General features: G+C 35.5%; 10 protein-coding genes across 22 annotated transcripts in view; 1 reads left to right on the top strand and 9 right to left on the bottom strand.

Moving 5' to 3' along the window:
* The window catches only part of LOC110413182 (uncharacterized), a 2,725-nt gene extending 933 nt beyond the window's left edge, over window positions 1–1,792 (top strand). Inside the window, exons 2-6 of one of the 5 annotated variants that reach the window (XR_002444925.2) lie at window positions 56–151; window positions 315–431; window positions 539–599; window positions 1,099–1,239; window positions 1,653–1,792. Coding sequence is in view for 3 of the 5 variants with exons in the window: in XM_021423923.2 (XP_021279598.1) it covers window positions 56–151; window positions 315–431; window positions 539–599; window positions 1,115–1,239; window positions 1,653–1,721 (468 nt within the window). In the remaining 2 variants the exon portion in view is untranslated. Of the gene's footprint in view, window positions 1–55; window positions 152–314; window positions 432–538; window positions 600–1,098; window positions 1,325–1,652 lie in introns of those variants that run through there. The other 4 variants (XR_002444926.2, XM_021423923.2, XM_021423924.2 and 1 more) reach the window with 4 other exon arrangements.
* Window positions 1,793–1,918: 126 nt separating this feature from the next.
* On the bottom strand, window positions 1,919–5,520 carry LOC110413183 (vesicle-associated protein 1-2). The gene is made up of 8 exons (XM_021423926.1): window positions 5,227–5,520; window positions 5,025–5,095; window positions 4,776–4,857; window positions 4,463–4,578; window positions 4,219–4,383; window positions 4,057–4,107; window positions 2,679–2,756; window positions 1,919–2,295 (listed from the first exon to the last, which is right to left on the bottom strand). Exons 1-8 carry the CDS (start codon window positions 5,276–5,278, stop codon window positions 2,185–2,187), a joined length of 726 nt encoding a protein of 241 aa, XP_021279601.1. The 5' UTR covers window positions 5,279–5,520; the 3' UTR covers window positions 1,919–2,184.
* Window positions 5,521–6,255: 735 nt separating this feature from the next.
* LOC110413855 (cytochrome P450 family protein) lies at window positions 6,256–8,951 on the bottom strand. Its single transcript, XM_021424849.2, has 2 exons — window positions 8,598–8,951; window positions 6,256–7,659 (listed from the first exon to the last, which is right to left on the bottom strand). Exon 2 carries the CDS (start codon window positions 7,610–7,612, stop codon window positions 6,602–6,604), a length of 1,011 nt encoding a protein of 336 aa, XP_021280524.1. The 5' UTR covers window positions 7,613–7,659; window positions 8,598–8,951; the 3' UTR covers window positions 6,256–6,601.
* An 840-nt stretch (window positions 8,952–9,791) lies between these two features.
* Window positions 9,792–11,596, bottom strand: SPX3 (SPX domain protein 3). Its single transcript, XM_021425156.1, has 3 exons — window positions 11,163–11,596; window positions 10,468–10,633; window positions 9,792–10,352 (listed from the first exon to the last, which is right to left on the bottom strand). Exons 1-3 carry the CDS (start codon window positions 11,406–11,408, stop codon window positions 9,985–9,987), a joined length of 780 nt encoding a protein of 259 aa, XP_021280831.1. The 5' UTR covers window positions 11,409–11,596; the 3' UTR covers window positions 9,792–9,984.
* A 4,008-nt stretch (window positions 11,597–15,604) lies between these two features.
* Window positions 15,605–16,588, bottom strand: LOC110413256 (putative F-box protein At5g55150). Its single transcript, XM_021424024.1, has one exon. The coding sequence runs from the start codon at window positions 16,586–16,588 to the stop codon at window positions 15,605–15,607; it is 984 nt and encodes a 327-aa protein (XP_021279699.1).
* Window positions 16,589–30,068: 13,480 nt separating this feature from the next.
* On the bottom strand, window positions 30,069–31,027 carry LOC149527343 (F-box protein SKIP23-like). Its single transcript, XM_089783034.1, has 2 exons — window positions 30,589–31,027; window positions 30,069–30,493 (listed from the first exon to the last, which is right to left on the bottom strand). The coding sequence occupies exons 1-2, from the start codon at window positions 31,025–31,027 to the stop codon at window positions 30,069–30,071; spliced, it is 864 nt and encodes a 287-aa protein (XP_089639160.1).
* A 5,093-nt stretch (window positions 31,028–36,120) lies between these two features.
* Window positions 36,121–48,015, bottom strand: MEE44 (Nucleotidyltransferase family protein). Of its 8 annotated transcripts, XM_089783179.1 has the most exons (20): window positions 46,965–48,015; window positions 45,881–46,420; window positions 45,665–45,781; window positions 43,598–45,580; window positions 43,400–43,537; window positions 43,016–43,198; window positions 42,872–42,934; window positions 42,251–42,322; window positions 41,894–42,157; window positions 41,256–41,375; window positions 40,347–40,406; window positions 39,676–39,716; window positions 39,472–39,549; window positions 39,304–39,388; window positions 38,547–38,710; window positions 38,334–38,449; window positions 37,717–37,824; window positions 37,597–37,612; window positions 37,273–37,405; window positions 36,713–37,155 (listed from the first exon to the last, which is right to left on the bottom strand). In XM_089783179.1, exons 1-15 carry the CDS (start codon window positions 47,847–47,849, stop codon window positions 38,585–38,587), a joined length of 4,755 nt encoding a protein of 1,584 aa, XP_089639305.1. In that variant the 5' UTR covers window positions 47,850–48,015; the 3' UTR covers window positions 36,713–37,155; window positions 37,273–37,405; window positions 37,597–37,612; window positions 37,717–37,824; window positions 38,334–38,449; window positions 38,547–38,584. The 8 variants fall into 8 exon arrangements, with proteins under 8 accessions (XP_089639303.1, XP_089639305.1, XP_089639306.1 ...); XM_089783180.1 differs by lacking the exons at window positions 37,597–37,612; window positions 37,717–37,824 and adding an exon at window positions 38,065–38,113; XM_089783178.1 differs by having other exon boundaries at window positions 37,597–37,824.
* Window positions 48,016–48,669: 654 nt separating this feature from the next.
* LOC110413481 (Polynucleotidyl transferase, ribonuclease H-like superfamily protein) lies at window positions 48,670–50,812 on the bottom strand. Its single transcript, XM_021424310.2, has 6 exons — window positions 50,257–50,812; window positions 50,094–50,153; window positions 49,893–50,005; window positions 49,668–49,736; window positions 49,489–49,540; window positions 48,670–49,359 (listed from the first exon to the last, which is right to left on the bottom strand). The coding sequence occupies exons 1-6, from the start codon at window positions 50,542–50,544 to the stop codon at window positions 49,222–49,224; spliced, it is 720 nt and encodes a 239-aa protein (XP_021279985.1). The 5' UTR covers window positions 50,545–50,812; the 3' UTR covers window positions 48,670–49,221.
* Window positions 50,813–50,966: 154 nt separating this feature from the next.
* Window positions 50,967–56,020, bottom strand: LOC110413479 (uncharacterized). Of its 2 annotated transcripts, none has more exons than XM_021424307.2 (2): window positions 55,407–56,020; window positions 50,967–52,606 (listed from the first exon to the last, which is right to left on the bottom strand). In XM_021424307.2, exons 1-2 carry the CDS (start codon window positions 55,824–55,826, stop codon window positions 51,068–51,070), a joined length of 1,959 nt encoding a protein of 652 aa, XP_021279982.1. In that variant the 5' UTR covers window positions 55,827–56,020; the 3' UTR covers window positions 50,967–51,067. The 2 variants fall into 2 exon arrangements, with proteins under 2 accessions (XP_021279982.1, XP_021279984.1); XM_021424309.1 differs by lacking the exon at window positions 55,407–56,020 and adding an exon at window positions 54,502–55,395 and having other exon boundaries at window positions 50,967–53,962.
* A 330-nt stretch (window positions 56,021–56,350) lies between these two features.
* On the bottom strand, window positions 56,351–63,653 carry LOC110413493 (protein transport protein SEC16B homolog). The gene is made up of 14 exons (XM_021424329.2): window positions 63,506–63,653; window positions 61,461–63,292; window positions 61,035–61,352; window positions 60,506–60,634; window positions 60,273–60,395; window positions 59,950–60,117; window positions 59,704–59,826; window positions 59,457–59,591; window positions 59,033–59,160; window positions 58,835–58,943; window positions 58,271–58,765; window positions 57,948–58,091; window positions 57,556–57,848; window positions 56,351–57,335 (listed from the first exon to the last, which is right to left on the bottom strand). The coding sequence occupies exons 2-14, from the start codon at window positions 63,144–63,146 to the stop codon at window positions 56,828–56,830; spliced, it is 4,359 nt and encodes a 1,452-aa protein (XP_021280004.1). The 5' UTR covers window positions 63,147–63,292; window positions 63,506–63,653; the 3' UTR covers window positions 56,351–56,827.
* Between the last annotated feature and the right edge of the window lie 4,881 nt (window positions 63,654–68,534).

Here is a 68,534-nt window from a genome sequence, read left to right as displayed (position 1 = left end):
GCCTTGAGCCATCTAGTTATTGTTAAAGAACTTCTTCGATTTTCTCTTTCTCCAGGTGAAGAATAAAGGCTCAAAACCTAAGAAGAAAACTCCTGTTCAAAAACATTTGAGTAGTTCAGATTGTGTTGGTGATGATGATGAATTGATGAAGGTCAGTTTTGATGACTAATGGAGCAAATATTGTTTCCATTGCTAGGTTCTTGAGTTGTTGAGCTTGGTAGAACATATTGCCCAGCTTTTGTTACCATGGATCTTCAGTTTATTCTAAATGTTTAGTTTTATTGCGAGACTAAGCTTTTGGGAGTGATATACAGGCAATTGCTCTGTCTCTGCCAGATTCTGGTGAAGTTTCAGGTGCTGTACAAGCAGATGTGCAAGATGCTACTTTCACTGAAAGAAAGGGGAATGCTCGATTAAAGAAGAAAAAATCGGTTTGTTTGATTCAGAATTGGTGTTTAGATTTCAAGAATTACACTATTTGGCTCTCCTTCCCCTTAATTTGTATTTTCTTGGTTTTCTTTTCGTTTGTGGATCACAGTTCACCACTCGGGTGCAGATGACTGAGGATGAAATGGTTGTGCACTTCTTTCAGTTTGATGGTAATTTCTGATGCCTGTCCATGTCTCTCTCTCTCTTATGGAGGTGCATAATTTTAACAAAGTAATCTTACCGTCAAAAACTTAGAAAATAGGAACCATGTGCGTTTTGCATTAGCATTGCTCTTGAAAATCTAAAAGCTTATAGGCCAGCAGAATCTTGTACTGGAGAGTTGCATCCCATTTGAGATGCTACAAGTTATTTTATGTGATTCCTGCTAATTTTGCCGTTGAAAATCATTCCCCAAATTAGTCGGGATTTGTTCTACCAAACAACCTCAGTAATTATATAGCATTATCACGGCATGTGGAAGAAATTGGTGCCAAAAGCTCTGGTAACAGCATTTAGCTAAGTAGTAGGATTTTGGTTTATTTGCCTAAATTGCATGTTTCAATAACTCGAAACCTATTTCTGAACCCACTTAATGCACATAACACTATATCAATTATTAGTATTATTATCTCTCTACTCTTGAAGATGTTTTTGCTCATTGATGAAAAGCATTGTTGGCTACCAGAGGCTGGAAAAGGAAGCATTTCTATGAGAGATTTACGAAGAGTGGCTATTGCATATGATTTTATTTGGACAGATAAGGAGTTGTCTGATATGATCCATTGCTTTGATGGCGACAAAGATGGGAAGGTCCGTACGTACTTTAGGTTGTAATTTTTCCCCCAACAAATAACTATGTATAAGTGAGTTATGGTCTATGTTGGTAAAAATGGAATGCCCCATGTTCTTGACATTTATTCTCTGATCAAAAGAAAAACATAGAAGAAGTAAATAAAGTTCATTCAGCATTGTTTATCTTTGTGTGTCAGTGCTCCCAAACTGGCAAGGGCCGGCAGGTAAGGAGTAGGTCTTTCAACAATTTTCTCTTGAACCATTGTCAGTTGCAGCACGTGTCACATGTAATGCTTGCCTTGATCTGAAGTTTGGAAACTAGCATATTAGCTTCTCATTGCATTGTAAACATTCATGACTTCCAAGATGATATTTGACTCCTATTACTTAATTAAGAATCTACTCAACCTTTCCCATTGGTTTCCCTGCAGCTAAATCTTGATGATTTCCGGAAGATTGTCAGCAGATGCAACATGTTACGAACATCTGCAAATTCTTAATGAAATTGCAGTATTCTCCTTTCTTTTATTGTACAAGTTATCAGATAAATGTGTTTAAGCTCAAATCTATAACATTATTCTAGTTATAATCTGAGCAAAGAAACAGCATGATCACCGCACATGCATGTGATTATCATTCCCATTTCTCTTACCAAAACTCAGGGATAAATTCCACTTGCAAAGTGTTTATAAAGAAGTTGGGCACAACTATGAAATCCAGTAATTCCCACTTGAAAGATCTACTGTCAATGCATGGTAATACAATGAAGGAAAGTTGCTTCTTACCCGTCACACCTTGGGGCATGTTTTTCTAAGAGTCCATAAAGACCAGTAAGTAATACATTCAACAAAGGCTACACCTCAATACGTCAAACATTTGTTTTTTGTTTTTTAAAATTTTCTACATTTCATTTTTTACCAGCCATGAAGTTGCATCAAAGAACGAAAGGGTAAAACCTGGTGGTCATGTTCTTTTCAAAAGGTATCCCAAAACGATGCCAACCAAGCCGACAAGAATTACATACATGAATGGAATACCACCATGACTTCTATTGGCTTCTCGTCTCAAGAGATCCTGCAAATTACATTTCAATGTAAGGCTGCAATACAGCTATTAATATAACATAACCCCGTGGTGTCGTTGATGTTACATGATTACCGGATTACAAATTGTCAGCAGCATTTTCTATTTATTATTTTTCATTTTAAATCCCTTTTCCTTTTAAGTCTCTCTAACCCTTTGTAGAATCTCATTTTCAGTCTCTGTTTCAACACAGAGACAATGGTAAGTTATTGACAACTGGATCATGACGGCGGATGAATGATCATGCAATTACATAGCTAACATATTGGCAATTGGTCCTTAATTCCTTAGCCTTTTTGTTGTGTCTTTAGGACCCAAAGATTTAATTCCATAGTACTCTGCAAGAAAATCTTAGGAAATCGGCAGTAACTTACCAGTTCCTGCTGAAGCTTGTTATTTAGATTAACGGCAGAGTTTTTCTCTTCAGTTAGCTTGGAAATAAGAGATCTTGCCTGCAATTAAAAGTATTATTCAGAGTAAAAATGCCACAGTGTAGCATCAACGATTCAAGTAGATGATAATTCTCTAACATATTTCTATTAGATTATTATTATAGTAAATCACGTAAAAGAGCCATGAACATGGATATGATGATTAAAAATTTAGCATTTATTATCTTAAAAGGTGATGGTTCCGCATCTAAAGCAGGGCATGTGAGATCCATACGTTTACTCCTAATTGGCATCAGGATAAAAAAGACAACTAAAAGATTATCTAATCCAAGTGCTTAAATCACCCAATATCACCTAGATGGGGTTGTAATAATGATCAAAACCACTATCTGGATGAGGAATTTCAGTGACGACAGGATTGTCCAGCATATGGGGGAGACTTTTCATCATATCAAAAAAAAGGGCGACGAGTCCTTCCATATCCTGGAGACAGTGTTCATATTTTTGCACTCCTAACTAGTCCTAATTGACAGGTCTAAACATGCACCAAGAAAATTGAAGAAAAAAAAAAATCAAGGTAATATCACCATCCAAGTGACATGCATGTTCAGCCCTACTATAGGAATTTTAACATGAAAATAATTTGCTTATTATGAGGGAATCACTCTCTGTACATAGAAGTTAATTAAAAGACAACAAAAGTTACAAAAGCATATGAACTAGATAAGGTTAAAACAAGGAAAGAAGTGCCATATAGCATCAAAGGGTATATTAAAATTGCTCTCTTTATACCACTATGTATGGCCCGCATGCAGGCCTGATGCTAAGATAGTAATTTTCATTAAAATTGAATATCATATGACACCTAGTCTATCCCGAAAGAAAGTAATGACAACCAAAACGACTACAACTTAACAAGTAGATTTTCTTCCAACTGAAGAAATGAACCCCATAATAATGACATGATAATGATAAAAATACCTAGTAAACTAACATACTTAAAAACCCAAAATCAAGGTGGTCAGCGGAACCATGTTCGATAATGGGTGAGTTATGAAAAACACATAGGTCAAGAAAATTTCCTCACTAAAGATTCATGTATTATTACCAGTATTGCCAATGCATTCTTCAACTTGTACAGTTCAAAAAATTAATTACGCTATTTTCCTAAACTATGCCAAATATGGAAATGAAAAAGCCAACCATATGCAATTACTACGAACTGCTATCATGAATGGCATGATTCACTTCATTGGTTTAGATAAAGCCTGCCAACATTCCTTACAAGGGCTTTGAAAATTTAATGCTCGATGCTAAAGTACCAATGAGAGAGAGAGAGAGAGAGAGAGAGAGTGTTTACATCAGATGAGTTATCTTGAGGTTCATGCTGCTCAACATGAGCTCTTGACACCTGCAGGTACAATCATGTAACCACAACACAACTCATTAATATTCAGAGGGAACATGCTGATCAAGACTAAATCCTTAGTCAAAGTCAAACACCAAAACAAGGAATTCTCACAGCTGTAAATTCTGCAGCATTCAAGCTGCCATTGTCTGAGACTGAAGCCCTAGGTGAAGAGCCTTCCTCAGATCCTTCTCGAACTGGGGATGGAGGTCGTGGAAGGGCAACATAAACAACCCTCAACTTGCACTCCTCAACAGGATGCCCAGATTCCTTATTGAACTAACATATTTAAAAGCAAACAGTCAGAAAACAAAAACCCATTTTGCCAAATCCCATCCAATAGAGTTTCTATAAATACCATCTCTGGAGTTATATCCTTTGGTGTAGCTCCAGGACTAGCAACCACAGTCTGAAGTAAAAATTTATCCTTGCATTGCATATCAGCAGGTACCTCCTTTTGAGCTTGCATTGTAACTGATATTCCATAAATCAACCGATAAGTAACTTCGAAAAAGAAATTATAAAGTTGATAGTAAAGCTAAATAGCTAATGATTACCATGAAATTAACAGACAAGAAAAGAAGAAATAAATTACTACAATTAAACATGATTAAATAAAAAAATGATAGCTAAGTCCAGATTTTGTGCGAGAGAGGGACAACGAGAGAAACCTATAACGTTGCACGTAGACCTAGGCAGCACAACTCCAGTGTTAGGCCTTACACAGTACTTCTTTGGATTTGTTGTTTTGACCTGCAAAAAAGACAAACAAAATTCACATCCAAAAGATACGCAGACTAAGTAAAATCAAAGTCTTTTAGGTAAAAGAAATCCCAGATAAAATTTCCCAGAAGAATCTTAAGAAATCCTTCGGGGAAAAAAATAGCAGACATACGAGATTTAAGAATAAACACAATTACCTTAAAAGCCACATAATTGTCGGTCTTGTTGGACAAGTTTAGAGAACACGAGATCTGCTTCCTCAATTCAACTAATTCAGGAACAGGAAATGTTAAGAATTAGAAAACAGCTGAAGACGTAACTTATAAGCAAGACATGGATCTGGAAAGCAGCGCAAAGCTGTAAAATTTTGATAAGGAAAGGGTTCAGGATGATGCTTACAGGGAAACTGGAGCTCCTGAGGCTCGATGCTGAGGAGTTCGCCGGTGCTCATCGCGACTGGATCGGTAAGACAGGCCACCGGAGTTATAAGCGATTAGGAGCTGCCGGCAACGATTCAAAAGAGGCGGTGGAGTTTCTGGTCCACCGGCGAGAGAGGAAACCAGAGTGAAAAAGATGGGGGTAAGTGAGAGACAGGGATTTAGACAATGGGTGACTGGTCTTTGAGAGAGAGCTGAAAAGCAAAGAGAGTGGGACAGTGATGTTTGTCTTGCTTTCGACTTGACTGCGGTTGTTTCCGGTTCCCAATTTTACAGTATCATGCGGTTCCATTCAAGGCTATAATTGTCTTTTTGTCCCCCGATGATGTGGACTTTCGAGTTTGAAAGTACACCCCCAAAAGAAAAGGAACACACTTTCTCTTCTAAAACCCAAATTATCTTCCGAGAAAATGAGAAAGAAAAATTGTTGACTGTTTGGAAATCCAAAATTCCAAGTACTACTCTCAAACCCCGCCCCCCCCAAAAGATAATGGAGTAGCATGTAAGGCACAACATAGATTTGATGACCCCTTTGTCGGAATAAACAATGAAGTTAGTTGGGTAGTCTTGAGTACTCGCAGGTGGAGATTGAGAATGGTAGGCTGGTAGCAACTATCACGAAGCAACTCTTGGTGGAAATTTTTGGTACCAATGAAGGAGAATGTAGGGGAGCAATCTGCTCATTTTCTTGCCTATTGAACTCTCGCTCATTCATCTCCCTGCCCCTGTTGCTTATCATTCCTGCTTCATTTCCTTGGCTATTCAACAGGTTTCCTCCAATCTTGTCATACCAAAGACTGCATTTCTCTCCAAAATGCTCTTTTCTTTTATATTTTACCCCTAAAATCCCTGCATTTTCTGTTGTAAAACATAACCAAGCTTAATGTATATACCAGCCACCTGAATATCTAAGTAGAGTTTCACTCCTTTGGAGTTTCAAACAAGCATTTTTACCTTTTCTGATCTGTTATAATACTGGAACATAATACTTTTCACCCCATGCATGAGATGGGTGAGATACAAACAGTTGGTGACATATATATCTTCCATCAACCCTATTGATACCTCTGCATTTATTTGTGACATTCGGAGCACGCCTCCTCTTATCATTCAAAGAAAAAACATTTCTATAAGCTATTCAATGCAAATAACATTTCTTACATGTATGTTATCAGGCTGCCTAATAAATGTACTATAACAAAATGTAGAGACATTTTATTTGATTTGTATGCTCTGTATAACAAAATGTAGGGAGATTTTCTTTGATTTATACACTCATAGATCCTATATCAAGTCACAATTCTGCTTTTAGTTTATGATACCAGTAGTAATTAGCATTAAGCATCAGCAGAAGCAGAAGACTGCTGTTGACGAGCTCGAGCAGTAAATCCAGCAAACCAAGCAACCCTCATGAGTTGCATGCCAAGGATAAGCACCCACCAGCACACCAGGCCCCTGATAGTGTGCATCATCCATGCTGGTGCACTGAGTTCAGCCCCAAGTTTCAACCCCCTCATTAGCTGGAGCACACGGTAAGCCTCATACACAACTGGGGTCACCAACCAAACCGGTGACTGCCAATGCCATGTCAACATCTCAGTCAGCATCTGTACTGAAAGAAGCAGAATGTAGGGGCCCAATAGAACTGCATATGGGATAAAAGGCAGCTGAGGTTGGAGGTAGCCCTTTTGGGATCCAAATAGTATCATCAAGGGGATCACAAGTCCAGTCAAAGTTGCAACTATGTTCCAGAACTGATAACTGAAAGGAGGCTTGCTCTTGGAAGCTTGTCCCAGGTTCTTTGACCGGGCACAATAATCTGCCATGAGGAGAAAAAGGGTTGCACCCAGATTGAAGATGCAATCAAGTCCAATCAAGGAAAGAAGGCTGACCACATTCGGGCCAAGGAATACGGTAGATATTGGCAACCACAGAGTGGGCACCATGCCTGTGCTGAGGAGAAGAGAAGGGCCCAGCAACCACAATGGCCACTTAAGAAACTGAAGCTGCACCACTGGCTGATTAGTTGCATCTGTGAGATCTTCAGCTTTAGCTGCTGATGCTTCGCCTCTGTTGTCAGAATGCAGAGTTTCAAATATTTCAGATGATTTTTCCAAGAAGTTATCACCAGCTTTCTCAGTTGGAGCATATGTGACTGGTGAAGGTTCCCACTTGGATAACTTTGTGCAGCAAACAGGGAACTGCCTAATGTGGATATGACGGAAGGCGAGCACAAGTGGCACCTTTGAGGCTTTCAACAATTGCATGCTTTTGGAATGAGCTTGAGGAATTCTAGTGATGGACATGGTAGAAGGAGATTGAGCCAGAGAAGCCATTCCTTGGTTCATAACTAATATCTTCAGCAGCCCAGATAAGATGACGTGGTTTTTATTCTCTGAGACATATGCAAGATGTTAGTAGGAAAACTTGATCCTGAAAGATTAAACATCATTGAATGGCTGTTTCCTAATAAATTTCTCTTTGTAGAACCATAAACTTTCAGCAATGTTATGCATGAAATACAAATTATGTTAATGAAAGCACTATAATAACGCACTCTCCAATCTCAAAAGCTCCTGATTGGATAAATGCAGTGGAAGAAGCGAAAAAAAATAAAAGTTTGTATGACAACTGTCCAAGTACTTACTGATATCACAACAATTAAGCATAAATCTCAGTTAAAGAGCCACCATCTTCAATGAAGAAACTCTTTCCAGCATCTAAAACTAGTGACAAGTATAACAAACTTGCATCTTGCCAACACAGTCAAAGCCAGCTTACATGTGTAAGAAAGCAATGCAATGTTTACTTACCGAAAACCAATAGCTACTAGATATTTTACACAGTAGGGAATTTGTAATTTATATATTTTTTTTCCTCACAAAGAAAGAAAGACAACTAAACCATCCGAATCTCAGTAAAAATAAAGGCTAATTATAATATTTGAATTAGATTTTATTATTTAGACTATAAATCATACTCTTTGAATGGCCGATTAACAATTCATCATTGGGTTCTCTATGAATTTCATAAATAACAAAATATAGTTCTTCAAAACCTTAAGAACTAAGCTCGAACAGCAACCATATCTCCAAATGAAACAACCACAATTACTATGACAAAGTAAAATTGAGAGTTCAGAAGTCGAATTTCTATAATAACTAATCAGAACTGAGAAGAAAAGGAAAAAGAAGAGAATTTTACAAATTAGTGTCGTAACTAATAAACTTGATTGTTGTGAATAACTCAATCGAATATACTAAATTAAGTACCTTCTGAACAAATTTCTTCCCCATAAGAATAAAAAATTAATTTAAAAAAATCCGGATTTACCTGGTTGAATAGAAAATGAATCCACAAGCTTGCCTTAGCTCCTCGCGATATTCATCCCCATTTCTCAGGGAGCATGCTGCTTTGCTGAGAGTGGGAAAATCCTACAACCAGAGCTCTTCTACTTTTCTTACCCTCTGGTTTTCAATTTTAAGTGGCAGGAGTAAAGAAACGTTTTTTCCTTTTAGTTCTCCGGCCGAAAGGGAATTGTTTTTACTTCTATAAGGCGTCAGAACAGATCCGGTTCGAGTTCAAGGCCGGGCCTTCGATTGACAGTAAGCTAGGAACACAGGCTACATGGACACCAAGCCCGACCAGACATGTTGGGAATCAGGCCCTGGTTTCTCCTTTGCCAGGAACATGACAGATTTAAAGAGTTCATGGCTTCAAATAGAGCGTGAATATCAAAGAAGCAATTTAGCAATTTTTAATATAAAATCAAAATTCATAATGTTGGAGAGAACAACATTTATCATGTAATTAAAAGTTTTTTTTAAAAAAGAAACGCTATCACTTGTAACTTTTGTTTTGTAACTGGAAATTAATTTATCCAAAGAATTTTGCTGTGAAAATCATTTTATTAAAAAATTTAATATTTTTATATTTTAGATAAATTAAGAATAATACTTTCTGTTATCACCCTGTAAAAATTATTTTGCACCATGATTTCATAAATTTTTCTCTAAGATATCAAAAAAATATAAATATTTATCAATCATTTAAGTAGAGGCACAACCAAAGGAGTGACAACCGCCGCTCCTCAATTTTTAATTTTTTTATTATAAATAAAAAATTTAATATCTATAATATGATTATTTTTATACTTATTTATTAATCACTCTTAATGTAAAATTTTGGATTCGCATTTCTTACTCTTTTAAAAGATTCCGTTGATAAGAAAATTTTGAGTTCACTTTTTGTATTTTCTCTTTTCCAAACATAAGAATATGTGAAAAAAGAAATTGTGATATTATTTACACCTATAATCACACTTCATGTTATGGGACTTTTTATTACTGAGTAAAAGATTTTGAATGAACCCCAACGCCTCTAACTACTGTGTAATAGTAAGACATGTACTTTCCCATGTCAAAGGACAGCTTCACCAGGTGGTTTTTCATGAACAAGGAACAATTTAAGGGAAAAAGAATGCATGAGATTAAGCAGGTGTTAAAGAAAAAAAAAAGACACTTGGTGTAAGAAGGCAGATCAATCCTCATAAACATATCAAAAATGTATCAGTAATTGACTGCAGGATGCACCTGCATTTGTATCCTAAACCCAAAAAAAAAATAAAAGGAAAACTATATGACCACAATAGTAGGAGGTACACTATGTTCTAAGGCCACGGCGGCAACATGTTTCATAAAATTCCTGTTCTGTTTTCCCATCAGAGAATGGGGATTGGGGAGCTAAGTTGGAACGAGTGTATGAGATCAGAGTCTGGCAAGTTGAGAGGAGGCAAAGAAAAATGGCCGTAAGTAGAGCTGCCTCTCCTAATTTCTTGCATGGTCAACAGAGCTGCAACTGTGTTTCTAAATATTCCTTTCCCTGCCACCGTTATTGCTTCCCTTCGTTCTTTCATCCTGTCTCCTTCGTCCACTGGAAATACTTCATCTATGGTGTTTTCACATTCCTTAACCAGCTTGGAAAGGAGATCAGTTGTGAAAAATGGTTGCTGCAGCACTTTCTGGATGAAGGGCAAGCGCAATAAGCCACCCGTTCGCTTGTCATATTTCTTCAATATCTTTGCCAAACCTGCGGAACCCAAAACATTGCCTGGTAAATTTGTTTACCAAAGAAAGGGAAAAGGCCAATTTCTACAGGACTACGGCTCATGATAATATGGAACAAAGCTTGTCATGGTGACTACCTGTGTAATTGACATTGCTATAATTCTCTAAGAGTACCATTTCTCCATGGAAATCGACAATGTCTTTTCTAATTTTTGCCATTCCATCTCTATAATCTGTTTTTGATGGCTTAGTTCCATCCGGCCCCCATGTATCTATCACTCTCTTAATCCTCTGTTGCAATTCCTGAAATTTATAAATCCTTTGCTTCAAATTTCTATTCATATTATTTTTAAATATCAAGTAATTGAAAATCGAAATTCTACCGAGAACTTAAATGGATCGATGTTGAATACAATATCTCGAATGTCTAGTAACACGCTTGATTAAAATTCTAATTATTTTAAAAAGTATTCATCATTTGTGGTGAGAATTTAATTATTATTATTTTTATGTAAAAAAACATGTCAATTGATTTATTAAAATAAATAAATAAATAAATAATTGGCTTCCTTAGAGAGATACACACTTGCTAGCGCCTAGATCAATCTTTCTTGTATCAGATACTGAAGAAGGAAGAAAAACACTCCTATTGCGTGCTTTTCCCAACTTCTGGAGTTAGCCTAGGATTGTTTGATGAGTCATTTGAGTTGACTCAGTTGAGTTCACTAACTGGCCGACCAAAAGTGCTGCACTTAACAGTTACTACATTTATATTTTAATCTTTCTTTTATTTCATGGCCATGCCAACCGTTTTCATGGTAATAAAACTTACCTTATGTCGGATGATGAAGTCCTCCTCTTGTTCCATGAAGAAAACATTAAACTTATCGATCTCATTGTTCAACAAGTACACAAATTTGGCCTCCGCCTTTCCATACTCCATCGACTCCACCGACAGCAGCGGAGCCGAAGAAATCAACCTAACAAGCTTCTTCAGCTCCTTGTAGGACAAGAATTTGTCCTGCCAGGCCGGTAAAGTTTCCTCGATTTGCTGCTTTAATCTCTTCCCAAACTTCATTTCTTTAAAACCCGAAATTGAATTCACCGAAAAGCAAAAAAAAAAAAAAAGAAAATGGTGAAAGTGAAGATTTTTGATGATGAAGAAGAATAAATGATTTGATGCTAATGGTTATATTAGGCAAAAGATTAATAGAATATTAAACAGCATATGCTTGGCGTGATGAAATGGCAGTTGGAAAAGGTAATAAGAAGTTGTTGAGGTGAGGAGAATTCCCAAGCATATTCGGGTATTGTAGTCATACCAAGCACCATTAGACCAATTTCATATTGTAGTGAATTAAATGTAGGCAAGCGGGCTAGCTAGGTAGGTTAAGGGAGGACTAAATTGACATGCTGGTGAGTTTTTGCTCGAATAAGAGTGGGGAATTGCCATCATCAATGAAATGGGTCCCACGCCCACAGTCTGTCTTCATTGGTGATGTGAGAAAAAGATTCGTGAATGATTGTCATTGTAGTGATTGTCAATGGAAAGAGAGATTTTGGGGAGAGGATGATTCTTGGAATGATTCCTCAGAATCTCCTATGGGAACGGAAGCAGTAACTCTGCATGGCATGGATATGAATATATGCATTGAAAAATGTATAGTAGCATACCTAAACAACTTTAGAAAAAAGGAATATGTGATTTTTTGATCTTTGGAAAATGCCAATTTTTGTCTTTTTTTTATTGCATGCAGTCCCATGCCTTTTTAATAATTTGTTTGACTGATAGTAATATGTTTATTTTTTTCCCCAAAGTTTAATTGGATAGGCAATAAAAATGTGGAAAGGCAAAATCAAAGATGTAAGAACATGCAAGGGTGAATTAAATTAATCAAATAAATTTGATTCAAAATGGTTCAATTAATTCAAAATTAAACCCAATTAAATCTATTAATTTGATCAATTTTTTATTTTGAAAATACTTTTTTCGATTAACAGAATTAATCAATTTATCATGTATATAGGTATGTATTTTTGTTTATGTTTATTTGAACCTTTTAATAATTTTAATCATATTTATTGAAATATTTTAATATTTTACGAAGAATTTATAACTTAATTTTATTTATTTTTTAATTAGTATAGAAAAATGATATTAAAAATATCAGGCTTGAGTTTAAAAATTTCGGTTAATTCATTATGAACCAAATTAATCTATTTAATTTGATTAATCAATTAATATTTAATTTTCTGTAAATTCATTTGATTTTTAAATAATATTAATTAATTTAATTATGGAAAATTTTAAATAATTTAATCTCATTAATCTTTTGTTCACTTTGAAGGCTTGATAATATGGCCCATTGGTTCGGACATCACTTTTAAAATGCGGGCTTTGAACATATAAGCATTTCCTATCACGGCCAATTCCCAAAACAAATGAGAAGCTGTCTCTGCTCTGTCAGCACGCCTATGGCCATGGCTTTGAGCTCGCATGGGCTTGGCGGGTTACTTTGCTTGTATAAATGATAAAATGAATATAATATAGATTTTTTTATGTTTTTTGGTTCTAATTCTAATTGTAAACCAAAATTTAAATAAAATATAATATAAATATAATAAATTTAATATACATACTTTATGTAGGAGCGTGACACGTCAAATGGTCATTTTTGAAATTTTTGAGGGAAGTTTGCGGAATTTCACTTATCTTTCTTGTTCTTCTTTTGTTTTTCTTTCTTTGTTCTTTTCTCTCCCACAATCAGCGTCTAAGGCTTTTTGTTTTTGTCTTTCCCTCCACTTTCGACTCCCTCTCACTGTAAGAATGTGTCATTGTAAAACTGGTGTGAAAAATTGCAAATCATGGCATTGAATATGAACGTACAAATTGAATTTGCAAAATAAGAATAAAAATGAAATATTTGCGTTTTACTCTTTTCCTTCTTTTCCATGTTTGAGGAGAAGTCGACTCACCAGGCTAGCCTTTCGAGTCAGACGTCACTACTCAGTACTCACCAGGCTTAGTTCATTACATCCCTAATAAACAATCCAGATGTTGTCTCTCCAGGAACCGAGGAAAGAATAAAAAGAGACAATATTAAACCTCCCCAAAGAACATGGCCGGCTTGATCCTCTTCAACTACCCTACCATGGCTTTTGGTCCACTCCTCAATACCTACAAGGTGACATTTTATCTCACCAATTTTTCAAGGCTGCACCGAGCGGTATCTTCCCAAAAAGCCGAGTTACATCAGTGGAGGATCTAACCGAGTAGGGGATCCAAAGGTTCAAGACAAAACTCTATACGTAAGACAAAACTGAAATTTATCCAAATTTCCTTGTTGCTGCATCTCTTTGTATTCGAGATGTAAGTGGTTCTCCTGCATGTCAACTGCTGTTATCATATCGACTCTGTTTCATCTTTTGTAAGTCAATAATATGCATCTTATTTTTGTTGGATTTTCAGGTCCCTTTCGGTGCGGCTGGCCATAGTCAAAACTCAGGTACTATCGCATTGTATTGATTGCCTCATTGCTCAGATTTATTATTAAAGAGAAGGTACTTGCCAAGGAAGCTGCCAAAGCAGTGTTTCTTTTCTTTGAAAGCAGGCTATAATTGAATTTTCTGGTAATGCTGTTTGAGGGTGACTGGGCTTTTCCATACTTGAAGCTGCCTCCTTTATTCATGAACTGTTATGTTGGACTCAATGCAATTTGCCCATCATTTTAATCATTTTATTACAACTCAAAAAAAAGAGAGAGAAATAAATAGAGATGATAATAATACCTGAAGTTGGCATTTGGTTGCAATTGCCCCTTCATTTTTCTTTCTTCTAAAAGTTGAAGGGGAGGGAAAGAGGGAAACAAAACACTTGCTCGAGAAGTGTCCCTATCAAATTTTATTTTGACTAAGAGCCTCCTTTAGATATATATATATATATATATATTTATATCTATCTCAAGCTCTTCTCTCTGTGTATTTTGACCGGGATCCCTCACTTGGCAGCCTACATGACTAATTATATCCTATTTTCAAGATAGCAAAACAATCTCACTAGAAACCCTTAGAGAAATTCTATTTTATGAATTAAAAAGGCTTAAATCACTATTATTTGCAAGTTATCAGAGCCCCGATTGTTCGGGCCAAATTTTCTAATCGCTCCTGTCGAAGAAAGTAGTGTCAAAAAGCAAATGCATAGGACTCTGGTTATTTTAGAGAAGGGAACAAACCTCAAACCAGGAAAATGATGGTTACGGGCATTCAATGAATTAATTCCTCAGTAAAATCTAGCAATTTTAGAGATGAATACTTGCCATACTCGAATTTCAAATATGACTTAATATATCTTAATAGTGTACGCAGGTGCCTAGGTAATATCAGCTTTAGTACCATGTATCATCACTGTGAATAATTCCATAATGCGTTCATTCTCATGTGAATACATAAATATGGCAGCAGCTTTCAACATGTGTGATTAGCACTTTTCAATTGTCCCTTGTTTTTTCTTTCCTCTAGAAGTTGAAGGGGGAGGAAAAGAAGGTAAGAAAACACTTGTCTGAGAATTTATGCCTGGGCGAAAATTATAGATTTTGACTAAGAGCCTTTTTTAGGAAATACGCAACTGACGAATCTGGAGTAAATATTTGACTCTCTTTTTTGTTTTAGTCTCATGCCTTCTCTCTGTATTGCATTACTTAACTAACGGAAATTCTGATTTATGGATTTAAAGGCTTTGCAACATTTATGTGTACTTAACTAATGGAAATTCTCATTAACAATAAACATGGGCACACAGGTTGGTTTGCAGCCCCCGATTTGGAGACACACTTGCAATGGTCAAAAGCTGGCGTGAGCTCGCTTTCTGAAGTTAAAAGAACTTGAACAACCTTTCTGTAGTTTTGAATGTGTGTCCGTATATTCTGTGTGCTGCAGTGACTGCTTCAAGAAACAGGAAATTCTATTATTATAAAGTAGAACTCAATTACAAGTACAATTGAAGACGGTGGGTAGAAAACAAAGAAAATCATGTCTGCTTGTTAGTGAGGGCAATGAATGAACCAGAATGGCGGTGAGAATGAAGATCGTAGATATCGCAGGTTATCTGACTTGGGGAAAAGATCTAGCGTCTCCTTTTCCTCATAATTGTAGATGCCTATATCAGGACCCCTAGAATTATCATCCTTAGTGAAGTAAATACAGTTAGACCTGCAGCCATGGTAATCTGCAGCAATGACAGAGAAAGTGTAGCAATTTCCCAAAAATAAGAATGCGTCACACCAGTGACAGAATTCTCTCCCAGTTCCTTGTTTCCATATTCAGCTTAAAAATATCAAATTCTCTTGTGAAAAAGTCTTCTTCGTCATCGTCAGAAGTATAAATTTCTATCTCTTCTTCGCTATCAGAAGTAAACCCTTCTTCGTCGTCGGATGTAAACCCATATTGATAAACACTGCGGGATAGCATACAAAGGTTTCCACCCATATCAACTAGATATTTAGTATAAAATAGAGAGAATGTTGGAGGCGCCGAGGCAAACTCTACTGCTTTAGGATGAGATGCGTCTAAGTCTTGACATAAAAAAAGCTGACCATTATCTCGAGCAGCAAAGAAACTACCATTGAAACAAATGACGTCATCGAATCGAATTCTACGGGTAGCTTCAATTAGGGTAGGGGCAGCATTAATAGGAGTCCATGCTTTATTATGGCCGGGTTTTGCAAATGCTAGTAAATTAAATTCAGAATAAATTGCGAAAACAATACAATCTGGAGAAGCAGGATTTGAGGATACCACGAGTTTTTTTATAAAATAATTACGCAAGTCTTCAGAAGTCCGATTTTGCCAATGTTCCTGGTGGGTGAAGGTATTCAGTGGAGGAAGGGCGAGGTTGGCTCTTGATAAAGGATTAAACAATTGAATTTCGAGATCAAGCCCACAGGTTATTAACCAACCAAAAGGAGAACCCCAACACTTCCTTCCTCGGATCTCCGGCAATTCCAGCTCAATGAAGATTTCTGCTGATATCTTGTAAAAACAATGTTTGTCATTGTCCTCTTTCTGTGCAAGCATCAAACAAATAGGGAAGATGATTTCTTTATCCTTGAGTGAAGCTTGCCAAGATCGACAGACTGTACCCATTCGAATACCATCTTGAACTGAGTGAGTCTTATCTGCAATGCATCTTAAAACATCGCCTACAATATTAGCCCAATTTGAAGAACTCTCCCCCTCTGTTAATTCTTCTTTCATCGACATGGACGTGGAGTAGAAAATTAAGAACAAGGTCTAGCAAGCAGCAAGTTTGATATTTTTTTGTTTCCATGGAGACACTTTATATACACAGAAAATCCTCTTAACTTTCCTAATCCTTGTACAATACAATATCTAAACTATTAAGACTTGGAATAAATTACTAATTCTTGTATAACACAATATCTAAACTACTAAGACTTCTAACAAATTACAAATGCTTCTATAGGACACGTAAATAAAAAGAGTTTAAGTTCCTCATTAAAAAGAAAATTCATTATCAACCAAATTGTTTGATCTAATTCGGTTAGTCAAGTAATATTAACTTTCTATCAATTCAATTAATTGAATTATTAAAATTTTTAATTAAATTAATCGTTTTAATCTACGAAGGATTAATAATAATAACGTAGCCTGATGGTGCGGACATCACTTCTAAAAAGTGGCCTCTGCAGTCCATGGTAGGCATTCCGGATCACCCCATTTCCCAAAACAAATCTTTTTAAATTAAATACTTTTTTGGACTAATTGAAATATTTTAATTTTTAGTAAGAATTTATAATTTAATTTGATTTATTTTGTAATTAGTGTAGAAATATGATATTAAAAATATCAAGTCTTAGTTTAAAAATTTTGATTAATTTATTATGAACCAAATTAATCGATGTAATTTGATTAATCAATTCATATTTAATTTTTTGTAAATTTATTTGATTTTTAAATAATATTAATTAATTTAATTATAAAAAATTTTCAATAAATTAATCCAATTAATCTTTTGTTCGCTTTGAAGGCTTGATAATATGGCCCATTAATTCGGACATCATTTTTAAAATGCGGGCTTTGAGGCATTCCCTATCACACCCAATTCCCAAAACAAATGAGAAGCTGTCTCTGCTCTGGCAGCAGCCCTCTTACTCTCATCTTTATCTAAATTAGAATTTTTCTTCAATCTTTTTATTCTCTTTCTTACCCAATCATTTATACCTAAATCTATATGAAACTTTCAAATATTTTTAGTTTCCTTGATTATTTTTTATCCTTTTTACTCTCTCTTCAATTTTTTATCATATATTTTTTCTCATCTCTTCAAGTATTTTTAGCTTTCTTGATTATTCTTGATCCTTCTGACTCTCTGTAGTATTTTTAGTTTTCTTGGTTATTCTTATCCTTCTTACTCTCTCTTCAATATTAGTAATTAGCTATTTTAGTTTACTGTTTAATTTGATTCTTGTTTAGTTTTCTTGATTATTTTTTATCTTTTTTCTCTCTTCAATCTTTTATCAACCCTATCTATAGCACTTTTTCTAATCTTTTTAATTCTCCTCCTTATTCAAGTTTTTAGTTTGCTTGGTTATCTTGATCCTTCCTACTCTCATATTTTAGTTTAGTGTTTAATTTGATTTTTGGTATATGCCTTTAAGATTTTATTTTTTTTATTTTAGTTGATTTGGAATTCTTTATCTATCTTTATTAGTAAAGTTAATTTATTAGTAATATTAATAATAGTAATTTATTAGTAATATTAATAATAGTAATGGGGTTCTAAATAAACCCTCAACCGCATTCTAACATAAGTAATTAACGATATTTCTTCTGTTATTGTTATGTAGATTGGGAGTTTAGTTTGAGATCGAAGCAATTCTTTAAAGAAGTAAGAAGTATAAGTAAATTAGGAAAGAAGATATGGAGAAGCTATGGTTGAGAATGTTTAGCTCTTGAAAAGTTCTATCTATACAGATTATCAAGACTTTAATGTGGATTATCAAAAACAAATTTTAATAATAATATTATTAAGAAGAATATTAATATTGTAACGGTTAGAAATTTATTATATAATTATTAAAGTAATGGGTTTTATGACTATTAATAATATAATAAAAAAATTCTTAAGGAGAAGGTAAAAGGAAGAAGTCTACTCTAGAAGAAGTTAAAAAAAAACAAGTGTTTGAGCAAGATGTGTGAATAAGTATAAGAGAGACACTTGTACTATTTCTATATTTGAGTGACCAAATCAAATTTTCTAGAATATTTCAAAATGAAAGTAACTTATGAACTTTATTATTTATTTCGGGTTGCTTTGACTGCTATCCGTGAAGTGGTTATTTTATGCGAAATAGTTGTTCCACTTACATTAATTATTTCATATGGAGTAGTTGTTTAAGTTGTTTTGTATAAAGTAGTACTTTACTTGTTTTAATTGTTTTGCATGAAGTAATGTTTTATTTGTTTTAGTTATTTTGCATAGAATAGTACTTCATTCTTTCTAATTATTTTCATTATTCTTTGTACAGTGTTATATTTTAAAACAACTTTAAAGAAAATAGATAGTAACTAAAATCAACTATCTACAATGAACAGTTTTCATTTTTCTAAATTTGCTCATTTGTTAGGTGTGTTAGCATTTATTTTTGAAGCAAAAAGACTAATTTGGCTACAATTGAATCTACTTAGGTCTCAAGTGATAAAATATGATTTTGATTTTGAAAATACGTTTTTCAATTAATAGAATTAATCGATTATGATGTATATAGGTAGATATATTTTAATGTACTTTTGTTTATGTTTATTCGAACATTTTAATAATTTTAATCATATTTATTGAAATATTTTAATATTTTACTAAGAATTTATAATTTAATTTTATTTACTTTGTAATTAGTATAGAAAAATGATATTAAAAATATTAGGCTTGAGTCTAAAAATTTTGATTAATTCATTATCAACCCAATTAATCAATGTAATTTGATTAATCAATTAATATTTAATTTTCAATAAATTCAATTGATTTTTAAATTATATTAGCAGCAGGTTTTCGGCCGTGGCCTTGAGTTCGTTTGGGCTTGTCTGGTTTCTTTAATGGTATAAATGATAAAATGAATACAATATATATTTTTTATGTTTTTTGGTTCTAATTCTTATTCTAAACCAAAAATTAAATTAAATAATATAATATAAATATAATTAATCTAATGTACATACTTTATGTAATAGCATGACACGTGAGTTTGTCATTTTTTAAATTTCTTCGGATTTTCACTCCTCATTTTTCTTTATTTGTTTTTCTTTCTTTGTTTTTTTCTCTCCCAAAATCAGGGCTTTTTGTTTTTCTCCTTCCTTCCACTTTCTGACTCCCTCTCACTGTAAGAACGTGTCATTGTAAAATTGGAGTGAAAAAATTGTTAATCATGGCACTGAATATGAATAAACAGTGATATAGGCATTCAATATCAACCCAATTTTCAAAACAAATGAAAATCAGGGCTTTGGTGCCCAGATATAGGCATTCAATATCACCCCAATTTTCAAAACAAAATGAAAAGCAGTCCCTGCTCTGTCAGAAGACCTCTGGCCGTGGGCTTGAGTTTATATGGGCATGGCTGGTCTCTCAGACAACTCAAAAGAAGAGCAACAAAGCAAGCTAATCTTGACCTCTTGGTTTGGATTTAGAGTTTAAACAAATATCAATTTCTGGAAATGGGCCTAGAGTGGGTATCCTACTACTTAACAGTTAACAGGCACTGGAGCAGAGCCCAGAGCTGCTTGCATCCATCTTTGATGACAGACAGCAGTAACCTGTTCAATTGCCCAAGTGTTTAATGACAAAAGTAAAAACGAATCCTTCTGGCTAAGAAGCAGAAGGGAATGGCTACCAAAAGGAAAGTTATCTCTTGGCATTCAAACTGAACTGAAGTGAAAAGTAAATGAATTGAGTTTTGATTTGATTAGAATTTTAGTTTCTAGATAACATTGAGTTATTGTACAATTAAAAAAACTTCTCATTTGGATACTCCCAATCTGGGATCATAACTTCATCTTGTATTCTAGGCGGATGCTGCCTTCCTTGAGGTGTTGAGTATCATGTGGTGTGATCAGATTCTTTTAAAAGCTTCACTTTTGGATACCCTCGAGCTGAGATCATACTTTCCATTTTTTATTTTAGGTGAATGCCACCTTCTTTTGAAGTTAATGAGTGTGAGTGTGTGAGTAAGCGTTTCAGATGAAACTAGAGTGAAGTGAGTGAGGGTTCTTATGAGGGTATTCAAAAAAGCATTTAATTTGTGAGGATATTGAGGGGGAATTTAATTTAATTTTACATATAGTTTTAATTTGTGACGCAATTAAAAGAGAATTTAATCTGTGAGTGATTGTTCTCTTGAGTGTTATTATGAGGTTATGTAGGGAGGACTTAGTCCGGTGATTTAATTAAACACTAAGCCTCCATGCCATCTACAGGCTTTAACAATTGTTAGAGACTTTTACTGACACAAAGCTTGTGTGAAGAAGGAATATGTACAGTTACAAAAGCAGAATTGCTTCATAATATTGAAGGCAATTCTTTTCCACCTTGATCAAATAGACAAAAAAAAGAGAGCTCTCTACCAACAACTAGCAATTGAGTATCCTTCTTCTACTTAAATGTTATTAATCTAAAACTGTGTTTGTTTTACATTTGAGTATAATTAAGTGGTATTTTGTAACTAAAAAAAATACGATTTGAAATCCCCTTTCCCATAAATAAATAAAAAATCATGTTTGTTTAATATGATATAAATACTCAATAAACAAATATATTATTTTGTATATGCAATTTACTTAATATTGAAATCAAATCATATTTGTCATTAACTTGTAAATTTTATTATAGGTTAATGTAAATTAAAAGAAAATTGGTGATTTTGGTTTGAATTCAAGTAAATAAAAACAAAGAGTTGTTGTTGTCAAACAAGATAAATTTCCTTTGGCTAGGTACCAAAGCCAGCTTCCTTACTTTTACATTTTATCGCAGGAAAACGAAAATCAAAGAAAGCTTTTTCTTTCCAGTTTCCTCTCATTTGCCTTTTTCCCATCAACAGACAAGCTCACACGGGGGTGATTTGACAATTAATTCCCAGTAAACAATCAACTTGCTTTGTACCATTGTTTGTTTCAAAGATGCTTTTCTACGTTTTGGGAGCTGTCGTGAAGAACAACAGCCCTATGGACATTTTTTCCAACGTGGAAGTGTTGAGCATGGACGACAAAAAGAGAACCGGAAGAAAGAAAAAGCATTTAACAGTTTAGCGGTCTGTCCTGCAGAGAGAGAAGATCCTCTCTCACCCGCGAACTCAGAGTCAGAGCCAGCTCATTTCCAATGCTTTAATAGGAATGCCATTGCCCAACATTTTTCTGATAAGAATAAACTGAGGCTTAAATTAGAATAGAACAAGTCTCACACGACCTCACTCATTTACAAGAAATATGTACCTGTTTTTCTTTTGAAAGTTAAGAAATATGTGCTTGTTACATTACTTTTTTAAAAAATATTTACTTGTTATATTACTTATCTAAAGTTTTATATAGTTAATAATACTAATTAATTTATTAATTTTTTTATAATTTTATAAAAAGTGGGTCAAAGTAGATTTATCAAAGAGTAATTTATATATTAATAGTTAAATACTATACAGAATGATAAAAAAAAATTTATATTATAGTTTAAGATTTTATTAAAAAAATCAAAATTTAAATAATTTTGCTTTTTCAAGTAACGCTTCCTTTTGTTTGTTTTTTTCATTGACATATAAACAACTAAGTCAAAATGATATTTCTAGTTTATAAGGTAGATTGGGAACAATCTAATTAAGTCAATGTGCTTATGCAAATGAAGTGTGTTTTCTTCATTGACTTGTAAATAGCTAAGTCAATATTTTTTTGTCAGTCTTCTTGGGGTTTTGTAAAAAAAAAAAAGAAAAACTAAAAGAGTATAACTTTGGGTAATCATGAATTTTATATTATTTAACTTTTATCTTACAGAATATTATTTTATAAATAATATAAATAAAAAATTTTTATCTCATCTTAATTTCATACAATGATAGTTAGTGAGTGATCTTCACTTTCTTTGTCTAAGCTTATAAGTTAATAAATTTCTTTTAAAGAATAAAATGTGTTTCAATATTGAGTTAAATAAGAAACATTAAAATAAAAATAAATGACAAAAGAGAAGAGAATAAAGTAAAAAAAAAGAAAGAGAAAGAGGTGTTGAGAAAGATAAAATTAGATAGACTTTGTGCAATCATTTTATTTTTTTTATTTATATTAATTATTAAATAAAAAAATTATTTTGGAAGTCATGCCCAAAAAATACCGTACCGTCCACCGTTTTGACTGTTCTCTTCTTGTGAGCTGACGCGGTTGTGCATAGGTCATGAATTCGACGTTATAGTTCTATGCCCAAAGAGCGAGAAAATTATATTATTACAGTTCTATCCCAAAGAACAAGAATATTATTATTTTATGGTACCACCAGTCTATATATACATGTCGAAATTATTTGTTTCGAACTCAAAAACCAAACCACGAGAGTATGAAAGCAAGACAGAGAATTCAGGGAAAATGAGGAACAATTCAACCAACCAGCACCCAGCAAGGTCAGTAGAAATTCAGCATCGCTATTCTTATGTGAAGATTGATTTCAATGTTTGAGTCGTATTCTTATGTAAAGAGTAATCCTAACATTTGATTATATTTTCACAAAAAAAGAAAAAAAGATTTGTATTTCCTGAATCCATGCAGGTAGAGACCTTAGCTTAAAAGAGACATTCGAAACCCTCTTTTTCCAAAACCCCAAGAAGACAACAAATCATCACATGAAATAGGGAAATGGGTGACACTATGGAATTTTGGCATATTTCTGATTTTACGACTATTTTCATTTTTGGGCATATGCTTTCACAAACCAAAAAGATTCTTCTTCCTTTGACATTTTTTTTCCATTTTTTATATTCAGAAACCAAATAGAACATAAAAGTTCAATACTCAAGTGTTCACTTTGAAAGCTTCAAGCTTAGTTCTCAGGAATAATATGTCAAGTTTAAGTTTTGAGTGTATCACTGTCTTGTTTTTCTTAATTCAGTTGAGAAGATTCTTACATATTATCAATAAAGTTAGTATAAGATATCCAGCATTCTTATTAATTATTATTATAATCTTTCGGGTGTTTTAATCATAAAACCTGCTTATCAAAGCATGACTTTTGCTTCATTAAATGTTGACAGAGAAAACGAGGAAGTACGAAATTTTTCCTCTGTCGTAATGTTTCTCATAAGTACATCATGCGCACTGCTCCAAATACAACACCAAGGAAGAGAAGAGTCTCCCTTCAACACGCACCATCGCCATATGTTGGCCGTTACTGTTACTCTTTTCATATGGGTTATGGTAAAGGTCATCAAAATGAATTCCCCAGCAAGTTACAATCTCATTCTCAATGCCATTAATCAATTGTCCCTAACTCTTGTGCCAATCCCGATTCTTGTAATCTTGTTCCCACTTATCGGGTGGCTTAGTTTCACCCTTTGGATTGCTTGTTTTGTGAAGACTGTTAAAAGACACTCTACAGAACTCTACCATGCTAAATTCCGTCTGTTCCAATTATGGAAATCGTTGCTGAATCAGAAATTCCTATTGAGTGGCCGCTTGACGGAACAAGGAAGGAGGCTGCCAGTCTAAAATCTTACTTTCGCCTCTGTTGTCAGAACATATAAGTTTCATATATTTCAGATGATTTTTCCAAGGCCAGCTTTCTCAGTTAAAGCATATGTGAATGGCTGTTTCCTAATAAATTTCTCCTTTTAGAATCGTAGACTTTCTGCAAATTTAAGTATGAAATACATACTATGCTCCAAACTTTCAATGTTCGTGCAATTAAAATAAAATAATTATGTAAATGATAGTACTATAATAACACACTCTCCAATCTCCAAAGATCCAATACAGTGGAGAAGCAAAAAATAAATAAATAAAAGTTTGTATGACAATTATCCTAGTAGTTACAGATATCGCAACAATTAAACATACATCTCAGTCAAAGAGCCACCATTCTCGATTCCATGGTGTTCGGGGGATGTGGTTGGGAATGATAACTTCCCGATCATGTGCCGGGTTTGGTTGGTAGGGCCGTGTTTGTGCTTTTGTTGTTTCACTGATGCTTGATGTTGCGGTTGAGATTAACTGACGGGTTTCTTCTCCTCTGATCCCTTCCTGGTTCGGCAAGCTGATTGTGTTTCTGTCTGACCTGCTCAAATGTGACCTTGGTTGAACTACTACGGAAAGGCTGCTGTCTCGTGTTGCTGGGATTGTGTGCTTCTGCTTATTCGCATGCTCCACCTTGGCAGTTTTTGGATGCTTGTTCTTCAGTGTCTCCCTCTTCTGCCATTGCTGGTTTCGTCGCCAAGGGCGAGTGCTCCATTCTTCTGATCCTTATGTGTTCGCTGGCCTTTGGTATTTCGGTGTCCTCAAAAGTGTGGTGTTTGGTTGCTCTTGACTTTTAATTCTGCTCTCTTGAAGCTTAGGAAATTATGATAGGTCCTTACAGTCAAAGTTTGTTTTTATGATAGGTCTTGCACTCTTGCTCTCTATATTCTGTGTTGGCGTGTGCGATGCTTTGTGCTCAGAGCTTTTGGGAACTTTGTTGTTTCCTTTTGATCAGCCACTAGCGCATGCAAGTGGCAACTCTGAGACTTTTGTACAGGCTTTTCCCAGATCGGTTGTGATGCCATGAAAGTCTTTGGCCAACTAGGCGGAGCCTTCATATGGCACTTCGATCTTGAGATTAATAAACTCACTTTTCAAAAAAAAAAACCACCATCTTCAATGAAGAAACTCTTTCCAGCATCTGTAACTAGTGACAAGCATAAATAACTTGCATCTTCCCAACACAGCCATAGGCCCATAGCCAGCAACAAGTCGAAGAAAGCAATGCAATGTTTACTTACAGAAAGTCAACAGTTAATATATGTTTTACTCAGATAGGGAATATGTAATTTATATATATATATATATATATATATATATATTCCTTGCAAAGAAAAATACTAATCCATCCGAAACCCGGTAAAAATAAAGACTAATTATTTGAACTATATTTTATTATTTAGACTATTAATCATATTCTTTGAATGACCAATTAACGATTCATTCATTGGGTCCTCTATGAATCTCATAAATACGAACATAAAACAACCACAATTACTATCCCAAAGTCAAAATTGAGAGTTCAGAATTCGAATTAATACACTAAATAATCAGAACTGAGAAGAAATAAAGAAGAAGATAATTCTACAAATCAGTGGTATACCTTGTAACAAATAAATTAAATTAAGTACCTTCTGAACAAATTCCTTCCCCATTAGAAGAAAAAATATAACTTAAAAAGTCCGCATTTACCCGGTTGAATAGAATTGAATCCACAATCTTCCCTTGGCTCCACCTGTATTCTTCCACATTTGCCAGGGACGTCAAAAGAGTTCATGGCTACTATCAAAAGAGTCTCTATATCTTTAATCAGAGAAGCAATTTAACAATTTTTATCAGAAAATTAAGTTTCATAAGGGTGGAGAGAACAACCTAGCATTGTAATAAAGTTACCTTATAATATTTTGGCTAATGACTTCCTCCAGGAATACACACTTGGTGGTGCCTAGACCAAGCTTTCTTGTAACTTTATCAAACACCCAAACGAGGAAAAAAGATGAAAAATGCTCGCATTTAAATATTTAGTTCATTAATTAATATATTATTTTTTACTTAAAGAGTATAATTTAAATTCTCCTCTTCTAATTATAAAAAAAAAAAATACTCCTTCTATTGCTTGCTATTCTCAACTTCTAAGTTGGCCTTTTCTCAACTTCCAAGTTGGCCTTGGATTGTTTGATGAGTCATTTGAGTTGACTCGACCAACTCCCGACCAAAAGTAGTCATGCCAACCGTTTTCATTGTAATAAAAAGAATACATAGCCTCCGTTTATTACTAACCTTTTGTCAGATGATCAAGTCCTCCTCTGGTTTAATCAAACTGTTTTAATCAAATTAAATCAATTAATTTAATTGGTTTCATTTTTGAAAATACTTTTTTGATTAATTGAATTAACTGATTTATTATCCATATAAGTACTCTTTCGTCATGCTTTGCCGTCTCATGCTTGAAGAGGTCGGTACCCAAGTCCTTTTGGAGATGATTGTTTTGAATATAATTATTAGACAAGTGAAACTAAGTATATTATCTTCTTATTAGATATGATTAGGATCCTTATGAAATTGGATTATTATTTTAGGCCTTTAGATAAATATTAATTGTGTTAAAACAGTTAAAAACTCTTGAGTTTTTTTTTTAATATTTATCTTGAAGATATTTTAAACTCAAAAGTAACATCTATCAAATAAAAATTATTAAAAAAATATTTATATGTGTATCTTTTGATGTGAGCCTTTTAATGCGTAAGAGAGGAGACAAGAAGATAAAAAGATAAAGAAGACTTAGCTAGTCCGAGTTGAAAAAGCAAAAAGCTGGCGTACTATAAAAGACTATTTAAGTCTGTTTATTCTTTTGCTTGCTCACGATGCAAGCTTGTGAATTTAATTGACCCTTTTTCTTACGTTGAAACTCACAACTGCAGTTCTAATTTTTTTTAACGTATCTAATATTCTTTTGTTTTAGAGCCGACGGCTTTGTGCTGCTAGCTCTTTGCCGTGAGTTCTTTTAAGCTCTTTAAATTTTATTTATTTATTTATTTGGTTTTTTTAAATATTGTATATCATTTTTTAGTTTTATTTATTTGTTGTATTTCATTGTATATTAATAATAAAATCTATAATTTTAATAAATTTTTTTATTTTATTTTGTTGATTTTTTATTATAATTAATTTAATTTAAATTTTTTACTTGACAAATACATAAATAATAAAAATTATTACATAGATATATTTATCTTTTTTCCCACGATCATGTCTGGAGGTTTCTTTTTCTATCATCTTTTATGCGTACGACATGTTTTACTTTGAAAATAAATTATGATGAGCTTAAAAGGATTGCAACAAGAAAAATAAAATTATTGCATATAAAAAAAATAATGATTTCGAATTTAATTGCTTCAAAAAAATTAAAGTAAGAAAGGATGATGAAGTTGTTCCTTAAAAACTGAAAAGATGAAATTAATTATAATCCTAATCTAAATGTATGTACTTAAATTACCAACTAATTCAAATGTAGATGTATTTACCCATTCATCAAATTACCAACTAATTCTAAACTTGATAGGATTACATTTATCAAAATCACACAAAAACAAAAGAGACCCAATATCACAACAAATTAGTATTTGAAGAGAAGGATTCTTCCTCAAGGGTATCAATTAAACATTTACCTTTCTATTTTAGATAATTGAAATGTTTTATTCATCCAAAGAAAATTGGAAACCTTGGCTATAGCTAGGTTTTTTACCTTTAAATTTTATCATTGGAAAAGGAAATCCAATGAAAGTCTTTTCTTTCCAGTTTCATCCTATTTGTGTTCTTCTTGGCGGATACTCTTCGTCTCTACTCGGTTTATTGCCGCCTTGCCCGATTGAGGAGGGTGAGGATCCAAAAAGATGTTCCTGCTACTTAATGGGATTCTTCCTTTTCATTTCTAAAACACAAACAGAGTACTTCCATATATGCTAATATTTTATAACTTATTTCTTTCTAAACTATTCTATGTTATGGGTTATTGAGTAGGTTTCTCAACTACTAACAACCTTTTTTTTTTTTTCTTTGGGAAACTTCTAATGAAGTTTAATTTTATTTAGGATGATCAAAGTTCATTTAATTACCTTAAAAAGAATGATGAAATTGTTTAAATCAAATAGTCTACCTTAGCAAACCAACGTAAAGGCTAAGAAGGCCACAGTACCACGTCAGAGAATAGCTACAAAGTAATTCTCTACATTCTTCCTTTTTTTTCTTTTTTGAAGCATCTTTTGCTTATCCTTTATGCCATCCCCTCCCCCCCCCTCCACTTCCTCTGCCTCTGATTAGAATAATAATTTAAGTGTTAATTGAAGGAAGAATAGTCGTTGAAACAAAGTACACATTTGGGTCAGAGTCTATAAATTGGGGTAGAAGCACGGTGACAGAGCAATACAGAAAATTCAGGGAAGGAAAATCACAAGTGAAAATGGGCAACAACGAGTCAACCAACCATCACTCTCAAATGTCAGTTGCTGTTAGCAATTCAGCAATCTCAAAGGAGAGCAATGTGGTTCTAACAAGGTATTGCTATGGTTACAACATGTTATTCGATCATGATACTAAGACCACCCTTCTCATCAGCTGCAAAAATTTGATGTAACTGGTGTATACCAGCGGAAATAAGTAAAAGGATATAGATTTTCTTTTCAAAACTTGCAAATCAAAGACGTAGAACATGGGGCTTCGCAGTTGGCCTCTATGGTTTGGACAACTTTAGTTGCCCATAATAGGCATTTCCTATCGCCCCAATTCTCAAAGAAAAACAAATGAAAAGCTGTCTCTACTCTAGCAGCAGACGCTCCGTGGGCTTGACAGGTTTCTTAGACCATCAAAATTCAAAAGAAGAGAAACGAAGTTAACATCATCCCTTACTTTGGGTCTAGAGTCTAAACAGATCTCAATTTCTGAGAAAATGGGCGTGCGTATCCTACTTAATAGGTAGTCGAGAAGAGCTCAGAGCTGCCTGCACCAAAATTATTCTTACTACATTTTTTATTACCAGACAAAAGTGAATAGACACCGGTTACATTCAGTAAGCAACCATCTTTAATGATTGCTCAAGTGTTCAAGGACAAAATAAAAATGAATCCTCCTTGCTAAGAAGCAGAAGGGAAATCAAAAGGGAAGTGTTTGATGCTCAAAGTTATCTCTGTATGCCCTTGGGTGATCCTTGACATCCACCAAAAACAAACGTTTATAGATTTTGACTAAGAGCCTTTTTTAGGAAATACACAACTAGCGAATCTGGAGTAAATATTTTACTCTCTTTGTTTGTTTTAGTCTCATGCCTTCTCTTTGTGTTGTATTACTTAACCAACGGAAATTCTAATTTCTAGATTAAAAGGCTTTGCAGCGTTATGTGTACTTAACTAATGGAAATTCTCGTTAACAATGAACATGGGCACACAGGTTGGTTTGCAGCCCCCGATTTGGAGACACGCTTGCAATGGTCAAAAGCTGGCCTCTTTGCTCAAAATAGTGAGCTCGCTTTCTGAAGTTAAAAGAACTTGAACAACTTTTCTGTAGTTTTGAATATGTGTTCGTGTATTCTGTGAACTACAGTGAGTACTTCAAGAAACAGGAAATTCTATTATTATAAAGTAGAACTAAATTACAAGTACAATTAAAGATGGTGGGTAGAAAACAAAGAAAATCATGTCTTTTTGTTAGTGAGGGCAATGAATGAACCAGAATGGAGGTGAGAATGAAGACCGTAGGTTATCTAACTTGGGGAAAAGATCTAGCGTCTCCTTTTCCTTACAATTGTAGATGCCTATATCAGGACCACCATAATTATCATCCTTAGTGAAGTAAATACAGTTAGACCTGCAACCATGGTAATTTGCGGCAATGACAGAGAAAGTGTAGCAATTTCCCAAAAATAAGGATCGATCACCCAGTGACAAAATTCTCTCCCAGTTCCTTGTCTGCATGTTTAGCTTAAAAATATCAAATTATCAAATTCTCTTGTGAAATAGTTCTCTTCTTCGTTGTCAGAAGTAATAATTTCTATCTCTTCCTCGCTATCAGAAGTAAACCCTTCTTCGTTGTCAGAAGTAAACCCATATGGATAAATGATACGGGATAGCATACAAAGGTTTCCACCCATATCAACTAGATATTTAGTATAACCAGCATCCGTTGGAGACAATGTTGGGGGCACCGAGGTAAACTCCACAGCCTTAGGATGAGATGCATCTAAGTCTTGACATAAAAAAAGCTGACCATTATCTCGAACGGCAAAGAAACTAGCATTGAAACAAATGACGTCATCGAATCGAATTCGGCGGGTAGCTTCAATCGGGGTAGGGGCAGCATTAATAGGAGTCCATACTTTATTATCACCGGGTTTTGCAAATGCTAATAAATTAAATTCAGAGTAAATTGCGAAAACAATACAATCTGGAGAAGCAGGATTTGAGGATAACAACAGTTTTTTTTTATAAAATAATTACGCAAGTCTTCGGAAGGCCGATTTTGCCAATGTTCCTGGTGGGTGAAGGTATGCAGTGGAGGAAGAGCGAGGTTGGCTCTTGATAAAGGATTAAACAATTGAATTTCGAGATCAAGCCCATAGGTTATTAACCAACCAAAAGGAGAACCCCAACACTTCCTTCCTTGGATCTCTGGCAATTCCAGCTCCATGAAGATTTCTTCTGATATATTGTAAAAGCAATGTTTGTCACTGTCCTCTTTCTCTGGAAGCATCAAACAAATAGGGAAGATGATTTCTTTATTCTTGAGTGAAGCTTGCCAAGATTGACAGACTGTACCCATTCGAATACGATCCTGAACTGAGTGAATCTTATCTGCAATGCATCTTAAAACATCGCCTACAATATTAGCCCAATTTGAAGAACTCTCCCCCTCTGTTAATTCTTCTTTCATCGACATGGACATGGAGTAGAAAATTAAGAACAAAATCTAGCATGCAGCAAGTTTGATATTTTTTGTTTCCATGGAGACTATATCCTCTTAACTTTCCTAATCCTTGTACAATACAATATCTAAACTATTAAGACTTGAAATAAATTACTAATTCTTGTAAAACACAATGTCTAAACTATTAAGACTTCTAATAAATTACTCATGCTTCTATAGGACACGTAAATAAAAAGAGTTTAAGTTCCTCACTAAAAAAAATCATTATCAATTAAATTAGTTAATCTAAATCGGTTAATCAAGTAATATTTAACTTTCAGTCAATTCAATTAATTTTATTATTAAATTTTTTAATTAAATTAATAGATTTAATCATTGACAATAATAATATGGCCTTATGGTTCGCATACCACTAGTAAAATGCGGGCTCTGCTGCCCAGCATTCCTTATCGCCGCCATTTCCCAAATTATCGCCGCCATTTCCCAAAGCAAATGAAAAGCTGTCTCCGCTCGCAGCAAGCATCTGGCCGTGGGCTTTCGTTGGTAGAGGCATGGCTGGTCTCTTAGACGATGGGATCGAAATTGAAAATTCAAAAGAAGTTAATCTTGACTCTTGGTTTGGATTTAAAGTCTAAAACAAATATGAATTTCTGAAAATGGGCATCGAGCAGAGCTCAGAGCTGCCTGCTTCAAGATTTCTCTTACTGCATTTTTGATTTCCAAACAAAACTGAACAAACTCCAGTTATATTCAGTAAGCATCCATCTTTAATGACAGACAGCAATAACCTGTTCGATTGCTCAAGTGTTTTAAGGACAAAGCAAAAATGAATCTCTCTTCTTCTCTCACTTTGTGTTGTAAGGAGTTGCTCTGTGTAGGGGGAAGCTCTCCTGTGTGTTTACAGGGGTGATTTTGAGTACAGTTTTTGTTTTGCTTTAGTCCTTCTCCCTTCTGTTTCTGGGGGTTGGTTTCCTCTTGTACAGGATGGTAGTGAGTCATGAAAGGGGCATGAGTTTTGAGCGGGTATATAGCAAATAAGCGGATATACCGTGAGACTTGTGTACATTTTGATCATCTCTCAGGGTGGTGAATGTTCTTCACACCCGTCTTAATGATACCCGATACTATTCAACAAAAAAAAGAAGGACAAATGAATCCTTCTTGCTAAGAAGTAGAAGGGAATGGCCATCGGAAGGCAAGTTATCTCTTGCTATTCAACAGTTTCGTTCATCTCTGAAGTGAATGAGAGACCAACATAGGATTTTCAAGTACTGTCTATCTCTGTCCACGCGGAAACACTCTCTCTCTCTTCTTTTTGATTTTTTATTTCTAAAGAAAGAGTTGCCCTTCGGACAGAGATTAAAGGCTAAGAAACGAAAAATAATCCAGTGTGACTTTTTTATTTAATATAATATTTTATGCATATTATTATTACCCATTGTAAGTAAGACGACATTAATGTGCTTTATACCTGCTATGATAATATTTTATTTTATTAAAAACAAAGTTTTTTTTTCATTAAAAAAATAAAGTATTACAGACGAGACACTTGAGTGGAGGAATCTTTGAATAAATTTGACATCTTAGAAACTATCTTTAGACACCATAGAGAGATCCGTCCTAAGCTGGCGGACATGGAATTCCCGCGCAAACTAAGCACTAGAAAGGGGTGGCAGAGCATGACAAATTTCAAAGCAAGGAAAAATCAGAGCCCATCCAAAATGTGCAACGACTCATCAAACCATCAGTCTGAAATATCCTCTGCTGTTAGCTATTCAGCCTCTGAAAGGTCCGTTGCTCTTAGCAATTCAACATCGTTATTACTTACTAGTTCTATAAAGTTCACACCTTCACCATTCGCTAAAACCTTTTAATTATAAAACCTGTCTGAAAGCATGTTTTTTGCTTCACTATGCAGCCAATTCCTTTTCACTGTCTGACAGAGAAAACGAGGGAATACTACATTGCTGCATCAAATTTCATGCTGTAATTGTGTTCACCATAAGTACATCATGCACACTCCTCCAGACGAAATACCAAGGAAGAGACGAGTCTCCCTTCGACACGCACTATTGGCATATGTTGGCTTTCTTTGTTAATCTCTGCATGTATGTCGTGGCATTTGTCATTACAATGGATCTCCCAGCTACCAGCAGAAGTTCCCATCTTATCTTCAATGCCATTAGTCTATTCTCTGGAGCTCTTGCATCGGTTCTGCTTCTTTTGATCCTCGTCCCACATTTTGGGTGCCTTAGTTTCGCCCTCTGGGTTATTTTCTTCACTAGAGCTGTCAAAGAATGTTATCCAGAATTTTTAAGATGGTTTTACCATACTAATATTCGTATGTTGGAAACACTGAAATTGCTGCTGAGTCGCCGCTTGACGGAGGAACAAAGGAGGCTGCCGGTCTAAAACCAATTGGGTGAGTATGTGACAGTGCCTGACTTTGCTAGAAAAATTTCTGCTTTGGCTTTTGAGAGGGCTATTGAGAGAAGAACCGAAATTCTGCTTTGGCTTTTGAGAAAGCTATTGAGAGAAAACTGCTTTGGAAATGCTTTGCCAAAACTGCTTTGGCTTTTGAGATAAAAACATTGAAGTTCTGCTATTTGAAAGCTGAGCTAATTTTTTTCCTTTTTGTTTTCTGGTTTTACAGTTTGAAAGCTTGAAATTATGGTTTCTTGGACACGATCAAAATTCGAGAGAAGACAAACAAAGTACGTTAAACACAACTCTTGGTCTGGGTCTAGACTCTAAAGCAAATACAGTATTAATTTCTGAAAATGGGCCTAGAGTATCCTCCTTAACAGTTAACCGGCACTCGATCGACCAGAGTCAAGATTTTTCCTACTACTTTCTTTATTACAGAACCAGGTTTAATGACACCAACAATTGCTCAAGTGTTTAAGGACAAAGACAAACTGAATCCTTGGTACTAAGAAGCAGAAAGGAATGGCTATCAGAAGGGAAGTTTCTCGCTTGGTATTCAAATTTTCTTTATTCCCTGTAGCGACATGCAAATGAGACACCAAAATCTTTGTTTGTATAAATGATAAATTAATATATATATATATATATATATAATTTAAAATGTTGTCAAACCAAAACAAATTTGAACCAAAGAAGATAAAAAATGAAGTCTAGAAATAGATAAGGATAAAACATAATTTTCCTTTGCTTTTGCTCACCACTTTCCTCTTAGGGCTTGCTTGGTTGGGAGAAATGGACTTAGCCAATATTCTCCCCTATTTTCATTTTTGAGATAAAAGTTATATTTGGTTCAAATGAAATGACTATTCTTCAGAATAATCAAGAGAGGCCTTACTTAGACTCCTTGGTAATGACTATTCCAAATTGTTTAGAATAAGAAAATAAGTTGATTAGATAAATATACTCTTTTACAATTTTAAAAATTACCTTATAAAATAATACTAAACCTAATTTTTTTCACTCCTTCTCTCTCTAAAGCACAAAAGACACATAATTTTTTACTTCATTTTCAGAAAAAAAGGAAATGAAAATATTTAAATATTACTTAATATATTAATATTATTTAACTATAGTAAATATTATAAAGAATATTATTTAATATTATTATTTGAATATAACAAATGCAATAAAGAATGCTATTTAGTATTATTCAAATTTAATAAAGAATATATTTTGTCTTTTAATACTAAATATTATTTAATTATAATAAAAGATTTAATTATCTTCTAATATAAAATATTATTAATTATAATAAATATACGTTTGTATTTTGGTGAAAATATTATTTAATTATAGTAAAAGGTATTTTGATTTTGTTACCTAGAATATTTTTATCTTTTAACAAAATAAATTCTTTACTTTTAATAAAGAGTATTTTTTCTCATCATAGTATTTTTATTTTTTAATTAAAAAATTTTTAAATTTTAATAATAAGTATTTTTATTATTTATCCATTATTTCTCAACTATTTCTTAAAATTATTCACGTTAACCAAACAATTGAATAAGTAATAATAGCAATTTTTATCCTATAAACCAATCTATACAATAACTATTTTTTTTATTCTATTATTTTAAAATGACTATTTTATTCCCATTTTATTTTTTTCGGTAAACCAAACATGCTGCCAGTGTTTTTTTTTATGTAAACAGTTTTTGCTCTCGATCTCGCGAACCCATTTCTCCTTTTGTTATTAATGTTTTTTGTTTAACTAGAGAGAGAGACTTTGGCTACCAATTAAACAATTTTAAAACTCTCTCTAAGTTGAGTGACTTGGTTAACCTCCCTTTCTAAAGCCAACCGACCCCAAATCCGGCCAAGGTTAGTGCTCCTGTCTCTTTCAAATGCTTTAGAATTGAAAACTGAACAATGTCTTCAATTTTTAGCGAGGCATCAATTTTAATTTAAAAATATTATCATCAACTATTGCAAGCAAGATGACATTAAAATGTGCCCTACTCACAATTATCTCTGCTTTTGAAGATGTTAGACCAAGGTGAATTAAATGTGGAATAAGTAATTATAGGTGATATTACACAGAGGCTGGATAAAGGTCCATCAAACAAGGGTTTCTGATGAATAGGGCAAAATTCAAAAATAAACAAGTTTATGATGAAATCATTGTCTACAATTAAACTACTATATATTTTTTTTCTTTTCTTCCATTGTTGGTGTATATTTCATGGCAAATTAACCCCACTTCAATGCAATCTAGACTCCCGTCCATTGACGAAAAAAATAAAAAATTGACCAGATGTGATTACTTGTTTACGTTAAATAAATATGATGTAAAAAGTTTCTCACATCTTGTGGACCATTCGGGTTCGTGCCGCAAGATCAGTATATGAAAGGGTCGGTCGGCAGATGTTGGAGGAAAATCACAATTGAACATGGGTAACAACTATGTTGGAGGAAAATCACGAGAACCAACCATCACTCCCAGAGGTGGGTTGCTATTAGTAATTTCAGCATCCTTATTATATATATATAGTTACTACTACTTTAGAGTTCAAACCTTTGCACTTTGCTATAACTTTTTCATTTTTCCCAATAACAACAACAATCTTTCAGGTGTTTTAATCATAATCCTGTCTCAAAGCGCACATCTCATTTTTTTCCCGTCCACAGAGAAAACCAGGAAGGACAAAATTGCTCAATCAAGTTCCATGCTGTAAATGCGTTTACCATTAATACATCATGCACCCTCCTCCTCCAAACAAAATATCAAGGAAGAGTCGACACTCACTATTACCATATATTAACATTTTTTGTAAATCTCTGTGTATATGTTGTGGCATTGGTCACTAAAATGAATCTCCCGACTACAAGCACAAGTTCCCATCTCATTGTCAACGCCATTAGTCAATCCTCTGGAGCTCTTGCGTCAGTTACGCTTCTTTTAATCCTCGTCCCGCTTACCGGGTGGCTTTGTCTAGCCCTCTGGATTATTTGCTTCTTCAGGGCTGCTAAAAATTGCTGTTCAGAATTGTTGATATGGTTTTACCATACTATTTTTCTTATGTTCCAAATATGGAAATCGCTATTGACTCGAAAATTGCTACTAAACAACTGCCGCTTGATGGAGGAACAAAGGAGACTGCCGATCTAAAATCTTACTTCTTCAGGTCCTCCATATCATTTTCATGTATCATCGCCTGTTAAAAAATCTCATAAGTGAAATTAATAAAGCAAATCCATCTTACACTTGGATTTGGGTCAATATATATATATATATATATATATATATGAGGTTTTAGTTTACAAAATTGTTGTTAAGTTATAATACTTAATGTAAATGAAGATACTATTGATTGGAGTCTTACTTCTCCCCATATCAAATGACAGCACAAACTTAGGGAGCACGACCATTATAATATTATATTTCAAGATAAACTCTGTATTTACTCCTTAGGAGCACGACCATTATACTAAGGAATTGCTATGGTCACAACATATTATTCGATGATACTCAGACCTCCCTTCAGATCATCTGTCAAATAGACGTAACTGCTGTATACTTGTCAGTAGAAACAACCAATTTTGATGCATTTTTGTCTTTCCCTTCTCCCTTTTGGTGGCAAACCTGCTACCAAGGTACAGGGTTGTTCATCCACGTAGGAGGCAAGCGAACACACTCCAGCCCTCTTAATTCTCTGCCACACAATCAAGCATGCATCCTTAATGACAGCAATAACCTGTAGCTTATAAGACAGAGAGCAATGGAAGAGCATGGGGAATAAAAGTCTATATAACAGAACATAATTGCATACCTTCATAATAATAACAGCATCTCATACAAACGAACTTGCAACGCTTTGTGCACTTCGAACTCGACAATCAGCTCAGCTCAAAATATGAACTTGGCAGACTATCTGTATTCTGTGCCACGTACGAGTTGACATCCTGAAATACAAAGGAAAATAAGAAATAAGGGAAACCCCTTTTTTATTCCAATTATTTGCTCAAAATGCACTAGATGATACAAAAATGGTATAAACTAAAAAATAGAAGCACTTATATAGTTATTCTTATCATATACTCCGTATAAACATCTAATGTGACAGAATATGCACCACAGCAAAATAAAGCAGCACCTGCAAAATAATAATTCTGGTAGGAGGGAGGGACAAAAAACTGTCATGCTCAAATTTGCCAGCATAATCAACTATAATTTCAGAAAAATGCAATAAGAATCAAGATATAACTTAAATTACCAAAAAGAGATCCATGGAGGAACTTGAATTGACAAGTACGAAATAATGAAAAAAGGCAGCCCAAACCGAAAGCATGGACATACTCCACAAGCAACCACCCTAGCTCCACTAAAAAACAAATGCATCAAAAGTTCAAACAAGGCTCGTAAAAGTATGATGTACACATTGTCATAACAATAGCAATGATACTAAAAGTTAGGCATATTCTAAGTTCCATTTAATTGAAATGTCACCAAGAAACATAAATTTAAAACGATCGCTTGATGTAGCATTGGATCTTTAACATTTTGATTATAAAGAATCTCCAAAAGAATAGTGCCTTCTTACATGATGTAGCATTTTTTTTACCATTAAACTGGATTGTCCTTCACTTGTAATGATCAATTGCAAGATTAAGCTGCAGTGCAACATGCCAAAAGTAGAGTACAGCCGTTTTATCTCCCACAAACACCATAAATTTCTCTTTACAGATCTAGATTTTCTTTTGAGAAGTTGCAAAAAAATTGATGCAAAGGAAAAATCTGCTTTTAAAAATTTCTCCTGAATAAGAAAAAAAATTCATTGAATCTCAAAGGAACAGAAAATTAAAATCAAAATCTCTATGAATTTTTTCCTACCTTCGAGTAGATCCCAGGGTTGGCATAACAGAAAAATGATCACCTTAGAGCCCATTCCCAAGAACTTTCAGTGAACAATCAAGTCCCAATGCTCCCATTGTGTGAAGACTTCAGCTCTACGTCAGTAATGTTTGTTAGCATAAGAATATTTCTGATAAGCCAAAATTATATATTTGCAACTAGGCAACATTATTATCATGGGCAAAAGCATACCTTCTGGACAGTGAAGATTTCCCAAACAACTAAAACCCCTATGATAAATTGATACTTGGGATGATTTTTTGAAGCATTCTGCATGGTGGGTTAAAACATGAATTGGTGTTACTTGATAGGCAGGTAAGCTCATTCTCCAGTATAGAATAGGCCTCTGAAAATGCCTGCATTACAAAATATTACATATATAAGACAAAACGGAGAAATGTCATGATCACACAAATTTTTCAGGAAAGCATCTTCTATTAATAGTTGTCATCCCATACTTTAAACAGTTAAAGATTAATGCTACCAGAAAGATTATGATCAATGAGATATGGCTTAACAATGTACCACAGTTGATATTAATATCTGTATATAGGTCAACAATTCCATAAGGTAGTAAGCTAGCCAAGGCTTTACTTGCTAAACGTGTCAATGGCTTCCCAAAACTTTTCTCTTGCTACTAGTTTCTAAAAGGCCATTATGTGCCTTACTTGCAAAGATAACCAAGCTGCAATCTACTAATTCTTTTTCTCAGAAGCAGGTAAAATAAGAATTGTTCTCTGTTCCTCCTCCTTAAAGCTATAGTAAAACTTAAATGAAACATTTTATTTATTATAAGCTGTATATCAAAAGTGAGTCAACATTTAGAAGCTAATTGAAGTTTATCATATAGTGGGTCAACAATAAATGTAAAGACACCAAAACGGCAGTAATCATGCCAGGGCCAGTTCCTTATCAAAAGCTAATAAATCAAATGAAATATCAGCCTGACCTTGATACACTGATGTATCCGAAAGCAATTTCTCCCCACATTATTTGTTGGAAAAAGAGGATCATCAATGTGTATAGGATCAATGCTACAAAAGAAGCATCAAATCATCAGCATCCAGTAGCATCCAAGTTATAAGCAGTTCCCAGCAAAAGAAAATATTACTATTACCTATAGCCTCTCTCTCTGTTTATATATACTCCACTTCCCTGCACAGAAATTTGCATTTGTCGGGGATCAAACACATTCCTGTACCACCAGATATATAAATAATAAATCATTAATGTTCATAAACATTTTACAGTAAAACATCAGTTGAGTAAATGTTTTCAACCACCATAGAAATGAAAACAACATTCAAGGCTTTTAACTCACCCAAAAAAGTAAAGAAAATCCATCAGAAGGCTTCCAAAGTTCTGCAAGAAACATTGAGTTCAAATTAGGCAAATGCTCTTGTTTATTGCAAGCAGCACAAAAGAGAAAAAGATAACACAAACAGAAAGAGAGAATAAAAAATTTCATGTCACTGAACCAAATCAAAGGTCAATATTCTTTCCATTAACATCATAAACCATACTGCAATTCTCTAATCAATCATCTAAACTTTCCAGTCGAGGATCTTTCTGTTCATCCCACCAAAGTTTTTCCCTCAAATTGATGGCAATCTTAAGTACAAAAAATACAAAATTCTGTAATAGCATGGTGTAGCATTAGGCATCAAGTAAGCTCTGAATTAAACATTCATAAAGTATATTTACATTTTCACCTCCCACGTGCAGATTAAACCACTTTAAAACAGCACTACAGGTTTAATCTCAAGATTATAATTCAATATATCAATGTTGAATCAAAGAACAATTTTCACCCTCACTAGAGAGAGCCATTTAAAACAGATACTTCAATCCCAATAGTAATAGCAACAGAAAATTTATAACAGTCTCCTCCAACAAAAGGAAAAATATCAAAGATAATTGAAAGTTATGAAAATGAGAATTCATCCAGTAAGAAATGAGAAAAACATAAAAACAGTTTAAGTGCTAAGTTACTTGGTTGATAGGCCGTCCAAGATGATGCTCATGCTGTAGCAAACGTGTAATAAGTAACACCTACAAGAAGCATGAAACCGCAAGAAAGTAACTACAAACCCAATGAATTCATTCACTGATAAATAAACTGTCCTGACCAGTGGCAGATTAAAGTGGAACTTCAGTAAACACATTAATATCTATGCAAAAATTAGCAGAATGCTATGAAGAATTCCAGTGTCCTCTTTTTTATTTATTTTCCAATGAAATATGTTGCTTGAACAATCCAAAAATGGAAGTCCACATTCATTTAAAAAAGGAAATTCACCTTCAGAATGTATGGCATATTAACTAAATTATAACTTACTAGGATATAAGTGACCAAGAAGCTTATGGTAACTGACAGCAAATTGAGGACTATAAAATCTTTTACTGAGCTAGGTACAAACAATATGGTATATCTGATTCCGGATTACTTGTATTGTCTCCAAATGCCTAAAACCATTCTGTCTTACACAGATTCCTTAAATCTTGCAGCTCAAAATTGAATGATAGAAAGTATTTGGGTAATGGGTCAAGTAGCTGGATCTAAAGCTACATTGAGCTTTATCAACTAGGCTGCTACCAAGCTTATGGCGAGTTTCATGTGATTAAATTTCAGAATTAGTGCATAGTGTTCATAGCTGCACAGTCAATGCTCCTCCAGCTTACAATTGTTAAGAAACTCAAAGTAAACCAAACAAACACAGCTAGAAGAGAGTTCTCTTAAACCTTAGACTATTTAGCTAGTCTGTAGGAAGATCTTCATCTTCACATGTAGTATGTAAATAGACTTGCAGATACATAAGCAGGACAGTTGAATCATAATTTTCAACTGTACTTGGTTAGAAACAACATCTCAGTTCATTTCTATGCCCAAACATTACTCACCAGGCAATATGAACTTAAGCCACCAGAGTAGGACTGATCCAGGCTACGATCTGCCAAGAACTGTTTTAGTACCAAAGCAAGAGGCGTAGCAGCTGGAAATTGCTCAGTCAGCTCCTTCACCTGCAAAGAACAAATTGAAATTGTATAAAATAATTTTAAAACAGAAATAAAGCAAAACACCTGAATCTAATATGTAGAAATATACAATTGAAATTATGAGACTCTAAAAGAGGAAATGCCCCAAAAAACAAATTTAGAAGAGGAAAACAGGAATGAACACCCTAAATCTCACATACCAACTATGTCCTAGAGGTACACACATTTGTCCCATACCTACATAAACTGCACTCTAAAATTTTAAGGACATCTAAGTCGGAAAACATTTGTAAAAGAAATGTGAAAAAAGCTTGTAACGCCACAGATGGTTACTCAATAATCTTATTCTAAATCCAACATGGACAAAAATAAGCCACTTCCTGATAACATCCTTCATCAGGCAATAGTTAAACAAATATTCTCCTCAATTTTCCAGGAAAGAGGCTATTATTTAGCAATAGAATCATGTCACAGGCTCCAAAGTTGGATGCAATCCAAAAGACTGGGGTTTATCGTGAAGTCAAATTCATGTAAAACATTACCAGTTCTGTAGTTTGGAGTCCTGTATGTGATGGAGACTTGAAACTGATGTCTAGACGAACTGATTTGACATCCTTCATATTACCATAACTTATTTTTGAGCACCTAGGTGAAGCAGAGTCTTCTAAGCCAACAGTATCAGAATGAGCATGGTTGCCATATTCAGCACTCTTCTCTATTTGCTCATCTGTTGGTGATTGTAGATTAGAGGCCGCAGAAGTGATTAGGTCATCAGGAACTTCTACCACAAGCATAATAATAGGAATCTGAATGCCAGAGAGATAACATTGTTAGAAAAGAGATGGAAAGAAAGAAGTAAAGCTAGAATGATGACAGAATCTAACAAGAAAAGGCATTACAGCTGTATTTTCCACAGTCTTCAGAGAATCATTCTTTACCCACTCCTGATTGGCAAGATACCTGGCAGCATGCTGGAAAACAAATGTAACAGTTTCAATCTTCTAAAACAGCTATGCCAAAATATCAGATAATGACAAGAATTTCCCAGAGGTATTTTGCAGGGGAAAAACAAGTCCACACACACAAGATTCAAGCAAGCCATACAGCAGTGCACCAACAACTAATTACAACAGCTGGAGGGGTATCATAAGTTATATTGCATATAGAAGGGAACAAGGGCAAATGCAAATGTTGCTGGTACATTAATCAGGAAGACCAAAACATCATTGTAAATAACAGGAACCTAATACTGTATAACAAAATCAAGTATTCCTAATTCAATGTCTACCACCTGGTAAGTACACCAGATTTATTGTAGCCTGTGAAACACTTCAAGGAATGTATAAATATGCCTTTTCTAAAGAAAAAGGGAGAAAGAGAATAACATGTGCTCAACATTTTTAGAAGAACACTATGATATTTCAATTTCTATTAACTCAAAAAATGCCTAATTTGAATTATCAAGAAAATGTGATGATAAGTGCAAACTACAGCACAACCAATTACAATAAAACTAATACCTGAAGACAAGTTTCTTTAATACCATTACGTCCTTCCAAAATCCCAGCTTCTTTGATGGGTTCCTAAAAACAATGTTTGCAGATGAGTTTCTTGCCATAAAGTATAAGCATATGATCAACAAAAACAACACATGAAGCGCTCACCAGATTCCTTACTGGAGGAAGACAAACCACAAGGTCTACATCACTTGTTGGAAGAGATAAGCCAGTTGCACTTGAACCAAAGACATTTGTCCTTGACCTAGGCCATAGGACTTGAAGAGACCTTGTAACCCGCTTGACAGCCCAATTAATGTATGGCTTACGAGCCATATTCTCGGCAGCAACCTTAAACATGAACACATCATACAACAGTCAGTAATGTTGCAGGGCCTGGTAAATAAATGCATAAACAACAGAAACCAAAAAATTCCTTGTGCAAAATATTGTTCAAGATCATGGAAACAATAAATTTGGAGGAAAAAACAGGATCAATCATTTGCTTTTTCCTTGTCTTCTTTATTTTCTAGGGACCAATAAACTACTTACCTGCTTGCAGAAAGATTCAATTTCATCATTAAGGAGGCTGTGTATTGAAGACAGAGATGCCTTTCGTGCTGGGCAGCTCTGTAACTCAGGTGGTTGCAGACGAAATGATACATCTGGCTGCAGAATAATCACAAAAATCTACGAAGTTAACACATAAACCATAACTTCGGATTGACATAATGCTGGTGCTATACTTACATGTTCCTGATCACGAGCCAGCTGAGACATTGCAATCAAATGGTCTTGCAGCAAAGCACCAGGGAGAGGATGGATCATTGGATGGGCTGAAAGACTCTTACTTCTCCAAGAAGGCCAAACAACTTCGGTACCATCCATGCGAACGCAAGCTTCCTCAAAGTTAGTTCCATCATGGTACAGACCTCTCATACCCCAATGTCTTGGGCTAGAGCTACCAGATCTAACCGTTGGAAAACCCCTCTGTTTCCTTGAGTCACTTACAGGAGATGGTGGTGGTGGACGTGGAGCTCGTGGAACACACAGCACAACTGGTGATGGGGGCCGTTTGATCCGAGGTTGCTCCCGCCTAGTGGGAGGAACACAGGGGCTCTTATGATCATGACCACGCTTAAAGTCAGACCTTGATCTCTCCCTTGATATGTTTGGAATGATTATAGGACGCAAAATAGGGTAAGGAAGTGCATCCCCTGTTTTCCCTTCAACATCACTAGATAAATTGGGCAAAGATCCAGAAGCTTCCTCCTCTGTTGCCACATCAGGTGTGGGTGATGGAGAATGCAGTACTTTGCCAGGCACTTCAGTTCCTGGCACAACATAACTAACTGCCTGGTGTCCAGGACCCAAAGGCTCAAAAGGGGAACAAAATGGAGCAGCAGTTGGAGAAGTCAAACCATTTGTACTATAAGATGAAGAAAAAGCAACCATGTCATCAACAGCCCTACTCATGTCTGCTTCATGCCAAGCCCATGAGCTATCATCAGAGCTAAGGGATGGAGGTCTAGAAAAACCCGTCCCTGGATGATCAGAAGGATTCCAATACATCACACCCCCACCAAAGTATTGATTATAATCTATACCAGAAACTGCATGCACCTCAAATTCTTCCTCTGATATCCAGTGGCTATCACATTCATCGGCGAGTTCTGCTGTATTTGCCAGATCTGGCAAGTCAAAGAAATCCCCAGAATACTTTCTCTCATCATCAAGGTTCTTTGTATTAAACTGGAAATTTTGAGAAGCAAAACTCTGCTGAAAAGCTGTCTGTCGCCTTGAGATAAATCCAGAGTCATAATTGCAAGTAATTGACGGCGTCAATCCAGAAGCACTACGAACCATAGGGGGCCAATCTAAACTCATTGGCATTCGGCGAGTTAAGATCCGACTGCACCCACTTTCAATCTGAGGATTTCTTGCCTGATGCATGGTGGGCACAAAAGGTTGGCGGATGTGATTGTGCCAATTGTGACCAACATCTAGGTGCAATCTATCAGTAGCAGCTGGAACATGTGAATTTATGGAAGGAAAATAAAAGGGAGCTACACTAGGCCACTCATATGAAAGGCATTGAGGAGAGCCTGTGGGTGCAGTATTATAAAGTTTTTTATCTTGCACCTGAATCACAGAAACTTCCTCTTTAACGTCTAGTGTATTCACTGATGCATCAGGAGAAGTCGAATTTTCCTGAATTTTACTTGCACTATGAGAATTTTGTATGTTGATGCCTTCACCAGTGAAAACACTATCAGATTCTGGCACAGGGATAATCGGAGGCAAAAGATTACATTCTACCCTACAATATGAATCCTCTTGTCCGGTAAGAATAAATTCATTCTCAGTTACATCTTTCGAGTAATCCTCTTGTCCAGTGGAACCATCCTCAGGATCTTGTACGTGCATGGCAATTCCCTCCCTGAAAGGCTGATTATCTGGTCTACTAGGACATGAATTTGATTCAAGGACGTTGCTCTGGCTTATTGTATCAGTTGGAATGCCCTGTATATTTAAATTATCCAATACACCATTGGAATTTGTTGCCTCATCTTGAAAAATAAAAGATGAAGTGGAAGCCTCTGTGACTGCCTTCTTGGAAGTTTTTACTTCAGTTATATCATTGATGCAAGAGCATTTGTATTTATTCTTTTCCTTCCGACTCTTCCTTGCAGCAGCTCGCCCTTTTCCACCAATCAATGATTGGGTATGTTCCTGATAACAGAGTACCAGTTATGCAACTATTTAAAATTTAAATAACTAACAAGAAAATACCATCCAAATGAAAAGCTGTGTGACCATTTCCATTTGTGACGGAGTTTTTCTGTTAACATCTTTCCCATGAGGTGTAACAGGCATCTTGCTGGACTCCTTCAAATCTGCTTTCTTATTATTAGTTGATACAGATTCAAGATCCTGACATATTACTAGAAACAATTAAAATGAAATTTCTCAACACATATAAATGAATGCAAAAACACATCTAGAAGGGTTTCAATATAAAGGAAAAAGTACCTTGAGAGGTTTTTCTGGCGGAAGGTCATCCACCTCTGTCTTCAGCACAGCATTTTGCTTTTTTATGTTTCGGGACCTGCCCTTTTTCTTGCGGCTACATGCACTGAACTTATCCTTGGATTTATCGGATGAAGAGTTAAAATTTCCTTCTCCGAGAAGTTCAAGTTTTGTGCAATCAAGTGAAATAACCATGAGAATGCCTCGCAGTTTTCTTAATATACTATCAGCAATGGTACTTATAGAACCTAATGCACTAAAAAACACCTTTCCCATATCACACTTATTATGATATGATCGCACTAAAGTAACAATATCCTGAAGCACAAATAAACTACTGAAGACATTGGTTAGGGAATTAGGTTTTCCAAAATGAGAACCTGCTGTAATAATTATGCCAAATTCTGCATCCTCCAGGCGTTTTGGGATGGTACCCTGCAGTGGTTCACCATAATTGTACCTCATTGGTTGTTCTGCTCCTGCACTGAAAAGCCACATTTCATCCTCTGAGGCACTACCTGCTGCATTCAGAACCTCAAGAATCTGGAAGCCCAAATTAAATAAAAAGTAAGCCTCATAGTTCACAAAATTTTCAAGGGTATTGAAAATAGATATTAATTGTCAAAAATTACAAATGATCCATGTGCGAGAAATCTTTAAAAATATTCTATATACATCACATTAGTAAATCAAACTAAAGAAAGATCCAAGCATAACACATTGGAGCAACACATACAAATTTATCCCTGTATACAAGATTACAGGTGAAGCCCCAACAAGATAAAAGAGGAAACTATAAAAGGAAGGTAGAACTACAATTTATGGTTCTTCTCAGCTCTCAGAACAAGTTTATATAATTAGTTTACCCTTAACCAGCCCACCATGTTTGAATCTCCTCTCTTTTAACAACAGAAATTACTCCAGAACTCAACCAAAACAGTAATTTTAGTCATTAATAACCAAATTAAAACAGGATTCATAATTCACAAAAATTCTCCTTTTGTTGACCATACCTAATAATGGCAATGTCATACAATAAAAAACATCATTAAAATGAGCATTGGGATAACAAAGTTCTAAACAATACCAGGGATTTAGCAGCTTTTCCAATAATTGCTGTCAATACTTTCCTCCTTGTTGCATCACCCAAATTTACCCACCAGTCCACGCATCCTTTCTTCCTCCAATACACATTTGCCGCTACCCCTGCGGCATTCACCTTCTCTTTCAACTTCACCCCTCTTCTCTTCACATTATGACTATTCAACCACGCTAACCTCAACGCCACCTCTAATCTATTTACCACAAAAGCCTCTATACTATAATACCCTTTTGATTTTAACCACTCTAATTCAATCCAATACGATCCCAACTCGCTCTCTTCCCCTCTCAGAAACGCACCGTTCGATACTTTATCCATGGTTTCAACAAACAGTTCCACATTTTCAACGAACCCTTCAGTCACCGTCATCGAATCGAGACTACTCACCGAACACGAACACTCGTCGATTTTTTCACCTTCTCTGGATCCGAACAACTGAACCGACTCGAAAACCCGACGTTCCGACACGTTGGACTCGGCAACCCTAGAGAGGAGGCCGCGTGATTGCTTGTAACAGAGGCCGGGGAGGAAGGGAGGATCACGTGAGGGAAGGTCGGGGAGAACAATGAAGAAGCCGTGGCCACGCGTACGGAGCTTCCCCAGCATTTGGATGAGGAGCTGGGTGAACTTGAAATCGACGGTGGTGAGGTAAGCTTGACGTTGATGGACGGTGAGAGCTGAGAACCATTTAAGGATTAAAGACCTCGGATTGTTGTTAGGGTTAGGGTTGGGATTTTGGGAGAGGGAATGGGAATGGTAGAGGGAGATATGAGAAGTAAGTGAGTCGATGACTTCGTTCTGAGCCATGAGCGAGTTGGTCGGCGATTTGGATAACTGTTTGCGAGGGAAATTAGGGTTTGATTGGGGCATTTCTTTTGGCTTTGTTTTTTAATTTTTTTTTTCTTGGTCCGTCTGCCTCGTCGGATTTTCTTCTGCAGCAGAAGAACAAGGAGCTTAGACAAGAATGTAGGAGAGAGGAAAATGGCGAAGACAAAGAGACGTTTGAGAGAGATTTGCGGGTAATGTTAAAACCAGGTATCCGGATCCGGTTTCTCACATGCGAATATGTTGCGGTGTCTTTTACTTTAACTGACTGCTGACTGCTGACTAGTAAATAAATTCCACGTCAGCACCTTTCCGCCGCATTTTGAGACATACTTACGAGAAAAGACATTAAATGGTTGGAATTTTGAAGACAAAGACAAAGATAATGATAAATAAAGTTTAAATAATCTTTTAATTGTAATAAAAATTTACTATTTTTAGACTTAATGCCCGAGCTTATGTAATAAAAAACTTCACATTTAATTAAATTATCATTTATTACGTAATCACATCAATTTATCCAATCATATTTTACATAAGAAGAAATAAATCGGTTGGTATGACATATAACAACCAATAAATTTTTATTATGATTAAGAATTTATTTGGATTTAAATAAAGTTCAAAACTCATTTAAATGTAATAAAAGATAAAAATTAATTAAATAAATTTTCATAATACAAAGATTTTCTTTAGATTTGAATCAAATAAAATTTAATATTTGACGTTTAAATTGTTTGTATCTAAACCTTTTCTGTACTTTGAAGTGTGCATAATTTTGTTACGTTAATCCAAATTTTAATTATGAAATAAAAAAAAGACAACTTCTTCATCTGCTCTAATTTTGTATATGATCTCTACTAATGGAAGGCCAGCTCTATCATGCTGGACTTGAAGCCTATGAGTCGGGTACTACAACCATTTCCCTGTCAACACCAACCTTCAAGTCCAAGCCCATCACCGACTCCCACAAATAAACAGAAGGAAGTCTGGGATCCCAATCGTTCACTGTCTCACCCCAAGTGCAAAAGTTACGGTTTCTGTCATCCAAATATCCTGTTTGGTTCAATGGAACATTGTATAGTTCTTGGTTTCTACACTACCGCCATCAAATCACTTAGAAAGAAGAAAAACATGAGCAAAACAGGCACAAGAAGAAGAGATTACTCAGAGAATTGTCTTTGCCGATATGGTTATAAAAACCAGCTGTAATTACATGCCGAGATATAGAGATATCGGGCACAGACATTAGAAATTGTGAAGCATTCCTACCTTATGGACTAATGCATATTTCTTCAACTCTACATCAGAACCAAGAATCAGTTCAAGTGAATAAGACTTCCAATCTCTTTGTCTGTACAAAACTGTTACCAACATCACTTGCCAACTAGCAGAACACAAGGATTTTGTTAACCTTTCAACCCACAAATTCGTCCGAGGAAAAATCGATGTCTACCGGTGCACCCCTTCTAAGTTTTTCTTGCAAATCCATCTGCTTTGGTAAAACAATTTCAATGTCCTTACCAGACATGGCAAAGTATCTCTCTAGTAATATCTGCAAAGATCAAAATAAAGAGGGATAACAAAACAGAAACGACCTTGATTCAAATTCGATAACCTTCTTCACGAAACAAACAAAAATTACAACCAACATATGGAAAATGTGAGAAAGCTTATCACATACCACAGCAGCATAAGCATCAGAGCTTTTCTGGCGAGCAGACTTGCCAAGGCCCCTGGAAGAGAAATGAAAGAATTATGTTCTAGTGAAATGTATCAGACTTGTAACAATCAACAACAATTTTTTCAGCACAGGGTAATATCAAATTGCAAAAACTGCTCAAGAGAACAGAAGTAAAGTACAAGTTAATCATTCGGTATGCAGCTTCTGTGGATGTCCCATGTTCATCTTGCAGATACACTCTCCAACCCCTGCAAACATTATTATACCAACAAATAGACATATCAAAAGCTGAAAACAAGTGGCTTTTTTATGCAAATTATGTCCATAGCAAATCGTTCCTTGAGAAGTTTTAGGCAGAACTAAGCAAATCGACAAACAGTAAGAGGATATATGTAAGATATTACCTCTCCGCAGCTCGAACAGCTAGCCTTCCTGCAATGCTGCGAACTTTGTTAGATTGAGGAGTCTCCTTTGCATCCCAAGATTTAGGAAGCCCAATTATGAATTCATCAGCCTCCTACAAATTTCCTCTCCCATTAGGGCAAAATTTGAGTGGAAAGCTTTCAAGTAAAGCCAAAAAGCAATTCATTAATACAAAAGAATACCTCATTTTCTGCTATCTCGAGCAGCTTTAGCTCAAGCTTTTGTCCTCTCAATTTCAAAACCTGGAAAGATGAGTCAGAATTAACAACAGCGTAGAACATAAAAACCCAGAAAAGCTAAAACGTAACAATTTGAAAGAGGTTTGTTTGCTGACAATAAATTTACCGTGAGAGGACGAACAGAGAAACCTTTGCTAAGGGCAAGGCCGGTGCGGGAGATTCCCAAGTCTACCCCTAGACTGAACCCTCCTCTCCATTGCGGATTGCTCTTCCGGTGAAGGGCATTCGGGGGAAATTCTTGGACAGGCGAGGACGAGGCCCTGAATTTCAGCTTGAAAATACAGGTTGACGTAGAGAAAAAGGGGAGAGAAGATGGGGATTTAGAGAAGGTTGGGTAAGAGCAGGTTCCGGATAGATTGAGGAACGGCTGTGGTTGCAGTTGCAGTGAACACATTAGAGATAAGACTAAACAGGCAGAGCTTCGAGTTTTCCAACATCAAAGCTGATCAGTACGAGGTTGGATAAGTCATTTCGTATGTTCAGATTACAAGTACAAACAGTTCTTTATTAGAGGTAAAATCAAAATGAATTACAAGAAAAATTGTTACAGAAGTTGATCTAACCGCGTAAATGTAAGTTCAACAAATCAAGATACAATAGGTAATTAAAAATTATCGTACGAGCATGTGAAAAGTATGAACTCGTACATGCTCCTTGGATAATTTATAGGTCACATATTCTATGTTGATTTGTCGGACCTATGATTGACATGGAAGAAAAAACCTATATAAACAAGTTATTCTACAAGAGTAATGCTACTCATCCTCCACTTCTATCCCTCTTGATATGGCACTAATTTATTGTATACATTCAAGATGAAAACGACCAATACAATTATGATTAAGAATTTTCAAGTTGAACCAATATATCATTGCCACATTAAGAGGGACAAATAGCATTTTGCTCAACCTAGTAGGCTATTTATTTTGCTCCTCCGGATCATCCTCCACTTCCTCTTCAACTGGCTCCGAGGAGACTGTTTTACATTCCGTTCTGGTATCTTTTTCTGATGTTGATGACAGCAATGGCTTGCCTCCGGTGGCTAGATATTCTGCTGTTGCCAAGATGGGGCTATCCATGGGAGGACTGACTGCCTTATTTTCCAAATCTAAAGCTCCATCCTCGGCCTTAAAATCAGTTCTTGCGCGAGGTGGAACCTCAAACTTAGCAGTGAAACATTGTTGCTGACTCACTTCATTCTTTTCAGGTTCTGTCGTTTGACTCTGTGTTTTGTTCATTCCTGCAAGTAGTGAAGCTTCAGACTTTTCCACACTAGATTGCTGCCAAGTTTCAGCTTCTACCTTAACGGCTTCTCCCCCTCTCACTTCTGATGTGGCTAATGAACCTTCAGTAAACTTATGAGGATAATGGTTTTCAGAACTTGATAATGGTGTACATGGTGGTGCTGATGTTGCTGCCAGTAGAGGTAACTGAGGGGCTGCTAACCCTGGGACTTGGGCTTGACTAAGGACGTAAGTCAACAGCTGAGCTAAAACAACTTGTGGGTCAGTAACGCCTTGTTGAATTTGAGGGATGAAGGAAGGTGATGAAACATTAAAATTAGGTGGATAAAGTGCTTGAAGTCCTGCTTCTCCATATAAAGCCCGGTGCCCGTGAAACCTCTTCAGATTTGCAATGTGCTTTTTACCAGCCAAATGGCTGTTAAAAACCACATGTGATTCACACTTGACATTGCACAACTCACACATAAAAGGAATACCCCCATTCGGTTTGGGAGGCTCAACAGGTCTTCTAGGTCCTTCATTACCTTTCATACATTTACCCCCTCGTCCCCCTCTCATCTTACGCTTGAAACCACGTCCCCGAGCTTCAGAGGCATCCCCTAGTTTCCTTTTAGCTTTTGCAGAATCAGTAGTTGATGCTTCAGAGTTATTCACTATGTCTTTCTGCTGCTCAGTTTCTTTCTTACTGTCATTGGTAACAGCCATGGAGGGTGAAGTTTCCTGTTGATGTTGTCCCTCAGATCCCTCAACTTTCTCCAATTGAACAACTTCGGATCCTGAATTGGGCACTTGCACACTTTGCTGTCCAGTTATGACTTTGTTCAGCTTCTGCAGCTCTTCATGTACCTGCAAGTTTTTCTTATGTCGCTTTCCATTCTTATGCTGCTCCAGGATTTCTGGCCTGTTGCAATCAACCCTGCACAGTTCACACCAAGCCATACGTGGAGGTGGCCAGAGTGGAGCAGCAGGCACTTGAGTTGGTAATGCAGCTGTAGGTGGCATTACAGCAGCTGCACCACTTGGATCTACAGAATTTGGAATTGCTGATGTCACACCATTTGGAGGAAAGTGCCTGCTGCCACTGCTGCCACGACCCCTATTATATGGAGGTGCAGAGCCATCTGGTCTGAGGCCGCGGTTACCAATATGACCCCGGCTGCCCCCTCTAGAAGACCTACCACCCCTTCTTCCACCCCTAGATGCAGGTTGCATCTGTAGAATAGATTTGAAGATGAGGTGCAACATGAAATCACATAGGTACTAAATTGACAAGATCAAATTAACATCAGAATAATAAGGTTAAATACATTCTCAACAGAGTAACATAAATTAAAACCGATCACACAGCTGTAGCAACATAACAGAAAATAGACAATGGACTTACAAGTTTTGGCAACATGCTGATGAATTGACCTTATAATAAATCAGACAGATGACAAGCTTAAGACTCAGATGCAATAAATTGTGACGGGTTTTGGACAATATCAAAAACAAACAGCACAACAAGAGAAATATCCACTATTTAATGCACACAGCAATCATATTAAGCTTACAGAACATGAGCCTGTGAATAAGCCGAAAAATTAAAGCTACTAAAGAATTTTTATCAAAGAATTTGAATTGGGACTACAACAATACTTGTAAGAATGTTCACCCAAGAGAAAACTCTGAGAAATCATGTATAACGCATGCATAAAAAGGTCTATGCACTTTAATTAAACAAAAATGCTATAATGTACACAAAAGCAAATATTTCAAGAAGGTCAGAAAGAAGAAGAAGACAAAAGATTAAGCTGTTCAAAGTCATAGGCTAGCTTGAGACTTCCACAAGTAATTTTGGCACACTTCACACTAGTTATTAAACAACTGATCCTATTCTCTCTAGATCTATATCAAACAACAAAAAACTTGAAATTTCTATACAGAACACCCAAATTTGTTATCTCTATCCATTTCTGGAGCACCGAAGACTGACTAAACATATGTGATATTCCGACTATCAGTGAGAAGAAATTGAATCATATTTAATATATAAAAGCAGTGACACTTCTGTTTAGAAGGGACAGGGTTATCCAAAGTAAAACATCAAGATGGCTCAAGAATTTAAGTCCTCCAATGATCTGGGAAATATAATTTCTTAAAATTACAAAATTCAGCTGCTTTCTCAGGCACAACTAGATTTAAGAAATTTAAAACTAACACTCAGAAGTGTTTGGAAAAGCCTTTTGTTTAATATAGTTGTGTAACTTCCCTTCTGTAAAGTGTTGAGATGGCATCACCATAAACGCTATAATTACTTTTAACTGAGAGGACCTTACCATGGAGATAAAGTCATATAAATAAGAAAATGGCAGTCGCTATGGTTCAATAGTCAGGGAATCTTGGGGCCAAGGGGGGAATAATACAAAGGAAAGACCCACCAGAAATTCTATGCCAAAAGATTATCAAAGTGCTCCCCATCTAAAGGTTGGTCAGTATCAAGACAGAAGGTGATCTAGCAATCCTCGAGAACTCCGAATTTAAAAAACTGGCCATGGATTCGATGCTTACCTAAGTCCAACAAGAAAACTAAAGAAATTGAAACAGTGCATCAGTAAACAATTGCCACAGAATGTAGCACATGGTAATCAGATGAAAAAGAAAAAACAAGAAAAGTGCCACATCCTTTAACTACTTGGGTGCCAAATGACACAGTTGAAAATTGCCACACAGTTAAGCAGTGGAAAAAGCAAAGAGCTGGCTCAGTATGATTATAAATATGAGCCATGGACTAAACCAAATGATAGCAATCAAACCCAACAGTGCTGGTTAACAAAATATTGAAGTTCTAGCACACAGAAAAGTTTGGGAATGAAAGATATCACTTGATTCAACAGAGCACATCAGCAAAGGGTGCTCTCAGGCCACATGAGCCCTAAAGCAACCAGTAAAGACCCATCACTATTCATCCATAACATGACACCCAAAGGTACAGCCACAAGTTATTGCAAACTTTTATGTTACATATCACTGTCTTTATTTGGTTGCTCTAGGGATTTGTGACCAATTCAACTGTTTGTCTTCTAATATCTTGCAAGTAAAGGGGATGAGTGCCAAGAATTCAGTACCTATAAGCTCTGTTGACCAATGGACATTCCCATATAAGCCTGATGGAGCACGACAAGACATTTACTCCAACATATATGATATCAATATTATGGAAGCCAAGCTATTACATAACCTGCAACCTAGCATAAAGACTGCAAATAATAAAATAGACAACATCTTCAATCAGTATGTAAAATATTTGAGGGAAGCCAAGCTGAGCCAAGCCAAGCATGAGATCCTTGAGCTCCTCAGAAACAAAATAAAAAGGGGTGACTCCACCTTGAGCTGATCCAACAAAATCTTATTTGAGCTAAAACTCAAATGGGCTCAGCCCAGTCCTTTAATAAGAAATCTTTGCTGTACAATTCTCTTAATTTGCTACAAGATACCAAGGCTTTAAAACAAGAAGCAATCTATGCCCAGTCATATGTAGCATTGGAAATCTAAAGATAGACAAACATGAATTAATACAGCAAAGACTTTAACAAGATCATATATAGTTGCATAAGCTAGGCTCATTTTAACTTGGAAACTGGGAAAAGTGCTAAACTGAGCCAAGTCCAGGCAACTGATTGTTATTGACAGTCCAGATACCACATCCACACATCACATCAACCAACAAACATTGGCAATTCATCCATTAACAAGTTTCAGAAGTAAAGCATTTTCCAAACCATGATTCTTACCATGTCTTAGCTAATCCAATTACAATACAATTTCCAATCACAACATTGTCCATTTTGTACACCAATGACAAGTCTCATTCTTCCATGAACATCAAATTTTAAAACTTTTCAAGCAATTTAAACAAATTGGCAATCACCAAACTTTTAGAAAAATAAAATCAGATAATTCGAATATATTGTTCTTCAGGATTCAACCTTCTGGCTCATAAAAGAAAATGTATATACAGAAGAACCCTAACCTGAGGGGGCAGATTATCCCTCTGGGCCAAATCCATATTCCCCACAAAATTCGCCGTCGCACCGCCGGAATCCGAACCCGTCACCGGAATTACCTGCTGCTGCTGAGGCTCCACTGCAGGCTGCGGTTGATAGTAAAGAGTTGGCTGATTGCGGTGGGCAGCATCCAAGGGGACGCCGGGAGGGTGAATGGGGGCGGCGTCTTGATAAAACTGTGAGTATTGTTGGGAGTAAGATTCTTGAGGAGGAGGGTAATACTGGTATTGCTGTTGCTGCTGTTGTTGTCGTCCTTGATCATATTGATACTGGTGTTGATTGGTGTAGGCGTAGTAGGCGGCTGATTGATCGTACTGAGAAGGATCATACGCCTGCTGATATTGGTATTGCTGTTGGTACAGTTGCCGCTCCGCCGTGTACTCCATCGCTCTGCCGCAACTTTTCTTTCAACCAAAACAAAGAATTACATAAACAAAATAATGTCTCCGCAAGAGAAATTGAAATGGATACATACTCCTGAATTGGCGAAGGTCGTGAATATATTCTCCTAAATTGCTTATTTGTTTTCGTTAGTGCATTTTTTGGGGATATTGCATTTTGTGTCCCCGGATCTTGTTTATTGACGGCCACATACTTCGAAAATTACAATATTATTTATTATTCATTTCTCATGCCACCTTATTTTATTTTAATTTAAAATAATTATCATCTAAATCCCGAATTAATCATTCTTGATCCAAAATAAATAAAAAATAACTTTATGAAATAATTATCTTATTCAACCGAACGTGTTCAATCAAATTCTAATCCTTGGAGGGGAAAAGAGGAATTCATTCTCCAATGGGTGAAATATTTTCAAATTGTTGATAAGTATACTTTGAGTGAGATTGATGATAAATATGTTGGTATCATTATCTGCTTGGAGGACGACAAATGACGGAAGATGAAGGCAACAAAGCATCGGCTATCCCATATTTTATCATGATATATAATATAATTATTATTCAGATTTAACGGGAAAAAAAATTACTAGTACTACTACTAGTTTAGACTTTAGAAATGGAACCAAAAGAATATGTATTTTCAGTTTGCAGTTAGCAACTTCTTCAAATTTGTATGAGGGATGAGCCCTCTTTTGGCGCCTCTTTGGTCCATCGCATGGCTCCTGCATGATGAACGAGCCGTTTCCTGTACAAGAACGCAGTTACATGCCCATCTCATTGGTTTCTCAAACGAAGGAATGGCCGCAACACCAGGGGCATTCAGACCAATTCTTGGCCTAAAAAGTACATATATAACAGGATCATGAAGGGGTTTCACAAAAACAGAAACTCCCAATCAGTGCCATCCGTCATTCCCCCAACTCCCTTCCGCGCAGCAAAATGGGGTGATGATAGTGTATACACAACAATCACCGGAACACACCTCAAAGCTTGATTTCGTGTAGGTCTTCCCTGGAATTAGTGCCAGCATATGACGATAAAGGCATAACTAGGGCTTCTCCTAGAGGTTTTACTTCCCTTGTCTCGGAAAGATTGGAAGCATCATTCAGGTTTCCGCTCCAGGATGCTGTACGTCGAGAGTTGCTGTCTTCTAGTGCTGCTACCCTTTTGTGCACGATATTATCCACACTAGGAAACCGCTGCATAGTCACTGATGATGATGATGATAGTGATACTGATGCGGATGCTGATGTTGAGAATGATGGTACTGGAGATGATGAATCTTGATTAAAAGATGGTGGACCTTCATCGGTCAGGACTGCTTCCTGAATGTTTTCCCCAGTGTTTTTAACCATCTCTTCAGTAGGTGTAACAGGAGAAGGGATGAAAAACTTGGGACTAGAACCGGAAACAGGTTTGGCAGATGGAATAGAAGGTGACTGGAATAAATTTACAGGGCTTCCCCGACTCTTGTTGAATGTGTCAACGTACCTGAAATAATTTTAAAAAGTTTGATTAAAGGAGAAAATTTAAGTTAAAACATAGACTAACAACTAATGATAATTAAATTAGTACAAGAAAGAGAACACTGAGACAGCCACAACCTAAGGAGAATAAGCATTCAAGTACTGACAGGTGAATGCCCCAACCTTCCGCACCCCACAGGGAGAGAGTGCTCATAACAACCTAATAAGTTAATTAATGCTAATACCTTGAGCGAACACCCATACGTGCACGAACAGAATACTGGTTTGAACTGGGTGGAATTGGAGGAATTCCTGAGCTCTGATCAGAAGATAAAGGGCTTTTATTATCACTATTTGTGTGAAGGCTTTCGATTTTGGGTGAATCTTTTATACTGAGGTCATTCATGCCATTCTGGAAAGCTGCACTCGTGGGTGGAGGTGGCAAGGCTGCTTCCTCAGCTGGAGGTTCGGCTCCTTCCTCAACCCATCTCTTGAGCTTTTCATCATAATAGAATTTGTTCGTCTCACCCAGTTTAGCCTGCATGTTCAACATGGCGTGCAGCAGAAGCTCAATTTGAATTAAGAAAATATTTTGTATAAAAAATCATCTTTAGAAATTTAGCTCACTGCAAACTACCTGATGATGTGGCCGCGATTTTAGGACCAAACCAAAGGTCTTTTGGAACAGCTGTGAGCCAAATCGACCAAAACGAGATGACCCACTGGACACTGCTGCTTTTTCTTGTGTCCCTGATGAGTTAGTTTCATTGGATGAATTAACCTTATCAAAAAGAAAAAACCACCCATAAGATCACAGCCTTTTGTTGCACCATTTGTCCCAAGGAATAGAAAAAAATACAGATGTTGGGAAGAGTGAGAAACTCTTCTTTACACGCCAATTAAAAGAGAACTCATGTGTGTGTGTAAAGAACTTCAATCCACAGCTTTTTAAGCAGTTACCTTTCTGTTGCTATGACCAAAGTCTGGCTCAGAGATACTTCTACCAGTCATTGTCGATAGGTCGGTCTGACCTGTCCATTCACTAATAGGTTCCATTGATGCAGAAGGCAATAGTGACATCACCATTGTTGACTCCACTGATGCAGAAGACATTAGTGATGGCATGGTCATTGTTGATTCCACTGATGCAGAAGGCATTAGTGATGGAATGGCCATTATTGATTCCACTGATGCAGAAGGCATTAGTGATGGCATGGCCATTGTTGATGCCATTGATGCTGAAGACATTAGTGATTGCACAGCTATTGTCGGTTGACTGTTAGATGCCTTTGAGCCCGCTGGGTGCTGGGGAAACTCATTTCCATGAACACTGCTATGCAATGTTGAGGGCGGAGGTGGAGGTTGGCCTCCAACAACACGTTGAGCAGTATTATCAAAGAATGTGAGCAATTTACCAACCAGTTTGTTTGGAGTCAAATTTGTATTGTAACCACCCTGTACATTAAATTGACTTTTTTATTCTATAAAGAAGAAAGATTATATGATCTAATGACGAAGAGATACCTGCTGGTGGATTCTTAATCGTTCCTCAAGAGATGATATTAATTGTCTCCAAGTCTCCACTTCGGGTGCTCGGCCAGTTTTCGAAGACTTCAAAATGGCTTGACAGTATCTGAACCAACATATCATGCAAAAGAAATAAGGCTCAACCTAAATTAGAGACAACCATCAGGCTATATACTATAAGTACCTCAGACTTACTTCAAAGAATCAGCCACTTTTCCAACTTCAGCCAGCATGTAAGCATAAATAAGCTTATATGGCTGAAACGGTAGGAGGAGATACTGAGAATTTCCTAGCACCTTCGAGTATTCATACAGTTCTGTCCTCTGCCCAGATATTAAACGGCTAGTTAAGTGGTGCTACTACGAAAGGTGGAGATAAAATAAATGCAAAACATTATAGTTGGTCAAAATTCAAATTAGTAACTACTTCACAAGAACCAAAAAGAAGGTTACTAGTTCTAAAATACAAAACATTTGCATGCCAGAGACAACAAGAGAGAGACTTAAATCAAGATTAGCTGTCAGTAAGTATTAAAAGCCTACAATAAATAAAGGTCAACTGCTGCATCACTATTTGAATGGTTCTATCAATATCAGATGAAAGGGTAACGCTTAGATACCTGAATAGCCTCGGGACTAGCATACGTTCGTGGACAATTCCAATGATCAGCGCCAATAAGACAAAGTCTTGCACCATCTGAATATGGCTCAAAGTTGGTTTCTGCAACTAAATAGCATATGTGCGCAGCAGCAACCTGTGCAATTCGTTTTGAGGACAATGAGAAATTATTCTAATGAATGCAGAGAAAGGAGCAAAAAGAAAGGAGATAGAATGACTTAACCCACTAAGACCTGTATGTAACCTACCTCAGCCCTCTCCTTCCACAAGCAATCTCCAAGATGAATAATAACAAGCTCATCATCTTTTGTTCTGTTAGCTGTTATGATGGCTAAGTTCTCTTCCCATCCATCCAACATATTAGCTCCAATCTGTAGGACACATATACATCTGAACAAGCTGAGAAAGATAGTTGAAAAACTCTAAGAAAGCAACAGGCAAAAATACAAAAAGGAGAATGATCTTTTCAATGCAAGAGCTCAAATCATATACACCTGTCCAGGCCGGTTGGCAGTATTTACATAACCAGGGAGATTGCTACTGGGGGAAACTGTGGAAAACACATCTGCAGGTTGGCCTGCAATTAGTAGGCATAATGTCCGCAATGGTGATCCAGCTTTTAATTGCTTGAGTGCCATTAGCTTCACAGTATCACCATAAAACTGCATGCATTTGTAATTTCAATTATCAGAAAGAAGAAATCAAGCCTCAAATCCTAGTAGGTCAATTCAATACCAATAAAAAGTAGATCAACCATGGTCCATTCTGAACACATACAATAGAACAATAAACATAAGTGAAATGTGATCGCAAGAACCTGATCACCAAGCTGAGATGCAATAACAAGAGCTGGTCCCCACAGTTGACCTTCCTGTGCGAATTCTAACGCTTCTTTCTTTCTACCAGAGACAAGAAGCTTCTGTACCTCAAGAGCAGTAGCCTGAACCAATAATAGATGCCTATTAAGGAAATATCAATGAAAATTTTTTGAGAAAAAAGCACGACAAATAAAATTATTAGAAGAAAGCCGAAAGGGTAGGCTATCCATACCTGCATCTGTGCTTCTGAGGGCAAGTTCTGCAAGCAGTGCATGAGAGCACCATATGCACTTGATTGCACTCCCTTCCCTTTCACAGACCCTAAAAGCTTAGCAATGGCTAGCTCTGGGTAATCGCTTTCCTAAGGTTAAATGAAAAGGATAGAAAAGCAGAAAAGAAGAACAGAGGGTCAGAGCTCTGTATTATGTCCATGAGATAGTTGCTAAATTTGAGGTCTTGCTGTGGAAAATGGAAGGAAATCAAATGATTGAGTTAAACTTATATTTCTGTCTTAAAAAGGACCCAAAAGCTCAAATTAGTGAAGCACGACAAACCATATTAGTAGGGAAAAACCATCATAATTATATAACTGCAGAGAGCAGTAAATTGAATTAAAAAAAGAGTGTACAAGAATTCAAGAAAGTAAATTAAGGAAACCAGGTTAATTAATAATGTCATTCCAGTCAACCTGATATAAACAGAAAAGCAGAAAAAACAATCACAGTAACATTGCAAAGGGAATTTATTGAGCAGTAATTCACCTTCAAAGTTTGGTCAGTGCCAAAAGGAGACCGAAGTTTTCCATAGTACTGACATGAAATTTTCAGTAAAGAAAAAAGCAACCTCAAAACTTCTCCTCTGTAGCCCATGCTTGAAGATTCACAGTTCGCAATCCTTTCATCAATCCACTTATACAACTCTTTATTTCCAATATTCCCACCAACCAAAGGACCAGGGAAGGATTGCTGGCACAATGTCTGAAAGTAATCATTAGCACCAAATCCAAAGCTAGAAGCATCACTGTTGTCGTTGACAACTTCCATCAAATTTAGAACATTGATCACATCTGCTACAGAGCCCTTCACAGGAAAAAAACACTAGCTTGATGTCTACAGTAGCAGCACAAAGATTGTAACAAAGCGGAAACTTGAACTACCTAAATCAAGCAAGAAAAGAACATGACCTACCTGGTTTCCATACACTGAGGTTGTGTGAGACAAACTGTTGTTTTTCATGACAACAAGTTTTCCACCAAATCCAAATGTAACTAGAGCATGGGGAGGGCGTCCAGCAGAAGACCTTCCCTCATTTGGTGAAGAATAAAATGAAGTGCTAGTTTGAAGTGGCTGTTGAGGATGATTTCCTGATTTCTGAGCATCAATGAAAGCAGGTCTGAACTGCATTTGTTGGTCTGATAGAAAAGTTGTCTGATTGTTAAACTGCGTATAACTCTGCGCTGGAATAAAGCTTTGAAACCTAGAGACCTCAGCACGGTGAGAAAAAGTCTGACTTAGCTGTTCATAAGGAGCAACTGATCTAGAAGGTTCAAATCCATTTTGTTGCTCTGCATGATTATCTACAAGAGCCACAGGACTATAAAGGTTTCCTAATTGCTTGGTTTCAGAAGAAACTTCTGTTCCTCTCTTGGAAACTGAGTAAGCTTGGAAACTATTCGAATTTTGCTGATGGTAGTTGCTTGCAGATTCACCCTGATTCATAACATGGTCTTGACTACCTAAAGCTTGAGACTCATAGCTTTCAGTATTATTGTTTTGATATTGCTGATTATGATCTATGGTCGCTGACTGATCTACAGCTGGAGTGTAAGACTCCAACATCTTCCATTCTTGGGCGATTGTATCATAGTACCAACCAGGGTACTGGGGATCAAACACCATATGTGCAGGGTACTCTGCATTTCCTTGTGAAATCTGATTCCGGTTAGAGGCGTTGGAATTCCCAATATCCTCAGCTAAAGTTCCCATAACAGACTGAGCTGTTTGCTGCAAAGAATATGTGTCCATTTTTTGATTTGAAATAAGATCGGGACTAGCTGAATGTGACACACCCAAACTCTCCTCTGAATTCATGGTTGCATTCACATCATATCCCTCCACCTGATACCATTGCCCAGTATTTAGGTCATATCTCCATCCAGGGTAAAGATTTTCCCAGTTCTGACTGTTGCACAAATCTTGCCCATCGACATTTTCTTTTGATCCCACACCATAGTATTGAACATCATTATTTTGCAGATAGCTAGAAGAAGTCAGATCAGAAACTGAATTCCCTGATACACCAGCTGTAGTGTTAGATTTCATTGCTGAATCATCCTTAATCCCCACGTCAGCAAAAGGGTCTTCAGAATCATCCCCCAAATCATTAAAAATTTCCGAGTATGTCCTAAATCCACCACTACTGTGAACATTTGTACCAGAGTTAAACGAGCTCCACTGAACCTCTTTCACACCAGTACCCGAAGCTACACCACTCTTACTGGTTTCACCATCCAATACGCACTCCTCTCCGAACCCAATTTCACTACACTCCTTCACGTTACTAGGTGCCACTGAACTGCTCTCATTAGCAGCCACAGTATCCTCATTAGCATCCAATAATGCCGAATCACCACCATCTTCTCCACCCTTTTCTACTTCTAAACCAAAATCAGCATCCTTCCCATCAGAATCAACTCCAGCAGGGCTGGTTTCACTAATAGTCAAATTAGAAAAAGCTTTTACTTCCTGCGAATCAGTAGCTTCGACTACAAAATTTCGGCTGGATCCAGTAAAATCAAAGTCGTCATCATTGACCAACTTGTCAAAAAAATCCTCATCCAACTGATCCTCCACTTCAAATGGAGGAGATGCCATCTAACAATCAAAACCCTAAACTCTTCCTATTAATTCTCCCCTTCACAATTCCACTCCCCTCCTATAAACTCACCAGCATTCTATTCACCGTATAAATATAAAATACCGCTTACAGAAATCCAAAACAACCAAATCCCATTTAATACCTGCCGAAAAAAATCCAAAACACATGACCTGAATTAGTGATTTGGGTTTTTGAAAGACTTCTTTTCTGCTTAAACGAATCCCAGTAAAAAAAAAAAAGAACTAGTTGAATTCCCAGTTAAAACAAGAAAAACAGTCAATAAATAAAACCCAATGAGGGAAAAACTCGAAAGGAAACAGAAGTGCGAGAGAGAGAAAGAGAGAGAGAGAGTTACCTTGGCCGATAGAAATAGAACTGGCAGAGAAGAGAGCGGCAGAAGATTAAAAGAGAGATTGAAGACAAAAAGTGGATTTTGGCGCAGACAGATTGCCTCCCCCCTTAAAAACACTAAATTAATTTCGCCAAATAATTATACTCTTTTACTTCCGTGTGCAAGACTTTTTGGCTGCACGTGACGGCCCTGCATTGACCAAAATTTTTCGTTTGTATAATAAACAAAAATATAGGTTGTAGGTGACAGTTTCATTTTAGGTAAGACCCTTGATTTTATTTTTATTTTTTAAAATTTTAATTATTAAGTTTTAGATAAAATATTTTTATTTTAAATTTTTAATTAAAATTATATGAAAAATCACTAATTTTTAAAATAAATACTTCTTTTTAAAAAAAATTTCATTAGACATATAAATTTATTCCTGTTAATTTGATAACATAAAAATATTTAAAAAATAATTTTATTTTTTATCAAGTTAAAAAAAATTATTATATAAATTTATTTATTAATTATAAAAAAAGGAGCCTTGATCAAGATCAAGCTCCACCCAACGGAGCACTGGAGTTCCCTTGCTGGGGGGCGCAATCGAGGCTCTTAATGGAACACTGGAGCTCTTTTAGGGAGCTTAATCAAAGCTCTCAATAGAACATTGATCCGGTGCTCTTCATGGGTAGTTGGTGCTTGCAAGGATGTGGATTGTAACCCTAAGAAAAAGAAAACACTAGAAAAAAGAAAAAAAAAGTATTTTATATATTTTATATTTAATATTAATGTCATATTTGAACAAAGTATTTATTTAAAAATTAATGTATCTTTATATAATTTCGATTAAAATTAAAAAATAAAGATATTTTACTTTTAATTTTAATTTTTAGATAAATTATTATGAAGTTGCTTATTTTGGTTGCAATGGGTGATTTATGCATACCTAAAACCAAAAAAAAAAATAATGCGTAAAAAATGTTGATTTATTGGAAAGAAATTGATTGACCTTTGTGTTAATGGTGGAAATCTAACAATTATGTTACTGATTATTTCATTGATTTTGTTATTAACCACTAATCATCACATTGTTGCCCTATGAGAGAGTTGACATTTTGAGTTAAGTAATGAATTTCCAAGTGTTCTCAACCATATTATTTCATTAATTTAATTGTTTATTAGTAAAAGTTAATTATATATAAAAGATAATTAATGTTTCAACTACATGTTATTAAAATTTCATAATATTGATGAGTTAGAATTCTTATTTAAAAATTGTATAAATTTTATTAATATTTTTAATGAAAATCATTTAATACAATTAAAATTCTTATACATTTGCAATTAGATAAATTTTATTGATATTAACAATAAATTTTTTTAGTATGATAATTTGGGTGTATGATGACAAATATGACCATTTTTTCCCTATATTATAGATTATATATATAGATATGGAATTTTCTACTCTAATTAGTTATTGTGTTCCACTAGGACACAAATCTTTTACAAGAGTATCTTTTAAAAGATATGATATGTTAATGGACAAACGTTATTGGCTAGTTTAAAGCCAAGTGATCACGCCAACATAGAAAAAACTATTAAATCTAATTAAATTAACGAGTGGTTCAAAGATAATATTAATTAAAAAACATTTTATAAAATTAATTAATGTACATGCTTGTTGCATGACTATATCGTTTTTGTTTTCTCAAAATATTGGGCCATGCAGCTGAGGCCTAGTTTGCATGGGCTAGTAGCTTTCTATATTGGGACCGATGGCCTATAGTCGTGGCGTGGGCATCTATATTTAAGCGAGTTCATCTAGCATATGTGCCAAGGTGTCCAAAGAAAGCGCCCAGGCCCAATTTGTTTTAATAAAAATTTTGAGATTTTGCTTAAAAATGTTTAAATGATAATTAAAATTTTAAATAGAAATTTACAAGAATAATACTTTAAAAAAATTAAATAAGTTATTATTTTTTTAATATGTGCAATCAAGTTTTTATACTTTTATTTTTAGTCAAATAAATCATTCTCATTAACAGTTACTTAATTATTATTAATCAAAATATTATTTATCATTTGATATCATGTAATATGTTGACATATCATAATAGATGTTGATGTAGTATGATGATATATTTATGTGATATTTTTATTTTTAATTATAAGATTTTATTTAATTAAAAATAAAAATATAAAAATTTAATTAATAATAAAAAATAAAAAATTTTAAATAATTAAAAAAATTAAAAACATTATGCCAAACTCGCACTACGATATATACCTTTTTTCCTCAATGTTTATTACATATATATTTACCATATGAAAGATGGTCGGATAATTTGGTAATTCTACTAAATAAAATTAATGGTATAATATCTTTTGAGAGTAAATTTTATTTACGAGAAATTAATTAAAATATAAAATAACGCGAAAAAGGCTACATAAATGTATATGTAAGTAAAGTACAGGTATAAGCGGATAAATGGACTCTTGAAATAGAAAAAGAAAAATAGAAGGAAGAGGTGGCTGACGCTTGGGGCTCTATGCAAAAGTCAATGCCCATGTTGCAAGTTCATCTCGGCAGGTTAGTCAGAACTAAAGACGGAAAGGACATGAAGCCAACTCCCGTTAGGTTCTGCTTTCCTTTCATAAAAAAGGCAGGGCACAAAAAATTGAGTGATATTATTGAGAAATAGACAGAACATAGGAGAATTTTGTATACTAATTTATTAATTAAATTTATATAATAATATGTGTATAATAATTTATTAAAAAATTTCATTGAAGTTATAATTATAATCAAATAATTCACGAAATAAGATTTCAAGTCTAAACTTTTTCACATCTTGAGTCTCTCGTCCGCGAGATTTCCTTAATGAACAACTCTAATTATAACAATATATAACTGTAATTTTACCATCCATTGAATGTAGGCATTTTTTTTTATTTTGAAATTAATATATTCGCATGTTGTGAAAATGGAGCAAGCTGTTGTTGGAAAGTTGGTAAAAGAGCTGTTACAAACATGGAAGTGTATATACTAGTAAAATGATTGTTGAACAAACCTTGGTTTTGACCACACCCATTGCCTCTCCTCTCCTCTCCCTCCCTCTGCTTAAAAACCAATCACAGTTTCATTTTCCGTATTCTGATATCTAATACTTAGAATAATGTTGGGATTCTGTTCATCATATGCTCGTGAGCAGTAGCTTTGACTGGCATTTGCAACCTCTACCACATGAACATAAAAGCTCAGCAAAGACATAAATCAAGGGAAGAGTATCAGACACGATCACTTTAATAACAACTCTTGATAAAAGATATTGTCAGTATAATAATCCTGTCTCGATCAATTCTCAATTAAGAAATAGATCCATGGCAAAGTAGGTAAAGCAAGTTGGGTAACAAAATCCAGGGTCGGGGGTAGTTTTTAATTGTTAAAGAAGGAGGACAAGGGCAAGTCGGTAGCCTAACTTCCAAGCCCATAGAGTAATGAGTAGGCGTGATTTACCAGTGCCGGTGAATGTTCAGAAATTTCCCCCATCTCTGCTTTTCTCCACCATAGCTTCTCCTTGTAAAATTAGTAAGGGAAAACTGGGGAACTGATTATCCCGAGCATTTTTTTTTCAAAGTTTTTCAAAGGGAGTAAAGAACCACACTAAACCGACCATTGCGACCTACAACTTTAGTGCATTGTGACCTTTTAACGAGGAATTTGTCAGGTTGACAATTATGTAATTTCTGGTCTACAGCAACCGTTGCTGGAAAGAAAAACAATTGATCCCACACTTTTTCCTTCACTTGGAAATTACATTTTCTGTAGTTGTCGAGTCCGTAAGACACTGCCAGGAATTTGCTAGACTATCACTACGCTTCGAGCCTTTTTCTGAACAAGAGGAAAAGGACAAGATCAAGCTTATGGGAAAGTCAGCTGTCAATGGAATTTCTTCCTTGTATCATTTGTAAAAGCACAGTCAAATTTCAAGGGCAGTGATATCTGGTTTATCTGCAGCCGACGTATTAATAAGACGTGAAGAAAAATTAAAAGCAAAGCGCTAAGGGGATGGAAAAATCAAAAAGTTGAGTCAAGACTTTTTGCTATGTAATGTAACCTAACGTGCAGGAAAAGATACATGCTTTTTTCCTTCTTTAGCTCCATAATTTGATGAGGAAGAAGACTGCACTTGAATTGTTTTCAAAAGGAATGGGGAATAAACTAAGCAAACTAAACACTCTTTCATTTGCACACTTAATCCTCAAAGCATCTTTTAGTTTCATTTTGTGGTCCGAAAATTCTTTTTCCTTTTCTTTTATGAGGGTTGTCAAGTTTCTTTGGCATCTTAAATAGTTTGAGAAATAGAAAGAAGAAAGAGGAATTGGAATTCTATTCTTTGAACGGAATTTTACATAAATCAAAAGAACAGTGAAGCTGGAAACCAGCTGCCAAAAAAGCAGATCCCAAGGGGCTTACCTAGCTAGACAGCAACATAAGTTACTAAGTACCGGTCACAGGTTGCCCATTTCTCGTGGGTGCAAACCCAACACGTGCCTTTGCTTGATCCAGGGTTAATGGATTTCATGGGACCATATATATATATATATATATATATATATATGGGAATATGGAAGTGAAATCAAAAGACAAAAGAAAAGAAGGCAATTTGAGTTGATGGGTTTGTTTTTCCTGTTTGCCGTGACCAGGTTGGAGAGATCACATGTGAGACACACAACCACTGCTTTGGTAGTGTGAGGTCTTCGAGTGTGTATGACTTAAGGGAAGGGGCATGAAATCATGGTGTTTGTAGCGTGACCCAAAGAAAAAAATTGTCCATTGAAAGTAGAATTCTCCTGTGCAACCAATAAAATATGTAGCAGTAAATTGTTTACAAACAATTAAAGATAACTCAAAAGGAAGGACAGGAAACAGAAATGTGTGGAAGATTGAATCCCACAAAAAGGAGTTTGGAGGATAAGCTGTCGTTGTTGGATCACATTTGAGTGAGAAGACACTGTCTGGTTACATCACAAGCCTAACGTT

This window comes from Theobroma umbraticum, unplaced genomic scaffold (genome assembly GCF_002168275.2).
Source record: "Theobroma umbraticum cultivar Fairchild unplaced genomic scaffold, ASM216827v3 scaffold_4.1, whole genome shotgun sequence".
NCBI lineage: Eukaryota > Viridiplantae > Streptophyta > Magnoliopsida > Malvales > Malvaceae > Theobroma > Theobroma umbraticum.
This window is presented reverse-complemented; position numbering and strand designations above follow the sequence as displayed.

Coding starts and splice junctions, on each gene's coding strand:
- LOC110413479 (XM_021424307.2), bottom strand. CDS start 55,826: ATGGAGTACACGGCGGAGCGGCAACTGTACCAACAGCAATACCAATAT. Junction 52,607..55,406: donor GGGATAATCTGCCCCCTCAG/GTTAGGGTTCTT, acceptor TCTATTCTACAG/ATGCAACCTGCATCTAGGGG.
- LOC110413855 (XM_021424849.2), bottom strand. CDS start 7,612: ATGAACCAAGGAATGGCTTCTCTGGCTCAATCTCCTTCTACCATGTCC.
- SPX3 (XM_021425156.1), bottom strand. CDS start 11,408: ATGAAGTTTGGGAAGAGATTAAAGCAGCAAATCGAGGAAACTTTACCG. Junction 10,634..11,162: donor ACTTCATCATCCGACATAAG/GTAAGTTTTATT, acceptor TATAAATTTCAG/GAATTGCAACAGAGGATTAA. Junction 10,353..10,467: donor TAGCAATGTCAATTACACAG/GTAGTCACCATG, acceptor TGGGTTCCGCAG/GTTTGGCAAAGATATTGAAG.
- LOC149527343 (XM_089783034.1), bottom strand. CDS start 31,027: ATGTCGATGAAAGAAGAATTAACAGAGGGGGAGAGTTCTTCAAATTGG. Junction 30,494..30,588: donor TCGGCCTTCCGAAGACTTGC/GTAATTATTTTA, acceptor TTAATTTATTAG/CATTTGCAAAACCCGGTGAT.
- LOC110413183 (XM_021423926.1), bottom strand. CDS start 5,278: ATGAGCACCGGCGAACTCCTCAGCATCGAGCCTCAGGAGCTCCAGTTT. Junction 4,579..4,775: donor GTCTACGTGCAACGTTATAG/GTTTCTCTCGTT, acceptor ATGGAATATCAG/TTACAATGCAAGCTCAAAAG. Junction 2,757..4,056: donor CTCAAGATAACTCATCTGAT/GTAAACACTCTC, acceptor TTTTAATTGCAG/GCAAGATCTCTTATTTCCAA.
- LOC110413493 (XM_021424329.2), bottom strand. CDS start 63,146: ATGGCATCTCCTCCATTTGAAGTGGAGGATCAGTTGGATGAGGATTTT. Junction 59,827..59,949: donor CTGCCAACCGGCCTGGACAG/GTGTATATGATT, acceptor TGTGTCCTACAG/ATTGGAGCTAATATGTTGGA. Junction 58,944..59,032: donor AAAGTGGCTGATTCTTTGAA/GTAAGTCTGAGG, acceptor ATGTTGGTTCAG/ATACTGTCAAGCCATTTTGA.
- MEE44 (XM_089783177.1), bottom strand. CDS start 47,849: ATGCCCCAATCAAACCCTAATTTCCCTCGCAAACAGTTATCCAAATCG. Junction 45,581..45,664: donor CTCCGTCACAAATGGAAATG/GTCACACAGCTT, acceptor CTCTGTTATCAG/GAACATACCCAATCATTGAT. Junction 43,538..43,597: donor TGGCTCGTGATCAGGAACAT/GTAAGTATAGCA, acceptor TTAACTTCGTAG/ATTTTTGTGATTATTCTGCA.
- LOC110413256 (XM_021424024.1), bottom strand. CDS start 16,588: ATGTCGATGAAAGAAGAATTAACAGAGGGGGAGAGTTCTTCAAATTGG.
- LOC110413481 (XM_021424310.2), bottom strand. CDS start 50,544: ATGTGTTCACTGCAACTGCAACCACAGCCGTTCCTCAATCTATCCGGA. Junction 50,154..50,256: donor TCTCTGTTCGTCCTCTCACG/GTAAATTTATTG, acceptor TCATCTTTCCAG/GTTTTGAAATTGAGAGGACA. Junction 50,006..50,093: donor TCGAGATAGCAGAAAATGAG/GTATTCTTTTGT, acceptor GGAAATTTGTAG/GAGGCTGATGAATTCATAAT.